Here is a 60,591-nt window from a genome sequence, read left to right on the forward strand (position 1 = left end):
TATTGCTCAGTATAAGTCTCTACAGTTAAGAGTCACAGAGATTAGTATTATGTATTTTACAAGGTTGGTGTGGCAGAAAAATACAGTTCAAGGTGATGGTGGATGTCCTACTTTAGGTTTACACATGACTCACACAGTCTCAGTGAAACTGCTAAGGGTCTCATAGGTATCCATTTCATTTCGACAGATTTCAATGCTGCAGAAGCTGGATGTTGGGATGAATTCTGTTGTAGCTCGTCTACCTATGTTAACGTACTTCGAGGAGGCCATCTTCACGTCTGACCCTTATTTTCTCCAGTGACTAAAGACAGTTTGGAAACCGGTCCCCGTCAGCGCTGGCTAGGTGTTAAATGAGGCTGAACTGGGCTGCTTCCCCCCCGGCCCGGCCGGCCCCAGGCCCCCGGCCCCGGCCCCGGCCCCCGGCCCCGGCCCCGGCTTTCCCCTCGGCTCGCTCGGGGATGCTGGAGGACTCGCTGCGGTCCCGACGCCCGAAATGAATGCTGACACCCGGAGTGGACGCGTAGGATCCTTTCTTCTGGAGTTTTCACCGACGAGACTTAAAAAAGGAAAGGAAAGAAAGGAAGGAAGGAAGGAAGGAAGGCCCTTTTTCACTCCTTCATGATGATTTACACGAACAGGACAGACACCCAAAAAAACCTAAGGGAAGCCCCGCGCGGCCGGCCGGGGCCCGGCTCCCTCAGGGCCCGCCGCCCGGCCCGGCCGGCCCGCCGTCCTCGGGGCCCGGGCCCTCGGCGCCGGGCTCGCCCGTCTTCTCGGGCTTGGCCGCGCCCTTGAACAGGTGCTTCTTCTGGTGCATGCCGAGCGCGGCGGCCGTCTTGCAGATCTTGGGGCACTGGAAGCAGGCGAAGCCCTTGCCGTCGTGCTCGCGCACGTGCCTGCGCTCGTGGTTGCGCTTGGTGGACAGGTAGAGGAAGCCCTGCAGGCAGAACTGGCAGTGGTAGCGCTTCTCGCCGGTGTGGATCCGCTCGTGGATCTTGAGGGTCTCGTTCAGGGTGAAGGCCTTGCCGCAGAACCGGCAGACGAACTCCTTGAGGCCCAGGTGGATGCGCGCGTGCTTCTGCAGGTTGCCCTGCATGGAGAAGCGGCGGCCGCAGGTCGGGCACGGGTAGGGCTTCTCGCCGGTGTGGCACCGCATGTGCATGCGCAGCGTGGACGGGCTCTGGAACTGCTTGGCGCACAGCTCGCAGGCGTGGGGCCGGGGCGCGGCGTGCTGGTGGGGCCGCCCGGGGCCGCCGCCCGCCGCCGCCGCCGCGCGGTCCCCGTTGCACAGCTCGCACTGCAGCTTGGGCATCTCCTTGGCCTCCTCCTCGTCCTCGTCCTCCTCCCCCCGGGAGGCCGGCCGCTCCGGAGCCGGCCTGGCCGGGGCGCGGTCCAGCTCGGCCGGGGACGCGCGGCCGCCGCCCGGGCTCTTGGGCCCGCGCTCCTTGCGCCAGTGCATCTTCCTCATCTTCCGCAGCTGCCGCGACTTCTTCTTGGGCTTGTAGTTGTAGTACGGGCGCCACGGCTTGTCGGTGGAGTCCTGGTCGCTGGCGTCCTCGAAGGCCTCGGCGGGCTCGGCGGGCTCGGCGGCGGGGCCGGGCCCCGGGGCGCCGTCCCCCGGCGCGGCGGGCTGGGCCCCGGGCCCCGGCGGCTCCGGCTCCGGCTCGGGCTCGGGGCGCGCGGCGTGCCGGGCCCTCCTCCCCCGCCGGTAGAACAGCGTGGAGCCCAGGATGCGCCTCTTCACCACGGCCTCGTTCCCGATCTTCACGGTGATCTGGCACAGCGGCGCCACGTCGCTGTCGGCCGAGGGCCCGGGCAGCGCGGGCTTGGCGATGTAGGTCTCGGTCTTGCCGGGCTTCCCGCCGGGGTCCGCGGCGGCTCTGCCCGCCGCCCCTCCGGGCTCCGCCGCGCCCTCGGGCTCCCCGGCCGCCGCCGGCCCCTCGCCGGCCGGCGCGGGTCTCCTCTTCTCCTTGGGGGCCTTGGGGCGGCCGGCCGGCCGGGCCGCCTTCTCGCCCTCGGCCTGGCCGTCGTCTCTCGGGGGCCGGCCGGCGGCGGGCTCGGCGGGCGGCGGCGCGGCGGCGCGGCCGCTGCCCACGGCGGCCACGGCCTTGCCGTGCACGATCACGGAGGAGAAGCGGCGGCCGTGCACGATGACCGACGGCGCCGAGCCCCCGTAGCTGATCACCGACGCCGCCTGGTCCGGCGCGTCGGGCCCCACGGCCTTCTCGGCGGAGGACACCGGGGCTTCGGCCGGGTAGAAGCCCGGGTCCAGGTCGGCCTTGGGCGGCTCTGCCCCCCAGCCGGGGCCCTCCGCCTTCTGTCTGTCGGTGGAGGTGGCGGTGTCCCGGCCCGCGGGCCTCCCCGGCGGGGCCAGGTCGGGGCAGGCGGCGAAGGCGCCGGCCCTGCCCGGGAAGCCGGGCGGCGGGGCCTCGGCGGGGCGCGCGCTCTGCGCGGCCGAGGGGCCGGGGCCCGCGGCCGGCGGCCGGGGGTCGGGCGCGCCGTCGAAGGGGGAGCCGCGGAAGCTCTTGAGCGGGGCCCGCTTGCACTTCATGGGCAGCAGCCTGTAGAGTTTGTACGGGTACACGGTGGGCTTCAGGCCGCCGTTGGCCGTCTTCTTGTTGATGGAGAGCCTGTGGTCGATGGCGTGGAAAGACTTCTGGTGGTTCTTCAGGATGTAGTAGGTCATGAAGGTCTCCAGACAGAAGATGCACTGGTAGCGCCGCTCCCCCGTGTGCCAGATCTCGTGCCGCGTCCTGTACTCGGCCAGCGCGAACACTTTGTTGCAGTAGTGGCAAGGGTACGTCCTCCTCCACGAGTGGACGTTGGCGTGCCTCCGGAGGCTGGACAGGGTCACGTAGCTCCGTTTGCACACCACGCAGCTGTACAGCATCTGCCCGTTGACGAACTTGACCATGTGGTCCGTGTCCGGCAGGGCGCCGCCGGCACCGGCCAGCTCACCGGTCCTGCGCTGGGGTAGCAAGGTTTCCGGGCTCGCGAAGGATCCCCCATTCTGTCCTATGGTGGGATACTTTTCTAAAAAACCGGGGTCTTCCCCAGCGGCGGGCAGCTGGCCGGACCTCATGCAGATGTGCTCGTGGCGGTCCAGCCTGTTGAGCGTGGTGAACTGCTTGTTGCAGTACCTGCACACGGGGAGCTCCCGGGTGGGCCTGTGGAGCTGCATGTGGGCGCTGAGCAGGGTGCTGCTGTCGAAGGACTGGGAACAGCAGCTGCAGCTGTAGATGAGCGGTGGAACCTCAGCGGCAGGTGGCCCAGCCCCGTCGGGGAAGGGACGCGCGGCGGCGGCGGCGGCGGCGGCGGCGGCGGCGGCGGCATCTTCGCGGGACGGAGGAACGTCTTCCTTGTCCGGGGACTTGGCCCGAGGGAGGGCTGCGGCGGGCTGCGGACTCCTCTCGCGGTCGGCCTGGGGGCTGGTTACTGGAGGGGCTGCGAGGTTTTCTGGGGTGGAGTCAGAATCCTGGGGTATGGAGAGTTTCTTTGGCTTTGGGCATGCGTTCGGCTGGGTGGCGGGGGCTTCGCCGCTCTCCCGGCCCGCCCTGTCCGGGGAGCCGCGGTCCTGCTCCCGCGCGGGCTGGCTCCGGTAGGGCTCAGGGATGGAGGACACGGCGTACGAGTGCTCGGCCAGCGTGCGGACGGGCTCCGCCTCGTGGCACACATCCGTGCGCTCCAGGCAGAGGCTGGCCGTCCTCATGGAGTCGGACATCTTTTTGAAGCTGGCCCTCAAGTCCAGCGGGGAAAACATGCTATTGCTGTTCTCCGTCTCGATGATGGAGAACGCATTGGTGATCCTCGGCCCGTTGGTGGCGGCCGGCTCTTCGGGCCGCCTCTCGTTCTTCTCCTCTTTCACGGTGCCCTTCTCGGTGATGCAGAACACGTAAGGGCTGGGGGAACTGGCGAAGCTGCGGTCGGTGAGGTCCTCCAGGAACGCGATGCCCAGCTTTCGCCCCGCGGCCGCCAGGTCCGTGACCGTCTCCTGTGTCCTGACCACCACCGTGGAGCTGTAGATGTAATTGAGGATTTCCGTGAACACCTCGGCCTTGAGGTCATCCAGCTCCAGGACGTGGCTGGAGATGCAGATGGTGTGACTCCAGAAGATGTTCTTGAAATACAGGCTGGAGGCGGCCAGGACATTGCTGTGGGCCTTGAACTTGGTGTCTTCCACGATGATGGTGACGTCACACAAGATGCCCCGGATGCGCTGCTCGTTCAGGATGGAGAGCACCGTGTCGCTGTGGACATCATCTTTGAGGTCCCTGGAGAGGGACATGACTGTCATCTGAAACGAGAGGAGAGACATGGTCAGCGGCCCTTCCGCCAGCAGCTTCCTCGTTTCTAGGCTATGGGTGATTCCGGAGGAGGTCTTTTCTCTGGGGTGTGGGGACGGGAATACTCGGGGTTTTTGTCTCATTCTGTTGTTGGTTCTTCCTGGGACTCGGAGTCAAACGTTAGAAGCTAAAACTGTCGTCCTCGCCCAGGGGCTGTGGCTCAAGGCTGCTGGAGTTGGAAAGGCTCCGGAATGCTTTCCCCTGCGCTCTCCAAAGCTGTGGCGAGGTACACAGGTCCAAACTCAGGGGTGGGGGGTTCTTGTCACCCCAATGGGAAGGGGAAGTCTCACCACTGCTCAGGGCTGCTGCTCGGAATCTAGAATTAAACGGCTCCTGGTCCTTCCATAAGCCTCCTGTTTGTATTCTACTTTTTCTCTCTCGTTTTGTCTTCGTTTCGTGGGGCCTTAGGGGTGGGAGCCAGGGCCTTGCACGCGCTAGGCAAGCCTCTACCAGGAACTGGCACCCCTCGCCCCTCCCGATTTTAACCAACGGCCCTGATGATCATACCCCAACATACAACGGAAGAGTCTTTTTTATTTATTTATTTATTTATTGTCGGTCATGGGGCCTGAACTCTGGGCCTGGGCGCTGTCCCTCAGCTCTTCAGCTCAAGGAGAACGTTCTACCACTTGAGCCACAGCAGCACTTCCGGTTTTCTGGGAGTTAATTAGAGATGAGAGTCTCATGGACTCTCCTGCCTGGGCTGGCTTTGAACTGCGATCCTCAGCTCTCGGCCTCCTGAGTAGCTAGGATGACAGGCGTGAGCCACCGGCGCCCAGCTTTAGAAGAGCAATTTTTACAAGTTTCCCTGAAGTGGTACGTCAGTGTGAGAAGCAGCTAGCACGGAAGGGGGCTGTCACTGGGGAGAGTCACAGTCTGTGTCAGGGACACCCTGCTGTCCGCGCTGGTGGCCCTGGAGGGGTCCGTCCCGTTCCAGGTCTGAAGCCGGAGCAGACTGGACTTTTCAAAAACAACTGTGTGAGGTGCTGAGGTGAGGGGAAAGGTGTGGGGAGGGGTTACACAGGTGGGTGCCTCATGGCAGCCAGGAAGGGGGAGGAGCAAGTGCTCTGTCTCTTTCCCCTGGTATTCCACCCCTGCACCCCGCGCCCCGGCTTGTGGGGGAGTGCAGCCCCCCTTCAGGGCAGCCTCCCCGTGTGGCAGCGGCTGCTCTCTGAAAGCAGACACTCCCAGATGTGATGTGTGCTTCGCTCACCTCTGAGGTACTGCTTTATCACTTCAGCTTGACAAGCTGAAACTGTACAACTGGCACATTCTTCACACACACACACACACACACACACACACACACATACACACACACACACACACGTACGCCTACCGCTGACTGGGAGACCGTGCTGTTCTTTCCAGACTGTGAGCCTGGGCCAGAATCCTAACTGACCCTCCAGTTTGGACAACCAAAGCCACGGCTTTCGAAAAACATGGCACCCAGCAACAGCCACAAAATGAACACCTGACCGTGTGTACCACCACTAATGGCTCCTCCCTGCGACCAAGAATGAAACCACCCATCGTCCACAGGACCGACAGACTTTCTGCTGTCCCGGGTGGACCGTCTCCAGAAAGCTACAGGTTCTGGTACACTAAAAACTGCCAGTGGTGCTTTCTCCCTAGCACCGGAGTACAGCCATTTAGCTTGAGGCGTTTATTCCGTTGGAAGGGCCAGAGGGTCACACAAAAGAACCTCTTTGTACCTTTTTCTAAAGTTGCTATTATAAACCAGCCCATTATGCTATTTAGCGTCTTTTATCCAAGCATCCGTCTGGTAAATTCTTGTATCATATTCAGGCACAGGGAAGAATTGCCTTTCTACTAACAAACCCTTCATTTCAGATCAAGAGAACGATGCATTCACTACATTTCCCTTTCAGCTCTGCAGACACGGAGTGGTGAATTAACTGTCACCAATTGTTGTGGCCGTTCATGGCCTGGTTCCTGGTGTGACTGTCTCTCGTTTTCTTTATCTTATGGTACAGTGGGTACTGAAATTTTTATCTCAATTCTATAAAAATATTTATTAAACAGTAGAAAGCGGTCTTCTTTGAGACCAATGCTGACCCTGCCCCCACATTTTGGGACAGGAGGGATGTCCGAACCCTGCCCTTCCCTGGGAAGCTTTAGCCCAGTTCAGTAACGGATTTCCCCTCTCTCCACTCGCACTGCTGGGGTGAGACCCGGATCCCACAGACACGTCTGTACCTCATCTTTCCCTTGAAAGGACACACGGGCAGACACTGAAGAGTCTTCTTCCTCACCCATTCTCAGGAGGTTTGTGATCAACCAACCAGAAGCAGGTCTAAGGGCTGACACTAAAAACCTAGGGCCACAGGGACCCTAAAACTGCCCTCAGAGGCTTGCAGGGACTTGAGGAAAATAGAATATATCCAGGAAACACTCCATCAGGCCTGCTGGGAGGGGTCGGGTGTGGGAGGGGCGTGGCTTAGGGAGTGGGCGGTTCCCTGCTTTACTGCTGGAGGTTGGTACTTTTCTAACAGCGGGATGGGTGGAACCCAACTTTGCAGACAGCAACAGAGGGAGAAAAGGGAATCCGGGCAGCGAGAAAGGCAAAGTTTCGGGCCCTGAAGGAGTTTATAATCTCGGAGCCAATACAGTGGCTTCAACTGAAGAATACAAACCGGCAAAGTGTCCAGGCACTGAATTCCATAAAAGATGCCGTTTAATGACTTAAAAAATGAATTAACATGCAACCAGTCCTACAGCGGGGTTTCACTGTGACATTTCCACACATGTAGACTATGTCTCCAACCAAACCTCCCCCATCATCTCCCGCTTCTTAGGGCAGTTTCAACAGGTTTCATTGTTCTATTTTCACAGGTGCACATAAACTACCTTGACCATCCGTCCTCCTCGCTGGCCCTCCCCCCCTTCCCCTGGCACCCCGCTCCCACCCCCACGAGAGCTGGCTGCGCTTTCCTGACATCCGTTTTCTTTTTCGGCATGCATTAACTGTACCAAGGGGCTTCACCATGGCGTTCCAGACATGCGTATGTCATGTGCCTTTTCTTTTCCGCTTTAAGAGCTACTGGAACGTTAAGACTCTTCACACACACACACACACACACACACACACACACACACACACACGCCTCTCTCGTCGAACCGCACACTGGTCCCAAATCACCAGGTGTTGCCGCCGATCTCTGAGGATGCTATACTCTGTGTCTCATGGCAGCTATACCCTACGTGTCTAATAAAAACCACACGTCATGTGTCTAATAAAAGCCCAAGTCCAGGAATCTGAAGCAAAGGGAGAAATGAGTTTAGTCTGCAGAACAGCTGTGGCTCCTACGGGTAACAGGGTATATGTAATCCCCAAAGGGGTTGTTTGAAATCATAGTTTTTTTTTTGCCGGTCCTGGGGCTTGAACTCAAGGCCTGGGCACTGTCATCAAGCCTCTCTGTGCTCACGGCTGGAGCTCTACCACTTGAGCCACGGCGCCACTTTCAGCCTTTTCTGTGTATGTGGTATTGAGGAATCGAAGCCAGGGCTTCATGCATGCAGGGCACGCACTCTACCACTAAGCTACCTTCTTGGCCTGAAACCATGTTTGAAGATCTGGCTAACAAAATGTTGAGCTCCCCTAATATTTGGAAATCAATGCATCATCTTGCAAACCAGAAAGACCCGGCACCACCGGGGTGGCCGCCTGTCTGGCAAGGACTGGCACGGAGTCGCTGTGCGCACTATGTGCACCGAGCACCAGCGGCGGTCTCTGGAGCACGGCGGGCAGCCCTCTGGCAAGCTCAGTAGGTGCCGCCGGCAAGGACAGGAAGTGAGGGGCCCTGGCCGGGAGCCCTCCTGGACCCACGGTTCAGCTCCCCAAATGAAAAGCAACGTGTCCTTCTCACTCAGACTGGTTTTCTTCTGTTCTAACATTCAAGCAACCTTCACTGCCACGTTTCTTCACAGAGTGACTTAAAACAGAAATCACAGGAGTTCCTGACCATGGAAAGCCCACATCAGATTAAAAGAAAAAGAAACCTAACTTTGAAAGGAGATTTAATTTACATGCTACTTTCTTGTTTTCTCAAAAGGAAGCTGTGTGCAGTAAGTTCACTATTCTTAGTAGTATTACCGAGCTGGGATAGAGCAGCATGGAAAAGACTAACAAAAATTTTCTAGACAAGAAAGAAGTTTAACGAGCTGGTAACTTGAAACACATAGGAGGCCTGGTTTCAGGTGCAGAACTGAGGATCGCGGTTCAAAGCCAGCCTAGGCAGGAAAGCCCGTGAGATTCTTATCTCCAGAAAACCAGAAGTGGAGCTGTGGTTCAAAGTGGTAGAGCACCAGCTCCAAGCAGAAGAGCTCAGGGACAGCCCGCAGGCCCTAAGTTCAAACTCTACAACCAACCAACAACAACCCACAATTACAGTTGCTAACCAGTAAGACCGTATTCGCAAGGATTCTTAAAGAATCGCTGTCTCCAAGAAATCATTTTATTTTATTCACTAGGGTAAGTTGTAGATAGGCCTAAAAGGACTAAAGAGAAAGCGAGTGCAAGTGTGGCAAAAACCCAAAGTGGGAATCCTGGAGAGGGAGTCTGACAAGAGAGCTGGTTAAGAAGAGACGGGCAGCCACGCCCACCACAGGACACACCCATATAACTGTCCTTCCTTTTCCAAGCCTGAAGCCATTACTATCTCCTGAGCTTGAGCTCGGGAAGGCGGGTGGAAAGCGGACACTGCCTGTGGTACTTGGGTAAGAGTCATTCTCCAGTTTGTACGGAGGCTAGCGCTGCTTCCGTCCTTGTTTTCTGGGTCTCAGGGCTACGCGCCCGGATGCCCAGCCGTTCCCCCACTCAGCCATCCACGCAGCCATCCTCTCCTCCTCCTCTGCCTCTGCCTCCCCAGGGCACTGCCGTTAGCTAGGCCCACAGTTCACGCTTTCTGGATCAGAACTGGAAAACAGGGAAACAATTTTTTTGCCCAAGAACTGACCGATACTTCTCGCTTGACTAAATCTTCATCCCCTTTGATGAGTGAGGGCCACCTCACTGCGATATACAGCAAGTATAAAAAAATGAACAGTCTTCACAGAAACGCTGTGCCTGTATTCTGAACTCCTTTGTAGGTGTGGTTTGTTTTTTTTTTTTTTTTTCAATCAGGAGATCTTTAGGCCAGAAGCAACCCTTTCCAGCATGCCCCGCCCTACTCTTCCATGGCTCAAATGAACCCCGTTTTTCCTAAGTCCTCTGATCAGAGGGGCAGGCCAGGTGCCCTCTTCCCGGCATTTATCAGTCCACTCCGTTCCTGAGATAAATAATAAAGGTGAAAAGATGGAACGACTTTCTCCTCTCTGCTGCAAGGCGTCTTCTATAAAAAGAAACTTCGATAAACCCTGACTAAAAAAAGAACGTGCTGTGTTAGGATACCGACCTGCAGTCCTGCAAAAGCCCAGTCCGCAGCCCCTACCAGGCCAGCGCGGGGCCGCGCGGATCCCCGAGGCCCTGTGCGGGTTTGCTGACAAAGGACGTCTCTCTGCAGGAACGGGCTCCACCATCCCACACACCACCCTGCAGCGCACTTGCTCAGTCATATTGGGCGTCTACGTCAGACCTCACGTGATGGGCTGTTAGAAACAGACACGTCAGATCTCGACAACAGATTACAAAACAGAAGCCCTTTAGAGCTCTGAGCCGTGTCTATGGAAAGGAAAAAAAAAATCCTCTCCATTTGGTCTAAAGGCAGCTCCCAAGGGACACAGATGGGCTGCATTCTATGCAACTTCCTAGCAGAGGAGCCATCAGATTTTGAGGTGGCACGGCGTGACAAGGGGAGTTTGGTTTTTCAGTGGAATTCGGCTGCTGCGGGAGGAGGCCGGGGGAGCTACGCTCCCGTATGGGGAAAAAGGTGAAAGTGGGTCTCCGGCTAGCAGCGGGGTGTGCAGACTGTGAGAACCGGGACTGTCAGATTGGTGAACAATGCAGTTGGTGTTTTAGGTGGCTAGTTTGGAAGGAGGATGGAGTGGGGGGGGGGGGGGGGGAGGAGAGGCCTGAGGTTTCTTTTCCTCTTCTGGAAACTCAGCAGGGTTTCAGAGTGGACTGCATGCTTTGCCCAGACACCTGCTTGCTGGGGAAACGCACAGACACCCCCATGTCCTGGTGTCCCGATACCGAGGCCACTGCAAAGGCAAACCCGAGCTCTTCCTCCTCATCCTAACCAACCAATGGCAAAGTGGAAACGGCGGGGGCCTGTGCTTGCATGGCTGAGCCACGGCACCGTGTATATAAACTCCGCAGGAAGCTCGGAATCTAAAACCAGCGACGTTCAGACAACATCAGAGTTCAGGGACAGAGCGTCTGGGCAGACCTGTTACCCTCAGCCAGTGAGCTGGCCCGTGACCTCATGACTTACCAAGAAGCGGGGTACAGCATCTTTTGCTTATGATGGGTCTGCTGTCAGCAGTCTCTCTAAAGGTTAGAGTGACACTACCCGTTGCTCCCGAAAGTTCAGCAGACCCACACTATGACTTCACTCACTTAGCAGGAAGGAAAGTTTGCAAATGTTGACAGCCACCGGCTGGGCCCCCTACCACCCACATCCATATGCCTGGCCGAGGTCACTGAGCCGCAACACAAAGTCAGGCAGGCCACTCGAAAACAAAACTCCTGCCAGGCACAGCAGCGCAGGCCTGTAGATGGCAGTGGCTGGTGCCGGGGGCGGGAGGATCACCATTTTGAGGCCAGCCAGGATGCTATCCCCGGAGACCGCGTCACAAACAAGCCCTCAACCTTTCCATTTCAAGTTCAGGAACACCAATATATAATAGAGAACTGAAGTTTTTTTTTCTCTCTCTCTCTCTTTCTTGGTTGTGGATAGTGAATTGCACATGAATTAGAAACCAAACTACCAGAAGCTCGTAACCATCACCCCTGCCTGCTCCCCAGAGTGTAGCTGGCAAGATCAGAGGCTGGAGCTATGTGCAGGGTGGAGGTGATGTGGGTGGGCTTAGCTGGGAGCGGCCTTTGCCCGGTGGGGTGGGCCTGTGCCTCCCGCCAGAGGGCTGAAGGTACCACATGGTTTATGAGGTGGCTCTGAAGTGAACATTCAAGAGAAATTCAGTATTTTCGACTTTCAATCCGTTTTTCTTGAAAAAACACCAACTCTGAAGCAATATGCAACAGCACTTATAAGCCAGGTGCTGGCAGCTCACCTTTGTAATCCTATCTACTCAGGAGTCTGAGACCTGGAGGATCGCTGTTCGAAGTGAGGCCTGGTGGAAAAATCTGAAAGACGCCAACCAAACAGCAAATTAGCCAGCAAAATGCTGGACTGGAGGCATGGCTCAAGTGGTAGAGTGCCAGTGAGCAAGAAACCCAAGCAAGACCATGAGGTTCTGAGTTCGAGCCCTAGTACTGGTGTGTGCGCTCATGCACGGGTGCGCACACATACACACAAATGTAAGTGAAAACACTACCCTCATACATATTAACCACTTTAGCTTTTATCTCTGTCTACTTTTGTTTTAAGGAACTTACCAAATGCCTACCAGGCACTATTTACTGAGTGTAACAGGAAAGGAAATGGTGGCAAGATGAAAGCTACTAATTGAGGAGAACAGAGTGACCCCCCAAAGCGCCGTCTAAGGCAAGGCTCTGCCGGAGGACAGCTAGCATGAGGTGGATGGCATTCAGTCCAGCAAGGTCCTAGAGCCTGACCTTGGGGTCAGATGGTCCTGCTCTGTCCTGACCTTGAGTCAGTCTCTTTGACTGTGTGCCTCAGTTTTTCCACCTGCCCCATGGCGCTCAGAACACCGGCATCTACTAGGGTTGATGCACGGGCTACATGGCACCTCCTAAACTGAGCCCTGTGAGCCCGGGAATTCTCAGCTGCGGACGTCAGCATGGCGGGTGCTGGCTGAGCCTGGGTCCCAAGTCAGGGAAACGGGAGTTCTTCGAGGGGCGAGGTCAATGTCCTCATTCACAGCCCTACAGAGTGCTCGATTCACCCACGGGAGCTCACCAGCCACCCGTGCTCCCAAAGAAGAGAGAAGCGGAGACACCACGGCCATTCAGTGACAAACATCAAAGTGGGTTTTTTTTTTTCTTTTCTTTCTTTAGAGGTAGAGTTAGCATTTCTCCTAAGCCTATGCAAAAAGGCACGAACGATTTAAATAAAAATCTCTCATGGTGACTTTATTAACTGTTCTGGTAAAAAAAAATGTCTAGTGGGAAAAGCCAAAATAATCTGTTTGTGACACATATTTAGACCACCGGTAAATTTCCATTTTTGTGTTCTTTTCCCCTTATGTTAGAGGGCTACTAAAATTTGGCTCTAACTTTAGGGATAAAAACAAAGCTAGAGTATTGGGTGCTTACCAGGTGATATGTCTGTTTTAGATGGGATCATTCTTTTTCTTTTTCTTTTTTCAAATTCTTTATTGTGATTAAGTGGTTACATAATTTCCCAAATGTAGGATAGTGATGCTTAGTTAAAGTCACAAACACATTCTAACTTTCATGGGGCAAATTGTCTATCACGGTCTATAACATTGATGAGTTCTATGAGCTTTGTCATACAGTTATCTCTTCCACATTTGGTGATGTGTACATTTCTTTTGTTTTGCATAGCATCAGCTGTTCCCTCTTTCCCACTTGTTTCCTCCCTCCCATCGCTGCCATTGAGTTGCTTAGTTCATTTTGATCAATGTCCAGTGCAGCTGATGGGTCCCGCTGTTACATGTTTTTCCCTGATTCCCTACAGTTCTGTGTCGTCCTCCTGGCTTCCCTCCGGTGTACGCATATATACCATATACGTGATCAGCAGCGTGGGGTTATTTAGCAGTGATTCAACCGGATGAGTGGAAGGTTTTTGTTTCTTAAGTCTTGTTAGTTTTGTCATATCACCTTACATTTTGGATTTAACATCCACTGATCAGGAAGACCATGTGCCGTTTGTCTCTTTGCTAGGAACATTCTTTTTCAACATTCTGCCCCAGAATGTATGTCTCTCTCCCCCTCTCCGTCTCCACCCCTCCTTTTCCCTAGCAATGAGGTTTGAATTCAGAGCCTGAGCGGTATCCTTGAGCTTTTCCCCACTCATGGCTGGCACTCTACCACTAGAGCCACAAATCTATTTCCGGCTTTTTGCAGAGAAGAGTTTCACAGACTTTCCCATCAGGGCTGGCTTTGTATTGGGATCCTCAGATCCTGAGTAGCTGGGATTACAGGCATGAGCCACGGAGCACCTTTCCTTATGGACTCCTGGAAGACCGTATCTGCTCCTTTCTCTTCGTGTTGTTGGGAATGGCCTAAAAGATCAAGGTGTCAACTCCTTGGAACCACTCTGTGGTCTCTGGCTTAAGTCACCTGCTTATGGGTGACAATGCAAAATCGTGACCAGTTGCGATCTCTCCACCCAGTTGTTTCCATAAACTGGACAAGATTCGTTCTCTAAACGTTCTTCCCCATTCCCTCCCTGTCCTAAGTAGCTCCACAGGTTTGTCCCTCCGCATCCTTATGCCCTGCCCTGCCGTGGAGTTCCAACAGTCTGGGATTATCTCAGGGCCTGCAGACCAGCCACTCCCTTCCCCACTCCAACTACTCCAAAGTTCCACTGCACCCGTACTCAGAACAAGAACAGGAGCAGTGGCTTTATTCCCGTCAGTCCCGGACCATTTATCCATCACGGTCATACCACCTCCCATCTCGGGCCACCTCGTGCACTTGGGAAATAATGCTTCCATTTCAGAGAAGGAACAATCAAGCACGGCTCAACATCAACCAGGGGGAATGAAAGCCCTGGTCTTGTGATTTAGGGCCTTAGACGCGCTATTCACAGGCATCAGGGGAAGGCTGGCTTCGTATGATCTCAGTGTGAGTACACAGAACCCACCATTGCATCTTTTGGCTGGATTGTTTGGTGTCTGTGTTTGTTTTATGCCAAAATCGGACTCAAACATGTAGTTGCTACCCCCAGCTACATATCGCTAGCCATATTTACTGAAAACAAGGAATAGCTATCCCGGTTAGCGGCTGTCTTATCCTGCCTGCGTTGCCTGTGGAGCCCCGAGCCCGTCACTTGCAAGAATTGCAGCGGGACGCGGTGGATATGGAGCCATACCTTGGTTTCCTCCATAGCCCAGCACAGGGTCACTGTAGTCTGAGTGGACAGTGTCATGTTCCGCTTCTGTGTCACACAAATAGGACCCCAGGAGGTGGGGTACAGGAGTGGAGTCCGTCCACCAGGGCTTCCAAACGAGAAGTCAGCACAATCCGGCATACCCACCAAGATTCCCAGCCCCACCAGGAGCCCTCACCAGCCCAGGAACAGAGGTAGTCAGCTCTAGGAAGCTGGACTCTGTTCTGGAACTGTTATGGGGACCCAAGCCGGCCCCTCCAGGCCGGAGAACGGTGAAGGTCCGTCATTCTTGGGGACTGGCTTGACTGGAGGAGGCTGCTGGGCTCTCTGCCCTCACCCCCCACGCCACGGACAGCAGCAGCCTCCCACCTACCTCAGACACCACCTGGGCCTGGGAGGTTTGCTTTACCAGGCATGCACTTTGCCTGCATGCGGGCTTCTTCGTCCCAGATCCCAGAACCCCCTCCACGTGTGTGGCTGGAAGGCACGGCTGGAAGGCAAGGCCGGCAGCGCTGTGACCGCTGGAGGGAGGCCAGCAGGACGGGGAGAGCCACCCCTTCCTGGGGTTCAGGGGAGCCGATGATTGACTGTCAGAGCTGCCTACCAGACAGGGTGAAGGAGAGAGGCACAGGGCTCTCTCCTACCACAGAAGGGCCAAAGAAACGGGCTCACCAATGGAAGCGTGATTTAGACGGAACGTGGTTGGGAGCAGAGGACAGAAAAGGAACGAGCCGGGTTCTACTCAGCAGCTTCCAATTCCCCCCTCACAGTAATTTAATGGAATGGGGATATAGGTCGCTGATGGGACAATAATTTCCCTGCTCACTTGTGGAGTTACCTGTGGTTTACAAATAAAAAAAACTGTATATATGTGTGCACACACACACACACACACTCAGAATGGAAAAGGAAAAATTCCCAAAGAAATCTCAAATCCACCACAGAGAAAACCTACACAATGCTGGTTAGGAAGAGGATGTTTTAAATATATGTGCCTAGAATGATGTCCAGAATAGACGGCTTGAGAGCTAGCTTTCATTTTAGAAAACAAATGCTCCTGAGAAGGGGGGGGGGCAAGTCTGCCTCTCAGCTCCGCTCTCAGAAAATGGCCACTGGGTCAGGAGGCTGCACAGCCAGACCGGGGGCCTTGAAGCCTGTGGGGCACAAAGACATCTCCCTACTTTTCACACAGCAACTATCTGTAGACACACACAGAACCTTCTTTTTCCACCAGTAAATCGTGCCTGCAGAGTTATCTGTTCGCTGACTACAACAAGGATTAATGATTAGAAGTTTCATTATTCTCTCTGAGCGAGGAGGGAAAACTACGTCGTTTTTAATGTAAGGTAGCTGCTGGTCGGAAAAAAGACTCTTATTTAAACTTCATAAAAGGAAGAAAGGAAGAAAGAAAGAAAGAAAGGCCTTGATAAGTGTTTCTTAAAATAGCAAGGAGACAAATCATCTTACCAGAAACTCATTATAAATAGAAAGCCTTAAAATAGATTATTCAAATGTGGCAAAAAGCTCTTAATTGGCCACCTGAAAATGTCCAAAACAAAAACAAATATGGAGAAATTAAATGTTTAAGACAGCAGGGTCAGAAGTTGACTTAGAAGTGCATTTCCCTTTAGGAAAACCTTGTCATGCAGGTTTTATGACACAGACTTCCATGCAAAACCCCACCTTATAGGGTGGTGGCCGAAGATACCCCAGAACTGCAAGGAACAGGAACAGGGAAAGGTCAGGGTTTGCCCTGCAGGTGGGCGGGGTCTCCAACTTCTTGGTAAAACCCCAGCCAAGGCTTCGCGTCCCGTGTCAGCTACAGCGGCGTCTGCAATCTACCCTGAGTGTCTGCTCTCTCAATGTGGTCCTTCCTCTCCTCCCTTCAAAGCCAAAGGAAGGGAGGAGATGGCACAGGGGTGTGGGTGGGTAACAGGTGTGACTCTGGGAGTTCAGCCTCTTCCGCCGGTGAGCATCTAACACAGCACCGAGGCCCTCGACGGAGGCCCTGAGCTCGGGCCAGGAACACCAAGACAGAACACACACTAACACACGCCGAGCAAGCTTTTAGAAAGGAAATCCTCATCTGCCTCTGGGTGCCAATCGCCCTCGCCTCAGAGCTGGCTGGCTATCTGCAGGCTCACCCCAAAACGCACCAGGGGTTGGGAGTCCATTCTGAACGCATGTAATCGGCTTTGCTTTTCGGAATCGGTGATCTTATTACCTAATTGGAACCATCCCTAAAAATAGTCAGATGTTGTTCTAACACGTGAAGGGGGGTTGGGGGGGGAGGAAGAACCACCAATAAAACAGGGCCTAGAAATAACATCCAACTCACAAAACAGGAAGTAGCAGCCCACATCTGGCTCACCTTGTACAAGCACCTGCCTCTCTGGACTGGTGCATTGAGAACATCCTTGTGGGACTTCACATGGCCCATGGATTGCTGACATGAGGGTGCTCTGGGATGGATGCACACGTGTGTGACCCACACAGGGGTGTGTGTGTGTGTGTGTGTGTGTGTGTGTGTGTGTGTGTGTAAATGGAACGTCACTGGTTTTGATGGTATTGGGGTTTGAACTCAGGGCTTCACACTTGCTAGATAGGCCTTTGACTGCTGTTTTTTTTTAATGGTTATGTTTAAGACAGGGTCTTATTTCCTGCCATGGTGTGTATGTACCTGGACCACAGTCCTATGGTGGCTGGGATGGCAGGAGAATGGCACCATACTCAGTATTTTTTCCCACTGAGATGGAGTCTTTCTGACTTTTCTGTTCTGGGTGGCCTTGAACCTCAATCCTCTCGATCTCAGCCTCCCAAGTGGCTAGGATGACAGGCATGAGCCATGGCTCTTCTCATTATTAAGCGACAGCATAGTAGTTTTGTTTTTAAATAAATTTAAGAGAGGAAAAATGCTTTTATCATTGGCAGTTCTGGGAATAAAAGCCAAGGCTTCACATATGTCAGACAAAGGCTCTTCCAAATTGAGCTATACCCCTAGTTCACAGGAAAAAAAATTTTTCTTTAAAATAGGGAAACAGCCTGTTTTAAACTGCCTCTCCCAGCTTGAAAAGGCATTTTCTTGACTATCTTAAGGAGAAAGACCTGAGTGTGCCAGTGCTGCCTCCTGGTGCCTACTGTGTGCTGTGGTCAGCTTCCACGTTCCAGCCCCTTCCCGCTTCCATGCTGCTGCTCCCTCCCACCCGCCCTGCTGCAGCAGCCTGGGGAGGCAGCCCCGCGGCGGGGGAGGCGGAGCGCTGCGGTCTGTGACTTGCGCAGGTCCTGACTTCTGGACTGTGAAGACGCTGGTTGGGTGGGTTTACTTCCAGGGTTCTTTGTGGCCATAAACTCTGAGAATCCCACCTGTGTTCCCGCCCCCATTTTGTCATCTGTTGACTGATTCTAAGGATGTTCATTTCTCCCCAAGTGGATAAATGCTAGCCCCCTCCTTCCTTAAATTCAGTTTCCTTGCACATCTGGGATTAAGACTCAGGCTTTTGACCTTTCCCTAAATCTACTTCTGCAGGGGGTCTGGTCTCGGCCCCAGCCCCTGGATTTAAGCAACGAGCAGCAGCGACTGAGTGCCTCTGGGTAATCCCTAAGGAGTGTTTCGACACACCTCCACTGGGCACATTTACCCAGCACAGCCACCGTGACCACTCTGCGGGGCAGCAGCTGATGGATCCTGGCGCGGAACTCCACCAGGGTTCCCCTACTCAAAAGCTTGCGGCAGCACACTGACAGCACATGGGGACAGGGTGCGAAGCTGTGGAGGACTGGGGCGGGGGGAGGTCCTTGCTGGGACGCCATAAATATTCACAGGACAAATTCCAGTCAGAGTGCACTTTATCTCTGGCTTGCTTCTTCTCAAAAAAAAAAAAAAAAAAAAAATTCCCAAGTTGCAGTAACATCAGGAATGAGAGCTTATCCTGTACCTCACCGTGCGGCCAGGGAGGCGGCCTGGATGTGGAGACAGCCGGCAGGCCGCTGCAGCGGCGAGAGCCAGATCTGTACAAACATGGCTGCACGCCGTCCACCATCCTGAATGCGCTCAGCCACGTGTGGCCCGCCTGTCCCTTCTTTTCCTCAGAGGACTGCAGGGGGCTTCCACCGGGCCTCCCTGCCTCTCCTCCCGAGCTCCCCAAGCCCGGCACAGGAATGGGCTCTTAAATCACAGCCATGCCGCTTCCCTGTCCCAATGCCTTTGATGACACCCACTGGGGAACACAGTCTGATTTCCTAGGCATTTAAGAGCAGTCCTGTTCAGTTCTGAGCGCTCTCCGGTGTGATCCTAGGAGGGCCCCATTCTAACTCAGGTGGACTCCACCCTTCCCTATACACTCTCCACACTGTTCACCTCCCTTTATTCCTCCTATTTTCAATGACCACAATGCCTTCTTTTTGCATTCACTGAGTGGATATTTCTGCACATTTTCTATTTTCAACCGCATATCTGAGAGGAAGGAGCCAGCTTTTTACTGTTCTCCAGTCTGCTTAGCATAGTGCCATGCTTCTAGTAGGTGCTCAGTCACTGTTAGCTATGTGCCCTTATTTAGGACGTAAGTTATTACCAGAAGCGCTCAGATCTTAAAATCTGGTATCAACTGCTTAGTGCAATTGACAGAACAATCTCCAACTTTCTATTTTATAAGCCAAACAAAAGTATTTCTTCAATTGCTTTACTGTGTTCTACAAAGCTAAAAGAGGAGAATATTTCTGCATCAAAGAAAGCCCTTGGGTCTTAATTGCTTTTTTTTCTCCTCTGCTTGTGGTTTAAGTATACAAATACCAAGGCCTCCAGAGGCAATATTAATGAAAAAAATATAAGAGAATTATAAATATTTAATATTTTGAAAATGGCTTTCCTATACATCTACCTGGAAGCTCCCAGAATCAGACTCCAACATCTTCGGAGCTGATATTTTTAACATTTGAACAACAGAAAAATTGCTAACAGTTGAATAAATAATCCCTTACTAAGAGACTGAATATGACCAATACAATTGTTAAAACACAATAATCAGCTTCAATGCCAAGCTCAATAAACAATTGCTGAGTGGAAAACAAAGGAATTCAGAGAAGACACTACTATTGTTGTTAAGTCAAAAGCCTACATATAACAGATGGGTGGGAGCAGATGTGAGAAGAAATGAACTGGAGGAGAGAAAAAAGCCCTGAAATGACCGCGACCCTACTCTGTTTCTGAGACCGTGGCTATCGGCAGGACTGCCGGAGAAGCAGGGACAGGCGCAGGGGAGGAGCTGGAGGCCTGGTCCACTGGACCCTGTCTCGTTGGAGTTGAGCTTGGTGGCTAGGTATACAGAAATCGTTCCATAAATACGGGTTGAGATGCAAGCACCTTGGGACCTGTCTCCATTTTCGCATTTCAGTCTTCCTCATCTATCGCTCACTGGTGCCGAGTAGTAGTACATTACAAGCCCTTTCACATGCTGCCAGAGAGCACCAGGGGCGGCCATGCTAGACACAACAGCGGTAGTTACTGGGACTTTGTGTGGAGCGCATGCTCAGTGACTTGCACTGCGCTTACCCCACAGCTGGCAGGGGTTGGCTGCCTGACCCAGCAACTGCACCCACATCCCAGCCTCGCTTCAATCCCAAGCCTGAAGTTACGTATCCAGCTAAGAGTTATGTATCCAGGTAAGAGACGCCAGAGGTGTATGACGAGGTTAGGTCTAAAGCTCCCACAGCTGGCATGAGACACCAGATCCTGAGGGGGACGTGGGTGATACTTATACGGCTCTCTTGAGAGCCTTTGGAACCCCCAAACTTAGTGGATCACTATTATAATTCCCATGCTTTTTTGGGGGGGGGGCAGTCCCCCAAGACCCCCAAGCAATAGTTTATTTCATGTAGACTAAAAATTAGAGACAGGAATTTAGTTACCTCAGTTAGGCCAGACCCGCCTTAAGAGTTCGATTCCGTGCTTTGAAAGAAATCACTTGGAAATCCTCAGTTCTGACTCCTCCATCATCTCCACAACACCATCTAGAAAATGAAAAAGGTGCACGGATCTCAGATGACTAGCTGCTGGATTTCGTGTTCTGGCCATAGTACTGTCATCAGCATATATGGAGGGCCTGCGGTAAGTCGAGGCCTGCCTCCTGCACACCAGGGCCACCTCCACGCCTGGCCCCAGCCCCAGCGGCTCTGAGAGATCACAGTGTGACCTGCGCGAGGTCCCACCACTGCCCCTCAAACCCCTCCAAGGTCACACCACTGCCCCTCAAACCTGGATTCAACTGAGTGAAAAGCCTGGGCAGGCAACCAGCAAGTCTCAGCTCCTAAAGTTGATTTGTTTTTAATTGTGTTATCTAAACGGAAAGGCAAAAGTTTCACTAAACAATCCTCGTCCTGTGTGCGACGCGTGCTTTTTCTCTTTTTTTTCCTGTCCTTTTCCCTCGTACTGTATATTCTCGACCTTTAAACAAAAGCAGCCTGCGGTAACCCACGGATGGACTCCACCACGAAGGGGCCCAGCTCTTGGAGGAACACTACCAGGAGTCTTTCGCTACCAGGTTTCCTGACGCCACGACCGCTCCCCTGTCCTCTTGGGCCGTGAGAACCCGAGGGGGCAGCTGAGCCTCACAACCCGGGAGAGGGCTTCAACGTGTGCACCCCCAGACGGGATGGGCACTTAGGCCCGGGCGCAGGGGGCGAGGGGCGCTCCCCACGGCGGAACCTCGGGGCCTATGAGCCCCTCTGCAGAGTGGGGCCGGGCGACGGGGCGGGCCGGGCAGCCGGACCCCAGCGCTGCAGGCAGGGGTCCCGGGGGCCCTGCGGGCCGGGCCGGGCCTGGTCCGACCCCCACCGGACCAGGCTTGCAGTTGCACCAGGAAACCCATCGCCCGCCAGGTCGGGTGGGGTGGGGGCCGGGTGGGGGGTCGCGACCCGGGGACGAGGGGTGCGCGGTGCGGAGCCCCCCGGACCTGAGCCCCCGCCCCGCGCTGGAGTCGGGGGGGGGTCGCGACCCGGGGACGAGGGGTGCGCGGTGCGGAGCCCCGGTCCGCAGCCCCCCGCGCCCGGGGCTGGAGTGGGGGCCGCAACGCCGAGACGCGGGGTGCGCGGTGCGGGGCCCCGGTCCGCAGCCCCCCGCGCCCCGGCCCTCGCCCCCCACCCCACCCGGGCCCCCGCCGCGCCCCCGGGCTGCGGACCAGGCGGCGGGGGGGCGGCGGTCCGGCACCTGCGGGGCGACCCGGCCAGCCGCCGGCCGCGGGGGCCCCGCCGCGCTCCGCGGCGCCGGGCCGAGGGCCGGGACCCCGGGCCCGCGCCCCCCGCGCCCCCCGGCCGAGGGCACTTACGGGGCTCGGCTCCTCCGCGGCCGGCGCGCTCCGCCCGGGGGTCCATGGCGCTTCCGGACCCGGCGAGTCCGGCCGACGCGCCAAGCTGCGCAGCGCCGCCCAGAAAATGGAGGCCGGCGGCGGCGGCGGCGGCGGGGCCCGGCCCGGCCCACCCGGCGCGGGGCCCAGGCGCAGCCCGGCCGGGGGCGACGCGGCGAGCGCGCGGCGCCCTCCGCGGCCCGGACGGCCCGGCCGGGGCCTCCCGTGGGCCCGGCGGCCCCGGGAAGCTGGGGCGCGGCGGCCTGGGCCCCGAGGCCCCGGGGGCTGCGGCCGGCTCGCACCCCGGGCCAACGGCTGTGACCCACACCGACCGCCGCGCACGGGCGGCACCCGCCGTCCATGAAGGCTCCCGACGGCCGCCCCGACCCGCCGCCGCCCCGGGTACGCGCGGCACCGGGCCCTCCGCCCCCCCTCCGCCTCTCCCGAGGACCGCGGTTCGAAGCCAGCCCCGGCAGGAGAGGCCGAGCGACTCCTACCTCCGAGGAACCACCCGGCAAGCTGGAAGGGGGCGCCGGGCCAGCGCCTCGGGGCCCCGGGTTCGAGTCCCGGAGCCAGCACCAAAAAAAGGTCAATAGATGAGCATTTCAAGAAGAAAAAGCAAAGCACACGGCCGGCCCTGTCTGCCCGGGTCCCCTGCCCGCCGGGGCCCTGTCCGCCCGGGCCATGCCCGCCGGCGTCCCCTGGCCCGCCCGCCCGGGCCCTGTCTGCCCAGGGCCCGCTGCCCGCCCGCCCGGGCCATGCCCGCCGGGGCCCGCTGCCCGCCCGCCCGGGCCCTGTCTGCCCAGGGCCCGCTGCCCGCCCGCCCGGGCCCTGTCTGCCCAGGGCCCGCTGCCCGCCCGCCCGGGCCCTGTCTGCCCAGGGCCGCACAGCCACGTGTTTACCCAGCGGCAGGTCGGTCTGTCGGCGGTCGATCGGTGGGTCAGTCTGTCTCGTCTGGGCCAGGGCTGCTGGCGTCTGTCTGCATGCTTTCCTTTTTAAAGCGAGCCGCGTCCCCGCGTCCTGATAACACGGACCTCGTTCTACACTTGTCTTCAGAACCCATTTCTGCGCGCAGCGGGGCCAGGTTTAAGAAGGTGACCCCTTGGTGACTTGGAGTAGCAAAGCCAGGGCGGGGACTTCAAACCATACAGAAACACCACCACCACCACCACCACCACGAAGACACAGGATCCAGAGGGGCGGGAAGGAAGGTGAAGGCACTGTTTTGGGGGTGACGGGCAGCCCCTGCCTTCTGGCGCTGTGCACCCCTCATTCTCTCCGTGTTCAAAGACCCACTCCCCGAAACCGCATTCGTTAGGGAGGGACTCACCTTCCCGCTTAGAAAACAACTGCCAGTCAGAGCTCCTGCCAACCTGAGCCAACCAGAAGCCACTCCTGGTCTGTGCTCTGCTTCTACGGCCCTCCACTGAGGGCTTGGGAAAGGCTGAAAAGCAGCCAAGCGCCTCCAGGAAACGGGTACAGGAATCTAGACTCAGGCTGGGGGCTGGGAAGGTGGCTCAGTGGTAGAGTGCTTGCCTCACATGCGTGAGGCCCTGGGTTCGATTCCTCAACGCCACATAAGCAGAAAAGGCTGGAAATGACACTGTGGCTCAAGTGGTAGAGCGCTCGCCTTGAGCTGAAGAGCTGAGGGACAGCGCCCAGGCCCAGAGTTCAAGCACCACAACTGACAAAGACTCATGCCAGGATGTCTCTTGGCTCTGTGCGCAGGATGGTGGGGGTAGGCATATAGAGTCCACCCTGGGATCCAGCCTGTCTGTGTCCAAAGACCAGCTTCCTGGTTTACACGGCCCCATTTCACCTCCCCCACCTCAGCTTTCCTGTTCACAGAATGGGGCGCCTTTAAATATTAGCTTCCTAGAGCTTTATGAGAATTCCATGAGATAAAGACATGTGGCAAGAGGCAAGATTTACCATGGTACCTAGCACACTCTGAGTGTTCTTTCCTTGCAAGCTGTTGTGGGTGTTGCTAGCGCTGAAAATATTCAGAGTTAGCTTGTGTGTGTGTGCACACGTGCGTGTGTGGTACTGCGGATTAAACCCAGAGCCACACTCATGGTAGCCAAGTGCTCTACCACTGAGCTACATTCCCCAGTCCTTCTTCTTACTGTTAATTTTTAGGTGATGTGCACGACTCCACTATTGAGCTACCAACCCCAGCCCTTGCATTCAGAATTCAACTTCCTACCATTCAAGCAAAGGGGATCACATCACAACTCCCCCGCCTCCACCTCTCCCTCCGTGCAACGAGATTTATACTCCAGAAAATTTCCATGGGTAACCTGCTAGAGTCATCTGGTGGGTGCCATATGGAGATTTCAGTCCAGGTCTGACTCCAAGGTGACTTCCGTGCCTGCCTAACCTGTTCCTGTGGTACCTTGATCGGCAGGGCCAGGGTCAACAGCTTGTTGCTGGTGAAATCCGCTCTGGTTTTCCTAAGAGGCTTAGCAAGTGAATGGCTCCTGCCATCCGTGTGGAGAACAGCCCTCCCTCCCTCCCTCTTCTTCCTGAAGGACAGCATGCAGCCTTACCAGAAAGCATCCTGCCCCCAAACCCTGTCAATCACCTGTGAGTCAGCAAGGGGAACCTCATCCCCTGAGGTCACTTCCTGATCCTCTGGTTCCCGCCTCCTTCTCCCCCTTCCCTATATAATCTCTCTCCACCATTAGTCGAGCCACGACACGCTGTGTGCTGCACTCTGCACACCTACATCTAGCGCCGCCAGGCACCTGGACGACATGGTGGTCTTTCCGCAACCCTTACATGTACCACAGACACTGGTATTTCTCTCCCACCAGAGCCAACTGTTTCTCCAGAATGGAGTACATTTCCCCAAATTGTTATTAATAACTAAAATATCACAGCAATACTTCCACACATCATTGCCTAAAACTTACATAATCAGACGGTGCTTCAAAATTTTCCATTCTTCCTTATAACTAGTCACAGATTCTCTCTCTTAATCATGCTTCTGAGTATGAGGAACTCACTGGAAATTTCCAGAAGTATTCACCTTGTTGTAACGGATTCTTTTAAAAAATAACGCTTTTTTTCTATAACAATTTTCATTTTAATATATTTGCAAAGAAAAAAAATGAAACAGCGATTGCAAGGCTTTTTAAGTTTCTACTCTCTGAAATTACTACCGGTTCATCTTCTCAGTGCAACTCCTGACCTCTGCCAGGGGCCTGGTCTAGCAAGCTGCTCTTGTTTTCCACCTCGTTCTAGTTAATTCTCACATGATTTCTGCTGTGCTGCTATGGTCAGCTCGGAATTTCTGGTTCAGTCTGTTGGCCAGTTTCACACTGACTGGCCCTTTTCTCTCTCTATGGGGCTTTAAGGTCATCAGAGCATCATATAAAAAGACGATGTGGTACATCTCTTTTAGACCCATTTGCTTGCTATATTTCCCGGCCACCTGTTTGAAATCTAGTTCATTCTGATGCCTACCCTTGCAGGCTCTGCTGGGTTACCATTTACACACACCAAATTCTCTCTCTCAGCAGCCCCTCCTCTGGCTACTTATCTCTTTCACCTCCAAGTGTTGAAGGCAGCCATTCTCCATCTTTTTCTCTCATTTTGCACCACATATTCCTGGGAGGCTCTGTGTGGGGTGCTCTGTTTGGGGGGGGATCACAGCTTCTGAAGAGGCTTTGTCTAGAACTTGCCCCTCCCAAGGGGTGTGAACTAGGGCCCAGGATAAGTGCTGCCCCACAATAGAAGAGAGCCCAAGGTGGGGTGAGGGGGAAGGGGGAGGACCGGGCTCTACCCAGCTCCATGCTGAATGCTGCCTGCTGGGCCTGAAGAATATTCCAATGAGGCCTCAAGTCAGGACTTTTATGAGATCTATGAAATGTGAAGGAAAGCGGAGGAGGGGGGCGGGGGGCGGGGAGTCTGATGAAGCCTCTAGCCAGGACCAATTTATAAGCAATGTTTCTTCAAGACTTTTTTTTTTTCAGTACCGAATTTGAACTTAGGGCTCATGTTTGCTAGGCTGGGTGCTCTACCACTTGAGCTATACTTCTAGGTTTTGTTTCCTTTTGATATAAAATGCTTATGCTGTCGATAGGAAGATACACAATATGCTTACAAACTATCATCTCAACTGTTAAACATGCAAGCTCAGTAAGCACAGGGTTCTTGAGTTCAAACCCTGGTACCTCCAAAAATAGTAAAAGGAAGAAAGAAAATGAGTCTTCAACTTCATATCCAGTCCTTGATCTGTCTTGGTACGGTTCACAAATAAGGATTATTTTTACATTTTTAAATGAATTGGGGGGAAAATGAAGATGTCAAGCTATAAAAATTATATGAAATTCACATTTGTATCCATACATGAGGTTATAGAGACACAGCCATAGTCCTATCTAGTATTATTTTTTTAAATTTCATCAATACATATGTGTACATCAGCTTTCTTTCTATGTAAATCCCTACACATATTCTCAGATTTGCTTCCACTCACTGTCAAATAAAATGTATGGGAGGCTCCTATACTGGACCTTAACAGACCAAGCCAAAAGGTCCAGAGAGCTAAACTGCAATCAAGGTGTTTATGTGAGCTTCTGAGGAATCAGAAGATAAACAGGCCCCATAGTGGCCACGTTTTGTGGCATAAGGAAGTCCCTGAGCTGAGCTTTGTAAGAAAAGTACCCTGGTCCTTCTCCACGAATCCTCCCAAGCTGCCTTACAAAACCCAGCTGTTGCCAGCTGCCAGCAGCTCACATCTGCAATCCTAGCTACTCAGGAGGTTGAGATCTGAGGACCGCGCTTCCAAGCCGGCCTGGGCAGACTGTGGGACTTATCTCTAATGAACCAAGAAAAGGCTGAAAATGGAGCTGTGATGCAAGTGGCAGAGTGCCAGCCTGGAGTGCTCAGGCCTTGAGTTCAAGCCCCAATATCAGTACAAACAAATGAATTAACTAAGAAATTCACTTAAAAAAAACCCACAAACATATGCACTAGACACCATGTTGAAAATGAACTATACAACTTGTGGGTAGGGTTGGGAAGGAAAAACTGGGAGACAGAGAGGGAAGGGGTGACACTGTCCAAACGCAAATGTATTCATTACCTGACTTATGTAACTGTCACCCCTCTGCATAATATCACCTTCAAAATAACGAAAGTCAAAAACAGCTGCTATTCGGCTCCACATAACAGAGCACCTATTTTGTCTTTTACAGTCGGGTACTGCCTGAGTCATGAAAAAAATCTCAAGTGAAAGCTGGAAGCGTTGCCAAGTTTATTGGGAGAACCAAACTGCCAGGCCACATTCTAGCGCAGGGGGTAGCAGTTTGAACTAACAGTGGAGAGGGATTACATAGGGAAGAGGGAGAAAGGGGGATGACCTCAGCGGATGAGGAAGTGGCCTCAGAGCCTGGGGACCTCCCCATGCTCCAGGTGCAGTCAGACAGCAGGCACCTGGTAGTTACAGGTGCTGGGCAGCTTCTTCTAGGGAGGGCCACCAGGAGAGTGTTCCCAGAGAGAACAAAGCGGGGGAGCTGCGGATCTACTGAGGTTTCGCCTGGTGAGAAAACAAAGGGAAGGAGCCATTTTTCCCAGGCGGACCTAACAAAAGCCAATTCGTTTGTTAAGCTCAAGTTGTTGGAAAACTGTCTTTTCCCACCACCCACTTTTAGGGAGAAAGGTCTCCAGCCCTCTGGTGTAGCAGAAGAAACCACTGAACTAAGCGCTCTTAGTGCTCTGGTCACAGTCCCCTCAGTGAGAAAAGAAGGGCAACAAATGTGGTTGGGATTCTCATTAAGGACAAGGGGCAAGAAGTAGGGCACCAGGCGCCAGGCGGCAGCAGGAGCTGGCCTCCTGCGGACCAAGAAATATGGACCACTGGAAGAGCCTCTGGGGATGTTCAGAGAGCTCAGATGGCAGAGGGTACTCACTGGGGAGGGCGGGAGAGAGGGAAGGAGGAAGGAAGGTCCGAAAAACGGAGGAAAGGAGGCTTTGGTGCCTCCAAAAGCCAGAGCAGTATGGCTGCCACGGGCAGAAGTATTTCGGTCATCCGCAGCTTGAGCAGCTCGGGTGGGTAGATGGGTAGACCTGGGCTTTGCAGAGGACAGAAGCCCTGGGCCACCGTACAGGTGGAAGGGCTGCTGGCTTCATCCTGGGCCCCACCGGGAGGTAGCCAAGCAGCCGTGGCTCTGGGCGATGATCTCTGCACAGAAGCCGATGTGTGACGAGAAAGCAGTGAAGCCGTTTGTGAAGGCCTCAGACACCACCGCCACCAGTTCCGGCGCTGAGAAACTCTCTCTGAAGCCTTTTTTTTTTTTTCTTCTGGTGGCAACCTCTATCCACTCTCCCCCTGGCACCCCACACCCCACACCTCAAGAGTGCAACACGGTAGCCGCTCCCTTCCTTGGCCCTGGCTGCCTCCTTTTGTTCTGTCTTGCCTTATCTTCCCCCGCCCCCCATCTTCCCTCCCGCTTGGCCTTGCTGGGACTCCCCAGTCTGCTTCCCAGACAGTGGCCCCACTCCTCCACGTGGTCTCCCCAGTAGCCTGCACCCTTCATAGAGACTTTCCATGGCGCAGTTCCTTTCTTTTCCTTTCCCCAGTTGGAGAAGCAAGCTTTTTCAAGGCGGGGAGGAGGTGGAAGGGGGGGGGGGGGCACTGCCCTTCTGGGACTGAACCACGTTCTCAGCTGGTGGCTTTTGTTTTCCAATGGCACCGGCTTGTCAGGCCCCCGGGCCAGGCGCTCTGCGTCACACTCACCCCTGGGGACCGGACTGTGAGGCCTTAATTAGAGCAAGGCTTCAGATGGAGTGGGAGATTTTAGCATGCAAAAGGAAAGGAAATTTCAAAATAGCCCTTTGGCTGCAGTGATCCACGGGTGAGGAAGAGAGTTACTGTATTATGGAAAGCACATAATGAGAACCACCACTGCCTTTCACGAACACAGAGAGAATATGGACACTGGCATTTCTGAAAACAGAACAGCACCAGAAGACAAACTGTCATGGTCGTCGGAAGCCGAATGTAGTGAGTGTGGATCTCAGAGATCTAAGGGCTGGTCTCGAACACAGGGGCAGTCACAGTTGCGGAAGCCATTCAAGGAAAAGGTGCAAAACCCATTGTGAGATCAAAAGAGCAATTTCCTGGTCAGTGAGAGGCTAGGCGGCATGGCCTGGGACTCCCTCACACAGACAAGTGATTTGCCAACGGGCCTCTGATTCACCTGCTGCCTAGCCAGCCAGGAGACGCCCTCGCCCGCACCCCACCCCCATGGTCCTGCTGCCCTGGAAAGGTGAAAGGGCAGAAGCACAAATGCACAATTTTGCATTCAAAAGCTTCTCAACTTAGCATCTGCTCATGAATGTGGAAGTGACAGCCGTTACTGAGGTCACCTGGCAGTGGCGGAGGACCAGCTTGGAGAAGGGTGGTCAGACATACGGCTGCTTATTAGGTGCCAAGACATCCTGGGAAGGTGGGAGAACAAGACAAAAAGTCCAAGTGGAGAACCGGCTTTGCCATCAGCTCAGCTGCCCCCAGACAAGGCCAACTAAGTGAACAAAGGCCACTAAGAGAACACATGCCATGCATTTCTTTCTGCACCAGGGACCACACACAATTGTGCCTGTCCATCTTGTGCTCTAGCCTGTGTCCCACAGCAACCCTGTTAGGCTCGGTTCTGCCAGGCTGATAGAGGTGTCTGTCACATAGTAGTTGCTCAGCAAAGGCTCCAGGAAGTGGGCTGGATTGCTTAAGTCTCTGCCCCCAGTTAGGTTTTTCTTTCCCCTTTTTCCTTTTGGGAGTCCTTAAGTCTTGCACTTATGCAAGAAAAGAGTCAAAGCATGATGCTGAATGTATTGAAAGTGATAGCAATGTCTATTAAGAGAAGTGGGAATACAGCCTGGGAGGGGGAGGGGGGGAGAGAGAGAGGGAGGGAGAGAGACAGAGACAGACAGACAGAGAGACAGAGGGCAGTCTTAGAGAAACCCCAGTCTCCTGAACTCACCAACCCTGTACTAAGGGAGAACTTTGTTCAAATCCCTCCTTTCTTGTGATGATGTCTCATTTATTATACAACACAACTCCTTCTGCCCATGCCATACTACCCATTACCACCTAAGAAAAGCTCCCAATGGGGTGGGGTGTTATAATCTGCAAGTACAGGATTTAAATGACACGTTGACGACCCACAGGTAACCCTGGGTCACTCCAACTGGTCTGAGCGGAGCCTGGAAGCGTACTTCTGCAACCTTCGCATTCTCTGTTAGAATTAGACCAGACGCTCTATGTTGCGTTCTCATTCGGATTGTTTCAGCCCTCGGCATCAGTATGTTGCTAGGCGTGTAGCAAAAGCTCTCCTGCATTTCTGTGGCTCACCACTGCTTCCTAACGCCTGGGCCATAGTCTAGAAAAGGCTGGAATGTTTCCCTAAAACAAATAAACTATGATGAGCCAGCCAAGACACCTCGATGTAGCAAAGCAAACTCTGCGAAAATACAGATCCGTTTAACGAAGTGCTCCTGGAATGGTCAGAGGCTCTGGTGAACCTTATGGCCTAACGCGTGTGGCAAGCCCCTGGCCTCTTCCCGGCCTTCATCTGCAGCCTTCCCTGAATGGTATAAAGGGTCCTACTGGCCCTTAAGAATCTTTTAAGCAACATTTCCTGTAATGGAGAAAAAACACCCTATAAGCCGTGGGGTCTTTCAGAGACCACCCACAGGCTAGGAACACAGTGGTTCACAGCTGTAAACCTAGCTAGCTGAGAGATGGAGGCTGAGGATCACTATTCAAGGCTGGGGCGGAGGCTGTCATCTAAATAAAAATTTTAAAAAAGCTGTGAGACTCCCCTTGACCCACGGCTGTGTCAGCTGTGCCCATTGTCCGGTGACAAAGGAAGCGGGAGAGGGACAATCTCAGTCAAGGCCATCCTGGACATAAATCAAAGCCTCTGTTGAAAAGAGAGCTAGCTGGTGGTGGAGTGGCTCAGGCAGTACAGCATCTGCTTAGCAAGTGTGAGCAGGTCCTGAATTCGAACCCATGCCAGCAAAACACAAAAACAAAACATCAACCGGTAGATATCTGCAGAGCCAAAAACATTTTGGCGAAAGCTGTGCAAGGCCGCAGTGGGGGAGGGGGTCAGGACAAAGCCGCCTTCTGCCCTCTCACCTGTGGAAACAAAATATCAAGGGATGCCTCAGTGTTCTGCCATACCCTGGAATCCTCAGGAAAAACAAATCAAGCTTTCCAGAATTTTCTTTGTGCCAAAAGGCCTTTCTTGGGTTGGCGCTGAGTCTGGGCCAGGATTTCGTCACCCTGGGGAACTGAATGGCCCTCATTTCCTGAGGCGGTTTTTTTTGGGGGGGAGGTTGGGTCCCCACAGGTGCTACCTCGGGGCTGGGGTCACCCTAGGAGCCGCCTTCGGAAGGCTCAGCCATGAATCTCAGACGTCTCTGGCTACACGCCACCAGCAAGCCAGGCTCGCGGCTGGGCTGAGCATGCCTCAGCTGGTGGGCCTCCCCGCTACACGTGATCCCCACTCTGGAAGCACGGGAGGCCTTCTAACCCGCCATCCTCCATGCTGTCCTCCCACAATGCACTGCTCTCACAGGACATATTTTTACGTTAGTTTCTGCCTTGGCCTTTGTCTTTTTATTTGCTTGCATGTTTATTTTTGCCTGGTCCCCCACCTGTAAGAAGCAGATTCTGGTCTTGTTCATTCCTGTATTTTCCTGCTTCTGGTACATAGCAGGTACACAGTAAATACGTGGGGTGTTTAATTATCAAGAAAGCTATAGCCAGGTGTGGTGGCTCATACCTGAAATTCTAGCTACTTGGGGTGCAATCTGGATAAAAAGTTCATGGGACCCTCTTTCTGAACCAATAGCTGGGGATATGGTTCAAGCCCATCATCCCAGCTACGTTAGGAAGAGTAAAGTAAGAGAATCATAGTCCAGGCACAAGCTAGGCAAAAAGCTAAGACCTATCTCAAAAATGTAAAGAAGGGCTGGCAGAGTAGCTCAAGTGGTAGGTAGTGTGTGTGCCTAGCAAGAGTTGAGGCCCTGAGTTCAAATCCTAAGATCACAAACAGAAAGAAAGGCAAACTGTTAAGGACAGCATGTTCTGTGGAAAGGGTGCTATTAAACATAGGCCACGTGACTCCAAGAACTTAAGGGCTCTGAATGACTTAGTAATAAAGCAAAAAGGTTCTAGACTTTTTTCACATGTCAAGCAGAAGTCCCAAGTTGTGCTCGGGCTACAGGCCTATCTAAGGAGAGACAGAGCCACGGTAAAGAGTGAGGCATGGAATCTTGTATTCCCATTGAGTTGAAGCCTGGAGAAACATTTTCTATTTTTCAACGGGTGGGGGTAGGTGAGCTGAGAATTTTATACTATAAATCATTCAAGCAGAAAGCCACACATTTTCCCCTTTCGTTTTAGTGAGAACAAAGCAGTTTGCACACTCTTCCTGTCACACCTGCTCTGGCCTGCCCTGGGCAAACACCTTAGCCAAAAGTGTAAATGGACCAAGCAGTCTTTTAACCGTGGAGAGAGGCTAAGTACCATCTTCAAATCAGCAGGAGACATTTTCAGCTCATCTAGGAAATCCAGTAATAATCATAGATGGGTGAGTTTGGAAAAGCTTTGTGCTTCGTACTGTGGCATAAGGAGGCAAAGGATTAGGCGAAACATAACCAAGTAATAAATAACGAATTATTCTTCCATTCACTGGTCTAGATATTAAAGCGACAGTGGCACAATAGACATCCCCAGTGGTCTTCCTGGCTCCAGAAAATTGTTATTTAAAATTTCTTTCCGGTACAACCAAGAGCAACAGAAATGGAGGCTGCCATTTAAAAAAAAAAAATCATTGGGTATGAAAATCTGCAAGATGACGTAACCATGCTTGGGTTATAAACAAAAGGATCGGCAGTCTCTAAATGTTGAGTCTACAAGGCACTAGTTTTATGGTTAAAAAAAAAAACTGTACAGTATCATCTGATCTTGTTATTAAGATTCAAAATGGGTTCAAACAACTCAATTGTACTGGCCTATCAAAGTAGAAAACATTGTAGTTACAATCTTTCTGAAAAGCAATAGTGTTTTAATCACAAATGCCCAGGTTTGAGTGGCTCAAAAGCAAGTGGCCATTAGCCCGACCTTACTGGAACTGCTAACACTACTGGTCCTAAAATAAAAGGCAACCCTGAATCAGCCTTCTGACATTTCCCTTCAGTTTATCCAGGTCTGGTAGATACCGTATTCAGAATGTACTTAGGCATTTTAAATCAAAGGCAGGAAGGAAAATGGCTTCCAAGCAGCTTAAAAAAAAAAAAGTGTTGCAGAAAGAACATTTGATAGCTAGCCGAGAGCACCAAACCACTCTGAGACAAATTAAGCCACAGACGGGATTTCAAGCAACATACTTTGGTTGGTCTCAAAACAACAACACCACAATAACAACAAAACTCACTCTTTAAACCCATCAGAGGTCTGGTTGTATAGAAAGGACTGCAGAATCTTGACAGACTGCTGGAATAAAGCAACTACTGGCCCAGAGGTCAGGAGACTCAACATTCTTCGTGTGGCAGCAAACCTTGGGGAGGCCTTAGGTTTGACAGAAAAGCTTCTCCCTAACACACCGACAAAGATGCTCCCATAAAAGCTCAATGTGTTCTTGTCATTGGGATGGAAGACTTGGGCCTGGGCCCTTCTCTACCGGGAGCATGGAGGTTACCAGTGGAAGAAATTAGAAACATCAGCACTTTCTGATTCTCGGGATTTCTGAAATGCCTTTTGTTTTAGAGGCGCCGGTGAACTCATGATAATGGAATGACACTCCTGAGCACAAACCTTGACCTGCGTTCTGGAGCATATTACAAAGAAAACCTTAATTCTGAAAGCACTGAGTACCAAGGAGGTGAGGTACAAAAAGCTGTTACTGGTTAAGCTTCCTCTATGTATTGAGAAACATGACTTGATCTGGAAGGTTACAAACGGCCTTTTTAAAACGTTTACTACCACTGCAGGTTCTATGTGAGAGAAAGAGAACTGTAAAATTTTCATTAAATATTCGTTTCCTTTTTTAAGAAAAAAATTCTTTTTGCATATCTCTTGTTGCATTTTTAAGTACAGTATGGTTACCAAGGAAACAAGTCCTGGCCCAATGTTAATTTGAAACTAAAACATATATATATATATATACACATGTATATATATATATACACATATATATGCATATATATATGTGTATATATATATGGAAGTTCAGCTCAAAGAGCTTATGGAATTGTTTTGGAAAAAAATGACAGAATTTAGCACTTACAGAAGACAATAGAATGGTCTGGGACTCAATTTCATTTGGTGAAACTCTTATTTCTTCTGAGGGTCATTCAAATTTAATATTTGCCCCCTTTCAAACTTCTAAGTCCTCACCCCACCCGCAATGACAACTATCCAAATAGTGTATTTTTCCTATCTACTGTCAGAAATTCATTTTGGAAGAATATAAATTTTTGTTTTCATCCTTCCACCTAACCCGCTTAAAGACCGCTTTTTAAATTTTAAATATTTTTTATGTTTTTTTACGAAGCTTATTTGCACTTTCAGAAATTATCTCCAGAAAACCCATTTGTTTTTAGTTTCAAGCTAGAATGGAGCTGAATCACTGGACTTTTCAAAAAATACTCTTTTGTCTGGTGGCGCCACACCTATCACGTAACTTAAAAAAGGAATCGTCTCACCTTTACAGCATGTATTTTTTTAAGTTTATAAAAGCCCTATGTTTATATAGTATCTGAACAGGAGACCTATCGTGTATAATACCTTCCCCCTCCCCCAAAGATTACAACTATCTTAGTTTTTATTTTGAAAGTCATATTTTAATACATGTAATGCTTTGACCGCAGGGCTCATTAAAAAAAAATCTATAAAACATGCAAATTTCAACCTACCTGTTCGTATCACTCAATGCACAGCTAGCAAGACAAGACCCTCGGCCATTTTTATGTAAGGCGATGGAGACCAACAGCCTTTTCCGTCTTCCTGCTCACAAGTTTCACATGCAACTGTCACACGCACCAAAAATCAGACGCAGAACAGCTGGAATGTACTGGGGTCGTGAGAAGTGAATTTATCAACAGGAAAACAGGATTGGAAAGGGAAGTTTCTCCTCCACCGTGTCTCCGAGGCTGCGTGCAGGGATGATGTGCTAGCCTCCCTCTGGCTCCTCCTCAGAGCCCCGAGCTGACCACTCCGGAGGCCACCGGCACACTTGCTGAAAATCAAACCACCAGCACCAGCACTGAAAATACAAATCGGAGGAGAACTCAAGTTGTGTGCACACCACCACCACCACCACGACAACGACGGAGTTAAAAATAGACTCCACCTTGCCTCCTACCTGCATAATAAACATGTAAGTTTCAAGTGTTTAATTTGATATTCACATTAATTAACAATACAACATACATTATTAAAAAGACAGCAATTGCAAGAAGAAAGAGGAGACACCATCTGGTAGCATAGTTTTGGTGGTGGTGCTGGCTTTAGGGTTTTATGGGGTTGATCTGGCTTTGTTAACAGACACACAGGCACAGACACACACAAACACACAGACACACACACATAAAGGTAAAACTGTATTTTCTGCATGTGATGAAAAGCTACCAGGCAGAGGCAAATGAATCGCAAATGAAAGGTGATGTCGAAATATTGAGGGCTGTAATGAGGCGAAAGCGAGTCCTCGCTAACAGATGATATGGAACCCAGAGCATTTACATACTCACATGTGAAATACTAGGCAACGTGTAATGAATTCTACACACAGCATGCACACAGCGCAAGCACCGCTAATCCTGCCTGCCATCTTCAGCTCGCAGGAGTGAGACCCGAGCTGCATGCAGCCCCGGGCACCGGGGAGGAGGAGGAGGCAGGGGACAGCTCACCTTAAATGCGGTATCTGATTAATGTTGTAAGTGACATTGCATAGCCGCCTCAGAGTCTTGGTTCTACCGGGTAGGAGGGAACAAAGAAAACTGTCATCAATTGGTGATGCAAGATGAGCTCAAGCACTAAACCCTGGTTAGCCAACTCCAAATTCTGCAACCAGGCAGTAGAAGGCATTGCAGACACTTTAGTAGAGCTGCTGTACAGTGAGCGTGCGCATCTGCCTCTGAGATTCAAGCCATCCTTTTGCTAAGGAAGAAGAAAATGAGCTGCGGGTAAATACTGTCCTGTCTTCTCCAGGAAGAAAGCTTTCAATACAGTACGTATCTGTTCCTGGTACATTTTATAGACTGTTCATGTCATAGAATTGCTAGTAAAAACAACAACAAAACAAGCAAAAAATAATAATTCTGAGGTTATTGCAAAGTAAAGAATGATTCTGGTGTTGGCTATGGCATTTGCAGATGATTTTTCTAAATCCTAAATGGTGCCGGCAGACTTGCAGAACAATGATCAGCCATCTGTACCCGTTCTATAACCTTTACCCACAAGCAGCGTAAATGTATCCTGCTAAATGTATCTGCACTTCAGAACAGCAGATACCGTCTCAGACAGAACCGTACTAAGATGTGAATGAGTCTTCTTAGAATTAGAAGCAGAATAAAATCAGTGCAGGAAAATAAATGGATAGTGAGTTTCTCTGGATGTTTTGTGACCACGGAGAATGATGCACTGCTATCTTTAGTATCCCTCCTGACCTAGATAACAGGAAGACTTACAGCAGCATGCCGTACGTGTTCAGAACATAGAAAAATGCAGAATGGTTTTTTTTTCCTTCACCCCCTCCTCCCCTCCTGAAAGCTAAAATTTAAAGGCGCAAACCATTTCTTAAAGGCTCTGGATGGTACCTACTGTAGGTGAAGATGTCGTGTTAGGCTGAGAGGCGAGGTTTCTTTGTTTTATTTTGAGGCTTATTTTAGCCACGCTTGCACGATGACATTGACATGAGGAGGTCACGGCCGACACTGCATTGCTATCCATCTTAGGAGTGAAATGTTTCCTGAAAATTAAATCTCATCTACTCAAACACCAAATTCCCTGTCTTTTCCGACACCACCTCCCTACCCCTGCTGCTCAAGACTGACGACTTCTGGTTTGCTGTATGCAATAAACTGGAATCACTTGCGTGGAGACCCCCATCCATAATTGTGAGGAATTCATTTTTTTTTTAAAGAAACCCAGAATTCTTACACATATCCTCTTTCATTCCTTCCTATCAAAATGCACATGCACGCATGCGTACGCACGCGCATACACACATACACACAGGCACGCACACAAAATGCACACACAATTGATGCTCAAATTGCAATGAAATGTTTAACATGTAGAACAAAAACTGTTGAAAGAGCCGCTTATTCAGGATTTTAAAGAAATGCTTAATAAGCAGATAATGTTTTGCTACAAAACCAGTGTCATCATGCCCCCAAAGAGAAAAACAGTGTGGCTTGCTAGAAACATTTTTTTAGATCCTGCCAGCAGGTTACAAAAAAACAAACAACAACAACAAAGCTTTTCCTAGAATCTAATGTATAACGTGAGAAATACTTCATTTGATGAAAATAGGGCAGGTTTTCCTTTTTCTTTTTCTGTTTATTTCTTTAGCTACAAAGAAACCATACCTACTACCGCCTTCCAGTGCTGGATATAAGCCAACATTTTTTATAAAATGCTGAGAGACTGGTTTTATATCTGACATATTTTTTTTTCCTTCTTCTCGCTCCTAAAGTCTTTAATTGCCTATTACATCAACAAATATGCTAATATTAATTCATTTTAACACATGTAAAAATAAACTACTATTTTCTAGGGTTGCTAGTTTTCCAGTACCTCTGTATTCTGTAAGAACTGGCTAAAAGCAATCAGGTTAGAAAAGCATTTTAGCGCTCCACCACACCCCCCCCCCCGCAGAAATATTTTTGGAAATAACAAAAACTACATTTGAATATCTTAACTTAGGTACTGGGTTTCACAATTGAATCCTTCTCTAGTCTAAAATCTCTCTCTTTTCCTAGAACAGAAGCAGTTTTTAGCTGATGTGTGGAAAGTGCCCAGCCGTGTGGGCTGGCGTCCACATGCGCGACCCTCTGAGCTGGGCTGCCTGTGAGTACCTCCCACCTCACCCTCAGCAAGCCCTCTCAAGTACTCGTGAAATAACGGTGGCTCTGCTCCATGGCTCTGATACGAACAGTGGTTCCTGTTCCAACCCCACCAGTGGAGCCATCTTCCCCACCCCCAAGTCTTTTCTCTGTAAGCTCTGGCTTATCGTTGGCAGCGACGGGGAGTTAAAAGAGCGCGTCCTTAGGCCTGTTCTTCCTTCAGCACAAGACAGGAGGGTTAGAGAGACGACTTCCTCGTTGAGTGACAGGGCACCAATTTAATACGTGGCTCAGGGCCCTTCCAGTGGGGGAGGGGGAAGCAAACGCCCAGCCATGTGACCCTCGGTGTATGTCAGGATACTCCCGTGAATGACATGGGAAGGCTAAATGTTTATGCTAAACGTTTGCAGATTATTATTACTGAGCCTAAAAATACACAATATGGAATCAACTGTGACCACATAGAGCTATGTCGCGCAGCTCCCTGGAGGTAAGGAGCAGCATCAGCCTCAGCCAAAGGCGGTAGATGTGGCCTGGTCCTTGTAAACCAGATGGCCAGGACAGATGGGCTGAAACCTCCTATCCTGTGGTGTTTGCTGTCCACTCTTCACCAAAATGAACCAAAAAGCCACAGATTGGTATCTTCGGTGGTGTTCCAAAATATACTGTTTGGGCTGGGAATGTGGCTCAGTGGTACAGTGCTCGCCTAGCACTCATGAAACATATGCAGAAAAAGCTGCAAGTGGTTCTGTGGCTCAGAGACAGCGCCCAGGCCCCGAGTTCAAACCCCAGGACTGGCAAATAAACGAACAAATAAATAAAATAAAAAATTTGCTCATTGTGTAATGAGTAGATGCACCACGCACATTTACCAAGCCTGCTTGGATTGAACAACTGTGAACTCTCGCTGTAAGTATTCTGAGGTGAGCTTGTTTAGACAGATATTCTCGACTAGTAAATCCTGTTCTGTACCACACAAAAACAAAACTAAACCCCATGTTCATGCCTGAATTTCTTAGCTATGTCCTGATTACAAGTGGCAAAGATACACATTTAATAAGTGCATTAAAAAATTGCAGACCCCTCCTTTATCTTATAATACATAGACAGTGATTTACAAGACAAAGCTCTTCCCATAATGAGAAGTGTAGCTCATTTTTTTGACACTCTGACAATCAAGCATGAGGTCCTCAAAAAAAAAAGAAAGAAAGAAACTGGCAAAAGCCAGCTGGGAGACAGAGCTGGCTAGAAAAGGGGCGAGTTTGCACCTTGAGTCACGTTCTTACTTGCTTGCGGTCTCTGTTTTGCAGGCTGAGCTAATTTTATTTCCAGTCCTGTGGGTTAGGGTTAAATTGCATGACTTATGCAAAAGTATTCAAGTATGAACAAAGCTTGACTCTCGACGTTTAAAAAAGCAAAGCAAAACAAAACAAAACACCCAGCCAGAGCACCAAATCCCAGAGGAATCCTAGGTGTGGACACATTTGGATCCCTTCTCACCTTTCACTTTTTCTATGCCATTCACTGTAATAGAAATTCCAGCTGGCTTCTCTTTATACCTAGTGTAGTCAGCATTCATAGGTGAACTTATCATCAGGCTGATGTTCAAGTATATCACTTCTGTGTTTGCTAGGCAGGCACACTAACACTGTGGTCCCAGCCCTTGTTTAAATTCTCTTTGCTATTGTTTTTGGTCATGGGTCTTGAACTCAGGTGCTGTCCCTGAGGTTTTTTGCTCAAGGCTAGTGCTCTACCACTTTAAGCCACAGCTCCACTTCACGTTTTCTGGGTGAATTCAAGATAAGAGTGTCATGGACTTTCCTGCCTGGGCTGGCTTTGAACCGCGATCCTCAGATCACAGCCTACTGAGTGGCTAGGATGACAGGTGTGAGCCACTGGTGCCAGCTCTTGCTTAAATTCTTAAAGATTTGAAAACTTAGAATTGTTTATTACATGATCATGTAACAGTACGTTGATTGAGCTTATCAATGACTGAAATGACATTGGATGATAGGTTAGCTGAGTGTTTTGACAAAGGCTAGTCCTCTTGTTTAGAGATCTAGGAGAGGTCTTCTGTCTTTTGTATTGCTGACAGTGTAAGGGTTGTCGTTTATGGAGAACCTAGTACACACTCAATCCTTGAGCTATACTGTATTCTTCCGTTTGAACACAGCAGTCTACAAGGTATTCAACTGTTCGAGGTGAGGAACTGATGTACACAATGACTGGCAGATTCAAGCCTGACTCACTGCGAAGTTGTGTCTTCTACCAACCTGAAGAGGACACAAGTTCCTTGGGGCCTTGGCTGTAAGTGGAAAAGCTGACACTTCCATACCAGCCAGCTTTCACCTAGCCAACTCCAGTGTTCCTGTATCATGCAGGAGGCTCAGCAGCAGGCTACTTACCTACCTACGCAAGGCTCTGAGTTCAATAAGCAAAGGAGGCAGAATCATATTACAGATGTGGCCATTTGCCCAACATTATACCCTTAGAAAGCAAGTCTATTACTCAATACATTAAAATTTACAAAATCCATAAACAAAGCTGGGTATTGGTTGCTCATGCCTTTAATCCTAGCTATTCAGGAGGATGACGTCTGAGGATCCTGGTTCAAAGCCCAGTTTGGGCAGAAGAGCTCATGAGACTCTTATCTCCAATTAATCACCAAAAAGCCAGAAGGGGAGCTGTGGTTCAAATGGCAGAGCACTAGCTTTGAGCTGAAAAGTTAAGGGACAGCATCCAGGCTCTGACTTTAAGCCCCAGGACAGGCCTGGGGGGAAAAAAAAAAGACAGTAGTAGGTTTCCCTTTATATCCAATATATCCAAAGCATATATGAACAAATATGCTACAGCTCACCTGACTATTTTAATCTAAATTATCAATAAAGAATCAGGGTAACTGGAAAGACTGACCTGTTTCAACTCTGTTTTTTCCTGAACATATTACCCAAGTGGATATTAAGAGTTCCTATCCCCAACATGCTTCTTGGGGCTGAAAGGTGGCTCAGTGGTAGAGCATTTGCCTTGCATGCCTGAGGCCCTGGGTTCGATTCCTCAGCACCACATAAACAAAAAGAAAAAAAGCCGTGTGGCCCAAGTGGTAGAGTGCTACCCTTGAGCTGAAGAGCTGAGGGACAGCGCCCAGGCCCAGAGTTCAGGCCCCACGACCGGACCCAAAAAAAAAAAAAAAATACCAACATGCTTCTTTTTTTTCTCTCTCCAAAACCAAGACTGGAACTTGGTATCTGAGGTTTGCTTTCGTTCATTGGTTAGCACTCTATGACATGAACCACACCTCCAACCCCATCCAACATAGTTTTTAAACGGACTTAAAAAAAAACAAACTTAACTTTTGAGTAAGAAGAGTTTCCTCAACCAAGTTTAGTGTTTAAATAATTTTTAATGTGTTCATTTTGCTCTTATCTAGGGTACCTTGCAGCTCTGGAAGTTTGTTGACTCTTAAGAAATCCAGCCCAAACTTGGATTGAGCAAAGAAAGGGATGATGCTGTCCAAAAAGAAATGTACTCTACCTGACTTATGCAACTAACCCCTCTGTACACCATCTTTATAATAACAATTAAAAAGAAAAGAAATCCAGCCCAGGCTTCTTTCTAGGTTGGGCAGACCAAGTAAATGCGGAACCCCAACTCTCCTGCTTCCTGGCATTTGTGCCTCATTGACAATTTTATATGCTGGCCAGATGGCTCTCCAAGGGGACTTTCTAATCAACCGGCTCCACCCTGCCCTGAAATATGACAGGATTCTATCACCCAGTGCTCTCCCAGCAGCCGGAGGAGGAGGTGGGAGAAGGGATGCCTGAGGAGTTGAAACTCTAGGAACCTCTCAGACATCTCTTTCTTCCATTAACATCTGGAAAACAGGGCACACCTGGTGTCAAGAGTCAGGCAGAAAGCCCTGGGGACTAAGTGGAGGCCTGCCCTCCAGGAGGGACCTGGAAGGAGGAAGCAGACACAAACCAGATACTTTTCAACAAAGAACAGGGTGCTGGACTGTATCTCAACCCATCCTGGCCCAGAGGATCGCAACTACCCTCAGGATGTCCTAAAGGATTGTGGGAGTATCTTCCAATAGGTGTCATGCCATTCTGAACACTACAGCGTCCGCCTTAGCAACCACATAGTTTCTGCTCGCCCTTCTCAGTGCTTTTGAAGCATGGTACTAAGAATGACCTTGGGCGCCCATGGAAACCAAGTAGCCCCTGGGGGTACTCGGATCAAAGTACATTACATGCATGCATGGAAATCACAATGAAACTTCTTTGCACAATTAATATATGTGTGCTAGTGAAAAGCGAGAAAAACGCAGCTCAGCTAAAAAAGAAGTTCAAGCGAAATACTAAATACTGGCTAAAAAATCACCTGGAACCAACCGCATGTCGTCTGAGACATATCAGAGAACCGTGCTTGACTGCGAGGGTAAATCATTCAAATCAAGTGTCACCTTTATTCTATTTGGGTCACAAACAGCTCATGAGTCCGCATGAACAGCCTAAATTAAGTTGCATGTTTCCATTTTTCCCATTGTCCAGCGCGGTTTTGAAACCCGAGGTGCAAAAACCAGGAGAGATTCACTAACACCGACACACACAGTCCACAATGCAGGCTGTCATCTTTCTAGATTTCGAGCACGCAGCCCTGGCGGCCAGCAACTGCCCCCCTCCCCCCCAATCTCTCACCACACTCCTCCCGGACAAAAATCCCCAGAAGGGGTTGAGGGCAGCGGTGCATGGGCCTTGGCATGTGGGCCTCTTGCTGCCTCTGGACAGAAGGCCCTGCCTTGGATGTGGGGTGCTGGAGCCCCCGAGGGTGGAGGCTGAGGTCGTGAGCACCGTCAGTCCCCTGTGCCACTGGTTCACACGCCAGAACTCCATGCAAACCCCGGCAGCCTGTGACACATTTTATTTCAAAACTGCGTCTGGCAACAAGGCGTTTGCCGGAGGGAAATGCTTCCAAAGGAAGGCAGCCATCTCAGCTCCCTCCCAGCAGCGTTCAGCTGTAGTGTGAGGCCCAGAGAGAGCCCGGCTGTTACAAGAAACCCTCCACTGACTGGATGGATGGCAAGGCAGGGAACAGGGTTAATTTCCCTCCATTACAGGAGGGGCCGTTTGGCGAAGGTGAAGAGAATAATTGGTATGAAGAGCCCAGCAGACAAAGAGCCATTCTGGAGACAAATGGCTGTGCAGGGACAAGTAGGGGGATTTGTCCTCGATTTTCTGAGACCTCTCCTTAGATCTCGGGTCTTTATATGGCTTTGAAGGGAAGCGGGGCTTGCTCAAGGTAGTGCACATACCCAAGCTGGCATTCCATCAGAGGTGGGCTGTCTGCAAAGCTCGGGGTGAGGCCAAAGCCAGCGGCAGGCTGCTGTACAGGCCTAGCTGAAAGTTAGAAGGCAGGAAAGTGAACAATAGGAGTTCCTTCCCCTGGGCGCAGGGAACACCCTCCTGCTTCATTATTTTTTTTTTTGGAACTTACTTTTTTTAAAACTTAAAAAAAAAAACTTTTTAAGAGCTTCGCAGTACTGGAGTTTGAACTCAGGGCCTTGTGCTTGGCTAGGAAGGTAGTTAATCACTCAAACCCTCAACCTTTTTTTACATGATTCTTCAAATACAGCCTTGTGGGTTCTTTTGTGTTATTGTTTTGTGCTTTTTTTTTTTTCCCTGTGCGTCTTGTTAGTTAGGCTTCTGGCATAGCTGAGATGGCAGGCATGATGGTGTATACGTACAATCACAGATACTTCAGAGGTCGAGAGAAAAGGATCGTGGTTTGAAGCTGGTTTGTGAGAAACAGCTAGTGGGACTCTATCTCAAAGAACAAAGTAGGTACAATGGTTCATGTCTGTAATGCCAGCTATATACAGGAGGCAGAGATGGGAGGACCATGGTCTGAGACCAGCCTAAAGCACGAAGCATGAGATCCTATTTGAAATGTAACTAAAGCAGAAAAAACTGGAGGTGTGGCTCAAGTGGGACAGGACCACCACGACCCCCCCCCCCAAGTCTAGCACCCGTAATAGCAAATGTAGTATTTCCTCAGTGATGTCTTTTTTTTCCAATTTTTTTAATTACGAATAAGTGGTGACATAATTCCCCAAATTTCACAGCATTGTGGGATAGTGATGCTTAGTTAAAGTCACAAACACACTCTAACTTTCATGGAGTAAATTGTCTATCATGGTCTATAACATTTATGAGTTCTATGAGCTTCCCAGGGATATCTTACAAGCTATAGCACGATGTCTAAGTCAAGCCATGGACGTGGTACAATTACTAGCTCAGGCACAGATCCCATGCATTTTCATGCGGTTTTGCAGGCGCCCTGTGAGTCTATGTTCATGAAGTCTATCCATGTACATACAGTTCTCAGCAAGCATCACCACCATCACGCAGTCCCCTAATTCTGACCCTTGGCGTCTAGCTGTCAGGCCGCTCTCCATCCCTGCAATCTGGAGACTCAGAGGACACTGGGCAGCACGGAGCCCTTTAAGCGTGGCGTTCTTTCCCCCAGCCTCATGCCCGTGACTCACTCAGGTTGTGGCAGTCCGGGGCTTGTTTGCTGAATAGTATTCTGGGGTGGAGATGGGCTGCAGCTCCTTATCTATTCATCTGGTGAATGACACCTGGCTGGCTTCCCGTGTTTTGCTATTACCAACGAAGCTGCCATAGCATTCATGCACAAGTTGTTGTGTGAACATACGCTTTTCTTTCTCCCAGGTAAATACCCAGGAGCAGCTGGCTGGATAGCATGGTAAGTGCATGTTTAATTTTATGACACTGTCAAACTACTTCTAAGAATGGCTGCCCCATTTTATCTTCTCACCAGCAGTGTAAGAGACTCAGTCTTTCTATGTCCTGCCAGCATTTTGTAACATCAGTCCTTTTCATTTTAGTCATGCTAATAGGATCGTAAGGGCTCTATTTGGAAGTCTGAAGTCAAGTGGCAGCAAAATGTCAGGCTCCAGGCCAGAGACAGGGTGTCTTAGATACCTGGTTAATCCAACTTTCCTGATGGCTAGCTGCTAGGGATTATTTAGATGGTGAGGGAAAACAGGTTTGCCCCCAGGTTTGCCCAGTTGCTCCTGACTGCAATGACAAGACACCAAGCCCCTGTGAAGCAGTGTGCTTGGTCCAGTGGGCAGTCTTGAGCCAGCAGCACATGCTCCCATTGGGTGAAATCATGGGGAAGGGGCGGGGTTTGCCTGGACCCCCTACAGCTTTGGCCAGAGCTGTGTAGAAGCTCTATGTTCCAAAGGTGAGTTAGTTATGAGCACAGTATGAGGAGGAGTGGGGACATGGAGGGACATGGAGCCACCAGAGACAGGTAGGGGTAGGACGGGGGGGGGGGGGGAGGAGGGAAGAAGGGGGCTTGTCAAATCACTGTGAGGCAGGCTACACAGGTGAACAATCTTCAAGTATCCAGGCTTCCAAAGGAAACTCCCTGACACCCTCCTCTCATGACGACAGCCCCTGGCTCTGTCCTTCTGGGCAGGACTTCCGGCAACAGACAGTTCTCATCTGGCTCCAGCCTTTGAAAGCTGGTATGTGCACTCCTCTTGTTTCTTCAGCCGTTGGGACTTATTCCCCCCATCTGTCTTGGAGGAACTCCACTAGTCCAGTTGACACTCCCCTCTTCCCCCCCCTCCCAGGTCAGGAGAAACCTTTAGTTCCCAGGACTAAACACAGGAAAAGGGGCTGGTAGAGGTGGAAGGATTTTATTTATTTATTTATTTTTGTCAGTCATGGGGCTTGAACTCTGGGCCTGGGTGCTGTCCCTCAGCTCTTCAGCTCAAGGCAAGCACTCTACCACTTGAGCACAGCACCACTTCTGGTTTTCTGAGTGGTTCACTGGAGATAAGAGTCTTTTCCTGCCAGGGCTGACTCTAAACCATGATCCTCAGATTTCAGCCTCCTGAGTAGCTAGGATGACAGGGGTGAGCCACCAGCGCCCGGCTTGGAAGGATTTTTTTTGCAGCCAATCAACCTGTGGTTTTTTATACTCTTTTCAGCACACTCCTGATGTGAGGGGCCCAGGAAGAGACTGTGCAGCCATGCTAGGAGAGGAGGCCAGCATCAAGCTCTGTCTCCAGGGATTTGAGAGGATGAGTGAGATTGGCCAGCACTGGCCTTCCCTCACAATACACAATGCCTGCCCTTCACGGTGTGGGCGCGGGTGCCAGAAGTGTCAAGTCCAGTGGCAACTAATCCCAAACCACAGTGTTTCGCCAGCCACTAACGTAAAACTAGGCAACCAGGTACTAACAGCTCAGGTGAAGACTATTCCACTTCGACTGAAAACTGTGTTGAAACCGGGGTCATCCTAAGGCACCCACCACATAGTCTCTGAAGTGTCCCAGTGAGGAGACAAGTATATACAACTCAACACTGGTAAAAAGAAGAAGAAAAAAAAAGGTCTACACACATATAAAACAAGGTTCTTCAAATAGGGCTTATACCTTTACCTTTCATTGTTTTGGTAAGCATTTAAGACTTTTCCAGAAAAACAAAATCATACATCAAATTCTTCAGGAATGGTGTGGGCCTTTTTAAGGCTACTTTTAAACAATTCTCTAATATTTGGTTTTAAGGTCTCTCTTTAAGGAATTTACCCCTCTAAGTCTCCCAAGACCCAAGGTAGCAGTTAGAAATGTCTCCCAAAGCCCTCAGGAACAGAGAGTGAGCTACGGAGACGGTGAGCTTGCAGACAGATCGTGGGATCGCATCGCTCACAGATGTGGAACAGAAGTACATGGAGCAAGTAGAACAGGAAGCAGACTAAGCCAGGACAGTCCCGGGGCAAGAGGACCCCGGAAGGAAAGCAAGGGGCCAGTTATGCTTCCTGTTCCACTGGCCGCTGGCAGCGTGCAGCTGCTTACCTCAAGTCCTGGGGTCAGAATGGACAACCGCATGCTGAGAAAGGCCAGAGGGTATCTAGATTATCAGTTTAGGGAACCCGTGTGTGTGTGTGTGTGTGTGTGTGTGTGTGTGTGTGTGTGTGTGTGTGTGTGTGTGTGTGTGTGTGTGTGTGTGTGTGTGTGTGTGTGTGTGTGTGTGTGTGTGTGTGTGTGTGTGTGTGTGTGTGTGTTGGGTGGTTGATTGGAGATAATAGTCTTATGCACTTTCCTGTCTAGGCTGGCTCTGAACTTCAATTGTCAGCCCTCAGACTCATAGTTAAGATTACAAGTGAGAGCTACCAGCACCTGGTTCCTCGATACTTCTACTACGCCACACTTGCCTTTGAGCATGTCCAAATTCCTTTACATCTAAGCCAGAGAAAGCTACCTCTTCTCCACAAACTCTCCATAGTTGCTACTGGGAAGTGGCTGTCCCCTCAGGAACTATAGTTCCCAGACAGCTTTGTGGTTAAGCATGGGCATGTGACTGATGCTTACCCAATAGAATATGAGAATGGCTAAAGGTAGAAGATGGTAACACTTTCCAGTCATAAAATACCTCCCAAGTCGGGCACCTGTGGCTCACGCCTGTAATCCTAGCTACTCAGGAGGCTGAGATCTGAGGATTGCGATTCAAAGCCAGCCTGGGCAGGAAAGTCTGTGAGACTCTTATCTCCAATAAACCACCAGAAAACCAGAAGTGATGCTATAGCTCAAGTGGTAGAGCGTTTTGTCTTGAGCTGAAGAGCTGAGGGACAGCGCTCAGGCCCAGAGTTCAAGCCCCACGACCAACCAAAACCAAAACCAAAACAAAAACCTCCCAAGTGCTCCTTTTCAGTATCTTTCCTTTTTCCACTGAGGAGTCAAGATATTCCCGGGTGACTGTGAGAACTGTCTGAGCTAGAAGGGCTTATAACTTTACCTCACATTATTCAGTAAATAGCTCAACATGTGAGTGTGAATTTTTTGTTGATACTGTTATCTGCTTTCTTTTGCGGCACTGCAGCTGGAACCCTGGCTTCCTTAATACCAGGAAAGCTACAGCCCCAGCTCTGCATCTGAGACAGCTGCCCCCTGACCTGCCCTGTGACATGTGCAAGAAATAAACTTCTATTGTGTTTTAGCCATTGTACATTTTGGTCTGTTATACCTTCTTTTTCTTCTTCTTCTTTTTTCCCTGTGGCACTGGAGTTGGAACTCAAGAGCTTAAGCTTGCTAGGCAGGGGCTTTGAGACACATATCAGTCCACCCACCGCTTTTTTGCTTTAGTTGCTTTTCATGTAGGGTCTCACATTTTCGCCGGGAGCAGCCCAAGACTTTAATCCTCCTACTTCTGCCTCTCTGAGATGAGAAGTGTGTTCCACCATACCTCACGTGTCAGTTAGGATAGGCGTGTCACTTTTTGCTAATGTTGACCTTGAACCAAGACCTTCCTGAGTAGCTGGATTGTCGTGTGAGCCACCATGCCTGGCCACATGCATTCTCTTTCATGCAGTTGTTACTGCTGTATGTAGAAGTCTCTGTGCCCTTTTCCCTTTTCTTTAAAATCTTACTACAAAGCAAGTAAGTAGAAGTAGACATCAAATGTAAAGGGAAAATAGCACTCACACATTTGTGGTCACAGCACTCAGATCTTGCAGCAAGAAGAGTGTCAGTACAGCAAAACCTCATTTCAAAATACCCCAACCTATTAAAAACAACAACAACAACACCTAAGACCTACAATGCATATATCAGAGTGTATAATTCATTTCAAAGAGTTTTCCGTCACAAATTTGCCACTACATTCCAGTAAGTGACAAACCTGCGTATTACTTTTAAAATCCTCTTAAAGTATGCCCTCAATCATTTCGATTCAGAATTTGTGAAGAACAGATGTACCCTATGCAGCAATCTATACAAAAACTAGACTTTTACTCAGCATATACCTTCAGAAGTCAGGAGAAGGGAGGTATTCTTTATCTTTGTGCCTTGCAGTTCTTATGTACATGTTAAAAATACTGTTTTTATGGGAACTTAAATTTCTTGAGGCATGTCCCCAAGCCGAATGTGATGGGCTTGTCAAAGCCTTCAGAGCTTTTAGCTGAAGCTGAGAGGGACATCCTGATGTGTGGTACGCAACATCATGGCGGACAGGGCGGCATGGGCCAGCCCTCTGGAGAGGAGGATGAGATCATGCTACCGCTGCCGGCAAAAGGACCAGGACAGGCCTTGGGGAAGTTGTCTATCAGGGCTGCCATCTCTTACCAGAATTAAGTGTGAAAATACCACCGTTGGATGGCATAGGGTGCTATGTTACACTGTTTGAGATGCTGTCTAGAGCGGGGTTGATATTTATGTCTGGTTGCTCTGTAGAAGTTACAGGAAGTGAACATCCAGAACCGTAAGCAAACCTTTTGGCAGCTGGCAAAAGTATACTAGCACAGGAAGACAAAGACAGACAAACAGGAGGGTCGACAGGAAAAGGCACCAGTGGGTCACTCCCCACCCCACCCCGGGGCTGCAGCCTGAGTGTCCCTGTGTGTGTGTGTGTGTGTGTGCACGTGTGTGCGCATGTGTGTTTGTGTTCGTGTGTATGTGTGTGGGTGTGTTGGTTCTGGTCCTTTGGAGTTCAGGTCCCTTTAGGGAAGAATCTAGAGGGTCTTCCCGGGTAGCCCCACTCCCCCCTCTGGCCTGGGCCTGTGGGCCTTGGGTTAGGCAGCAAGATGGCACCGCAGTATGGGCCTGAGCGAGGGGCCACGGGTGGGCCTGCACTTACTCGGAGAAGATGCTGGGTCCTGGGCAGCCCAGACACTGCCAACTCCCTGGGCTCGGGGGGGCCACAGCTGCCTCTGGCTCTGGGTCCTTCACTTCAGGTCAAGATCAGTTCCACATAGTTTGCTAGTGACGTCACTCATTCTGGCTTCCTACATTTGGAGAGTTGATACACAAGTCAAACCTTCCTCCAGGCTTAAAAAAGGAGGATAAGAAGAAGAAAAGCAAAGGAAGGTGTGCCGTGGGGGAGATGGGGAGCCGGTCTCCTTATTTTGAGATGAGCTGCAGCTGTGAGGGCCACTCCCCGGCCGGTTTCCTGGCTGCAGAGGGAGACCAGTGGCTGGGCGCTGGGTGACGTCAGGGCCTGGCCTGAGTCACTGCCAGCGCAGGGCTGCCCTGCCACTCGCAAGGGACAAAAGGAACCTTTGATGTCCGGAGGCCCTCCTCTCCCTAGGCCTGCTCATAGCACCCAGCGGCCGGCCAGCCAGGAGAACATTCCTGCCGCCTCCCCTCCCCTGCCGCCTGTCCTACTTCCGGAACAGTCCCAGACAGCTTCACCGAGGCCTCCCCAGGGACACAGCCCACAGGAAGGCCCGCCCTCTAGAAGACAGAAGCAGGGAGAAGAGGGGTTCCTCTGGGGGACCTCTCACTTCCTCTCTTGTCATCTGCTTTCTTCGTTGCAGGGTGCAGGCCTCGGTGGTATTTCAAGGGATGTGGGGAGATGGATTCCCGCCTGTGGTCCCTGGACCACACCTGAGCCAGGGCTTCTCTAAGCGCTCTGCTTGCTTGCTTGGGTGTCAGTGGTCCAGGCTTCCCGCAGCTTCCTGGTTTCCTTGGAAAACTACCGGCCCTCAAGCTGCACGTGTGAAAGGCGTCGCTCACAATCAGTGAGCCTCACAAGGCGAAAGTTTTAGCGAGGATTTTAGTATGAACAAGTTAAAGTGGAGAGGGAGAGAAGGGAGAGAGAGAGAGAGACAGAGAAAGGTGGGGTGGGGGAGAGAAGGAGAGAGAGCTTTTCTCTGGCTGTCCTTAAGGGAAAGGGGAGTTAAAGACTCAAAATGGAAGCCTTTATGGGCTGCTTTTGTTCCTGGGGGGTGGGGGGAGATGGGCATGGCTGGCTAGCAGCCTCCCGCCCCCCTTAGGCAATGTTTCTGGGTAGCTAAGTGGGTGTTATTTAGTATACTAAAATATGGAGATGTCCCTAGGCCTCCCTAATTAGGACAATAGGTGACCTGGGAGACAATAGGTGCGCCTAAAGGGCTTTCCCCAGGGAGCCTCTCACCCACACCCCATCTCTGCCCATTCACAGAGAGGTGCCAAGTTTTACCATTTCAAAGGAGAGGGCAGGTTTCTCACAGTGGTCCTGGGAAAGCTAGTGGATCAGTCACTGGAAATCAGTCTCAGCTTCTGTCGCCTAACTCCATTACATATAGAATCAGAGAGGTTAAGAGACTGGAGAACTAGATTTTTCTCCTCCCAGGCTAGATGGTCCACAGGTTCCCCCTCATTCCTCCCCACTCCCCCCCCCAACCCCCCCCCCCCCAAAAGGGGATTTTTAAGTGGTATGATTCATCTGATGTTGTGGGAAGAATGCTTTAAAAGCAAAGACCAGGGCTGGGAAGGTGGCTCAGTGGTAGAGCGCTTGCCTTGCATGCTCAAGGCCCTGGGTTCGATTCCTCAGCACCACATAAGCAAAAAGAAAAAAGCCGGAAGTGGCGCTGTGGCTGAAGAGCTGAGGGACAGCGCCCAGGCCCAGAGTTCAGGCCCCACGACCGGACCCAAAAAAAAAAAACAAAGACCATTTTGCTTTCCCTCATCATAGCTAAGAAACAGTCACAAGACAAATAGCTCTTCATGCCTCATGGTGAAGGGTCATCACCTCCATCATCAAAGACCATCTATCTAAGCCGTGCCTGTCCCTGGGCCACAGTGCTCCCCCTAGTGGCTCTGGAAGGAAACGGTCTGGGGGAGCCAATCCATGGGCTGCACTGGGGACTTGGGAGGGGAGGGCGGCGGAGAGGAGCTTTGAGCCTACAGGGCCTGCACTACTGAGTCACATGTTATGACGCTTCAAGCTGCCTGCTCTCTTTTTAATCTTTCACGGCTTTTAAAATTAGAATGGCTTTTTAAAGATCCCCAAATAGTACATACCCATAAATAAAAACAATATAATAAAATACGTAAGAATTTCCCCCCCATTCCCTCACCCCTTCCCGTAACCAACATTGCAGAGGTGACCCTGTGGTGTGTAGCGGAAGGGCAGCCATGTGACACCTTTAGACCGTTTGTCGACACACCGTAAAGATGGCAGGATTTCTGGCTAAACTCGAGACCATCCCTCTCTTTCTCTGTCAAGGATTCTTGTGACTATGCTTGCTGAATTTGGCAACCCACATTTACCTTCCAATGTGTGTGTGTGCGTGCACACCAGTCCTGGGTCTTGAACTCGGGGACTGGGTGCTGTCTTTGAGCTTTTTTTGCTCAAGGCTAGTGCTCTACCTCTTGGCTCCAGCTACACTTCTTGGGGAGGAGAAACGAAGCCTGTTTAATCTGCTTTCTTTTATCAGACACTTATGTACTCTCCTGACAGGTAGACAGGGTCAGGCCCCATGTGTGAAGTCTGAGCTCTAAACGTCTGTGCTCCTCTGACCATTCTGGCCCCTTAAGCCTGGGAAAGGCGGGGAAGGGGTAGAAGACAGGAGGTGGTAGCTGGTGCCACTTGTTTTGGCTGAGAGCCCTGCCCTCTGGAGAGAGTGTACTAATGTGCTCGCTCCGCATACAGACAGCCTGAATTTACAATCCGTAGTGGAAAGGATTTTAGGCAATGGTTCAGGAAAGACACTGCAAGACATTATTTTTTAAAAAATTACTTCAAGAGGAAGACACGATTACTTCTAAGTTCTGAAGTTGCTATAAGTATTTCTTTTTGCTGTAAGTACTGCTAGATTATTCCTTGATGATATTACTGCTAGAAATCAGTATGCAATTTAGCTCAAGAATGAATGTGAAGCTGGGCCTCAGTGACTCACGCCTGCAATCCTAGCCTACTCAGGAGGCTGAAAGCTGAGGATCAAAACCAACCTGGTAGGAAAGTCCATGAGACTCCTCTCTCCAATAAACTACCAAAAAACTGGAAATGGAGCTGTGGCTCAAGTAACAGGATGATAGCCTTGTACAAAAGAAGCTTAGGGACAGTGCCTAGGTCCTGAGTTCAAGCCCCAGGACTGGTGCCAAAAAAAGTAATAATAATAGTGAGTTTGGGATATTTCCTTTTAGAATACGGAAGTAACTTATTACAATCTATAGTCATTGCCTTGTAAGGCACTATTTCCATTACATTTATTATATGACCATATGGAGTAAAACTTGAGCCATTGTTTTAAAACTTGGGGATGGTGGAAATTACAAGCATTGATAACATCCAGGCATTTTAAATCTTTACTGAAAGTGACTATGACTTCAACAGATCAATAGATAAAGAAGTACACCATTATAAATAATGATGGGTTGGTAGCCACAACCTTAATTGAGGGATTTTCTCATAGCTCACCGATATTATAGGAAAACGTGGTTCCGGCACGTGGTATGGGCCAGTGGAGATCCCAATGCCTTGCCTCCCATGCTCACCGCTCTACACGGAAGTTCACTCTTGGTGGCAGTGTCCCTGTCTGTACCCGGGACTCTGAGGTGGGGGGGGGGGGGGGGGAGAAGTCCTTGCTACACTGCGCTCAGGTTGCTCTGCTAGGAATCTGGCTGAGGGACAGGATACTACAAATGGGAATGGCAGGCGGGGGAAACACAACTCATTTCAACACCATTGAGAACCCTCAGTGATTTAACTTAGGGGAAGAAAAGAAAAAAATCCCACTAGGAGGAGAAAGAAAAGAAAGAGCAAAAGGGAGACATCAAGACTTGCTGCTGGGCCATGGACTTGCATAAAAGGCTAAGGCCGGCTGGGGAGGCGTTGGCGACACACTTCCCTGACGTCAGCTCACTCCCCCAAGGGTCACGAGCTGCCAGGCTGCTGACAGCGGCTGCTTCATCTCCATCTAGTCTGTGGGCACCAGGAAACCTGGTGATTCATCTCAAGTCACCCAGCCAAGTCTCCAGGGACCCTGACTCACAGGCCTTCCCAGAAGGCTCCTTTTTGGCAAGGACACGTGCTCACCACGCGTGCGGTCAGGGCCCTGAGAGCGGCCTCTGGACCAAATCAGGGCGTCTTAGAACTTTCTTCTTCAGCTCACACCGTACAAGAGCAAGGCCCAACTCTCCTGGCCCTACCTCAGCCCCAGTCTGGGCCTCCTATGATGCGTTTGCAGCCAGCGGCCCCAGAGAACGGACGGAATGGAAGGACATGCCAGGTTTTCCTAGAACCACCCACACACGCACACAGGCATGTGCACATGCACTAGCTCAGTGACTGCTGCAGCAGTGCGTTCTGGGTGGTGGGGACTGTCTGCGGGCCTGCCCTGGAAGCAGGGCGCCAATTCTGCCAGCTTCTGTGGGGAAGATGGTTATGAGACACGGTTCCCTCACCAGCACCATGGGATGGTGATGCCATCGTGCCGGCCGGCTCTCTCCATCTGGGTCTCTTGTCTGGTTTCTGGAGTGAGAGGGAAGAGACTCCCTGTGTGTACACAACCAAGGCCTCTGTCCCGTCGCCCGGGACTCTTACTGCCCACGGAGGAGACCCACATCTAAGGGCCTCTCTCATCTGGTCTTCAGGTTCCCCAGGAATTGGAAGAGGGGTGAGGGTGAGCGCCACTGCAATGACTTCCCAGCATGGGGCTCAGAATTACTGGGAATGTCCCCCAGGCGCCAAAGCCACGGCACCGTGCGGGCCTGGCACTGGTGAGCAGTGCACGTCAGCCACGTCAGCAGCAACAGTGACTCAGCTCTGATGGGAAGGCCGGGCTCCGTCCCCAGCTGAGGTGCGGCCCGGCCGACCTCATCCACCAGACAAGATAATGGGGCTCTCAGAGCAGCCGGGCCCTGGCTGCCCCTCTCCTCGGGAGACATACTTCTGCCTTACTCTGCTTGTCCACCCAGCTAGTTGCTCCGATGGGGAAAACAGATGGTACCCATGGCTGTCTGATCGGAGGAAAAGGAACGGACAGTGTAGTACAGTCGGCCCTCCAGATCTACTGAGAATCAAAATACTAAAAATCACATCTGCATCAAATAAAGCTTTTTTTCCCTTGGCATTATTTCCTACACAACGCGGCACAGTAGCATTTACACCGCACCGGCATAAAAGCAACCAGGAGGTGTTTTAACGTATCACAGAGGCTCAACTACGGCACCGTTTCCTGTTAGGGGGCCAGCACCCCGACAGATTTTGCTATCTGCAGGGAGCCTTGTAGCCACTGACTACAGGGGAATCCCTGTGACTTTCCGGTTCTCCTTTTCTCTTGTTGGTTGTGTTGTGTTGGTCTGGCTGTGGAGTCCAGGATGGGCTGGAGCTCATGATGATCCTCTCCGCTCTGCCTCCCTAGTGCTGGGGTTACAGGCCGCAGCACCATGCCCAGCAAGTTCTTAGCAGCTAAATATGCCAGCATCTCGTGACTCGCACTTTTGTACAACCAGGAAATGAGCTGCTTTCTGTGTCTCCCACTTTTGTTCACCCCCTTTTTCAACCGTGGCACACCCTCTCAGCATCGTGGTTAGCTAGCACCAATGTGTATAACAACTTTCGTGTTCCACTCCAGAAATACAATGGCGCTTCATCCAGAGCTTGGCTCTTAAAAACTAAATAAGAAAAGCCAGCACTTTACAATACTCAGACTATGGAAGCATTCTTTCATCCGGAGGCAAGTGAAGACCCTTAAGGAAGGCATCTACTAGCCTGTCACTACCTGCAGGCCACTCACAGCGCTTGGGGGGGATGTTTCAGGCCCTAACACCACAACAGAAAAAAACGAAAGAAAAACCAACAGATAAATGGACTACATTGCAGAAGGACTTGAGGCAGGAATGGGATGGAGTGAGGTACTGGTTCTTTTCCATAGCATGATGAAGACAGCTCTCTAATTCCTGTCACTGCGTGGCATGACGGACAGAGGGACAGAATCTCCAGACCCCGCATGGGGTTTCCTGTGAGCTGAGCCCTCCGTGAAGAGCTTCTGCTGCGTAAATGGACTTTTTTTTTTTTTTTGGGGTCCAGTCGTGGGGCCTGAACTCTGGGTCTGGGCGCTGTCCCTCAGCTCTTCAGCTCAAGGCTAGCGCTCTACCACTTGAGCCACAGCGCCACCTCAGGCTTTTTTCTTTTTGCTTATGTGGTGCTGAGGAATCAAACCCAGGGCCTCAGGCATGCAAGGCAAGCGCTCTACCACTGAGCCACCTTCCCAGCCCATCTACTTTTCTCTTTTGTTCACAGTTACAGTTGTTGTGTTTAGCCATCTAGGAGTGACTGAGTGCAGCACCAGAGTGAAGCCTGATGGAGGGGAGGGTGGGGCACAGCGGGAGGAGGGGCTCCAGAGACCCCTGGGAAGGAGGCTGGAAGGGCTCCCAACGGCTTGTCTGGAGGACTCTGAAGGTTTTCCAAGGAAGGAGAGCTAGGGTGCAGCACGGACAGCCAAGGAGGGGTATGGTATGGGGAGAAAGATGAAAGGGGTCCCATAACGGAGTGGAAACAGAGGCGAGAAGTGGCGCTGTGGCTCAAGTGGCAGAGCGCTAGCCTTGAGCAAAAGAAGTTCAGGGACAGTGTCCAGGTCCTGAGTTCAAGCCCCAGGTTGAGCACATGCACGCACACACACACCCGCACACACACACACACACACACACACACACACACACACGAAATAAAGACACTTGTTATGAGTACGTATCGTAGCATAATAAAGTTTTGCAGTTTGATAAAAAAAAAAAAAAACATTATTGCACCTCATAAGACGCTCTCCCTTTATTTTGGTTCCTCCAGTGGCCTGGCCTCCCCGCCCCCTCCTCAGCCTCTCCACAGGTGAGGAGGAGCAGGGAGGAAACACACAGAACCGGTTTCTCTCTCTCTTCTTTTAATCCCTCTTCCTCCCTCCCTCCTTATTGCCTGCACTTTGAAGTCCAATGTCGTGTAAACATTAACTTGCTTCTTAAATAAAGTCACAAAGAGCAAACCCTACTCTGAGACTATGATTTCCCCACCCCTGAGGTTTTCCCGTGGACTTTAAATGTTCTGCCGTGTCTCTTAATGCATCTCTCTGTCTCCCAGAGCTCATTTTCAAATAGTCTCGGTATTAATTTGCTACTAAAATATTTTCCAAAGAATGCCTATTATGGATGATTGTCAGGAGTTCTAGACAAAATTTCCTCTTAAATATATTTAAAACCTACTTTTCTTTATTTGAAGGAAAGCAACCTTGTGATCAATAGCACTACAAGTGGTCAAAAGTAGGCACAAATGACCTCTGGCTGGGGTTTGGATGCCCAGTGTGCTTGCTGGTGTTGTGCCCCAGGTGAAATTGTTTGTTTGCACGCAGAAAGCATCAGTCAGAAAGTCCACAGCAACTAAGATGGTCTATTTATTCTTGTTATTGTTATTATTATTTTTTTGCAGTACTGGAGTGGAGCTCAGGGCCTTGTGCTTAGAAGGCAGGTGCTCTATTACTTTGGCCATGTCCCCAGCCCTTTCGGCTTTCATTATTTTTCAAACAAGGGCTCATATTTATGCCTGAGCCAGCCTGAACTACAATGTTCCTATTTATACTTCTTGAGTACTTGGAATGATGAGAGTGCACTACTACATCCCAACCCCTATTGGTTAAGATGGGGTGTCGTAGTTTGTTTTGTCAGCACTGGCAAAACTGTGATCATCCTCATCTCCACCTCCCCAGTAGCTAGGACTCTAGGTGTGTGCCACCATGCCCAGCTATGTGTGTATTCCTCTTGCCAGTCACCAGCCACTGACTACCTATCCTACCAACGGTGTTTGCTTGTTTTTAAGTACAGTTGTGTTCATGGTGACTGTGATCACTTCAATTACCCGGGGAGCCCTTCAATTCACTAAAGCCTATGTTTCATTAGTGTAATCTTGGAAAAGCTGGTACAGAGGGGAGGTTTCGACAGATTTGCTTTGGAGATGTGTTTATTTTCTCTCCTAGGTTGTGTTGTATTTACCCCTACATAAGGTAACACAAAACCATAGGGAATTTGCCTAACATTAAGAGCTTTCTTTCTTTCTTTTCCTTCCTTCCTCTTTCTTCCTTCTTTCCTCCCTCCCTCACTTCCTTCCCAGTCCTGGGGCTTCAACTCTGGGCCTGGGCGCTGGGCCTGGGTGCTGTCCCTGAGCCTCTCTGTGTTCAAGGCTAGCACTCTACCACTTGAGTCACACTTGAGTTGGAGATAAAAATCTCAAGAATTTTTTGGTCTGGACTGGCTTTGAACTGTGCCCCTCAGATTTTAGCCTCCTAAGTAGCTAGGATGACAGGCGTGAGCCACTGGTACGTGACCCAAGAACTTTCTTTTTTTTTTCTTTTTCTTTTGTCGGTCGTGGGGCTTGAACTCTGGGCCTGGGTGCTATCCCTGAACTCTTCAGCTCAAGGATAGTGCTCTACTGCTTGAGCCACAGCACCACTTCCGGTTTTCTAGTGGTTTATTGGAGATAAAGAGTCTCACGGATGTTCCTGCCCGGGCTGGCTTTGAACTGTGATCCTAAGATCTCAGCCTCCTGAGTAGCTAGGATTACAGGTGTGAGCCACCGGCTACCGGCCCAAGAACTTTTAAATAGGTTTCCATCTGGGTTGTGAAAGAAATCGTATCTTCATCTTAAGGAGTTTATAAAAATACATCTGTTTCACTCCCCTTCATCTCCACTGTTATAACATTCGTTTCATTCAAAGCTGGCTTTCTGGGTCTGAATTGTATAGCTGCACAATCTCAAATAAACAAATGACTGATACTAAGACGTTTACTATTTTAACCTTTTCATCCTCCTGGACTGACCCATGATTAATGCCTCTGAGCATTGGCTGAATTGCCACGTAGCTAATCTCTCTCAATGTTAGGAAGCTGAGATATTAGGAAATTCTGCACACTGGATGTTATTAGTTGACCTTCACTACCCACCAAACAACTGTCTATTCCATTCTATCACCTCCACAAACAGCTTGTATTTATCCATAAAACACCTGTTTGCTGACCAAAAGTTAAAATTCTTTTTTTTTTGTCCATTGTGGGGTTTGAACTCTGGGCCTGGGCTCTGGCCCTCAGCTCCTCAGCTCAAGGCTAGTGCTCTACCACTTGAGCCACAGCACCACTTCCAGCTTTTTCTGTTTAGGTGGTGCTGAGGAATTGAACCCAGAGCCTCATGCATGTGAGGCAAGCACTCTACCACTGAGCCACCTTCCCAGCCCCCAAATTTAAATTCTTGATTACTTGAATTCACTTTTTCTTTTTCCTTTGGTGCTGGTGCTAGGATTTGAACTCAGGGTTTGGGTGTCATCTCTGCACTTTTGTGTTCAAGGCTAGCATTCTATTACTGGAGTTACACATAGCTCTACTTCCGGCTTTTTGGTAGTTAACTGTAAGAGTCTCACAGACTTTCCTGCCTGAGCTGGCTTTGAGCTGTGATCCTCAGATCACAGCTTCCTGAGTAGCTAAGATGACAGGTGTGAGCCACCAGCCAGGCTCTAACTGGTTCTTGGTAACTGATGCAGACCAGATGATCTGATTTTGGGGTCTTGGATTGATCTGGAATGTCATCTCCAAAGAGGACATGTTTAATGTTATTCTGCTGTCTGCTAACAGTTGGCTATGCAAAGTGGCGCATATTGCTTTCTGGATTCCAGGTATTTGTGAGAGTGTGCTACCGCACAGGAGAGCACCACCTTTTATCATCACAGCATTTCTGAATAAGAACAAGTGCATCCTTTGCATCCATGCCCAGTCTCCATGGACCTCCATGGTTTTTTTTTTTTCTTCCTGACCCGCCTTCCCTCTGTTTTTGTTTTTGTTTTTTTAAATTCCTGACCCTCCTTCCCTCTTTTTTTCCCTCCCTTCATCAGACATTAGTCAGCCACTACACCTGATACAGGCCAGTCGATAGCAGATAAACTCTTGGTCTCTAGGAAGTTTGGCCTGCCAACCAACAACCCTCTCCCCTCTTTTCTGTTTCAAGGAACTCATGGGAAATAAAACACCCTGGAAGGCTTTCCCGGGAAGTATGTCACCCACCTTTGGCTGTTGTAGTCTTCTTTGGGGGCTCTGGCTGTTATCAACGGTTCTACTCTTCCCCGAGAATTGGCTCTGGGTGGGCATTCCTCGTCTAGCATGGGGAAGCCTGGGCGCGAGTGTCTGCATCGGCGGGATGAGACTCTGGGCAGCAGAAGTCTCCTAGAAAATGCAAAGTGCCCACACTCATACGGTGTGTCTGCGTGAGGCCCCGGCTCGAGAGCTCCCATAGAAAACCGCAAATGCACAGGAAATTGGGGAACATCAGATAAAGGCCAACCATGGCACGGCAAATGTACAGAAGGGAAACAGTTAAGAATTAACCCAAATTAATTTGAGGCTACAAGAGTGAGTGGTGCAACGGTTTAGTTAATAAGAAGCTAAGTCTGCAAAGCGAGGGCACTGGAGGCAAATAAGTCAGGGCAGGTGGCTGGGCAGAGCGAGGGAATCATAGGGAGAATAACCCAAGGCTGTGGGAACCAGGAATGTGCGTGGTACCCGTGCAAGTGTGTTCACCACCCACGTGCCCACACATCCACCTGACCGCGCACACACACTGTGGATCAACTTCCAGAGACCAGCTGAGTGCCACTGCTCCCAACTCTCACGCTGAGCGATGGTGGCCATGTAGGTAAAGATTATGGGAAGGAAAAGGCAATGTGGAAACCTGGCTCCACAGACAATGGTTAGTTTGGCGGAAGAATCTTCAGGTGGCACACACTTGGCCTCTGCCCCTTGGTTTCTGGTCTGTAGTGTTCCGTAAGCATCCACAGCTTACGCTCAGGCCATTGAGATCCATGGCTTTCTGCACTTGCCTAGAAATCAACTTCTGGAATTTCTGATTTCCTGCCTCGCTGTTCTTAACTTCTAAAGCCCGAGTG

At 50.7% G+C, this 60,591-nt stretch overlaps 2 protein-coding genes across 2 annotated transcripts; one reads left to right on the top strand and one right to left on the bottom strand.

Annotated features, from left to right (window-relative positions):
* Positions 1 to 697: 697 nt before the first annotated feature.
* Zbtb38 (zinc finger and BTB domain containing 38) lies at positions 698 to 59,923 on the bottom strand. Its single transcript, XM_042665748.1, has 7 exons — positions 59,714 to 59,923; positions 49,554 to 49,744; positions 48,404 to 48,482; positions 35,728 to 35,790; positions 34,735 to 35,084; positions 20,369 to 20,470; positions 698 to 4,294 (listed from the first exon to the last, which is right to left on the bottom strand). Exon 7 carries the CDS (start codon positions 4,292 to 4,294, stop codon positions 698 to 700), a length of 3,597 nt encoding a protein of 1,198 aa, XP_042521682.1. The 5' UTR covers positions 20,369 to 20,470; positions 34,735 to 35,084; positions 35,728 to 35,790; positions 48,404 to 48,482; positions 49,554 to 49,744; positions 59,714 to 59,923.
* LOC122095282 (proline-rich protein 2-like) lies at positions 21,175 to 22,122 on the top strand. The gene has a single exon (XM_042665749.1). It carries the CDS (start codon positions 21,175 to 21,177, stop codon positions 22,120 to 22,122), a length of 948 nt encoding a protein of 315 aa, XP_042521683.1.
* Positions 59,924 to 60,591: the final 668 nt, after the last annotated feature.

Source organism: Dipodomys spectabilis, unplaced genomic scaffold (assembly GCF_019054845.1).
Source record: "Dipodomys spectabilis isolate Male_0828 unplaced genomic scaffold, ASM1905484v1 ptg000342l, whole genome shotgun sequence".
In the NCBI taxonomy this organism is placed as follows: Eukaryota; Metazoa; Chordata; class Mammalia; order Rodentia; family Heteromyidae; genus Dipodomys; species Dipodomys spectabilis.

Excerpts from the sequence above, each read along its gene's own strand:
- Zbtb38 (XM_042665748.1), bottom strand. The coding sequence starts at position 4,294 with ATGACAGTCATGTCCCTCTCCAGGGACCTCAAAGATGATGTCCACAGC.
- LOC122095282 (XM_042665749.1), top strand. The coding sequence starts at position 21,175 with ATGAGCCCCTCTGCAGAGTGGGGCCGGGCGACGGGGCGGGCCGGGCAG.